A 72,089-nucleotide genomic window follows, 5' to 3' on the forward strand; every position below is an offset into this window, starting at 1 on the left:
CAAGCAGTTATCTCAGAGGATTTGCTTAAATTCCAAAGTAAAGTTGTCTTTATGTTGGTGGATTAAATCATCAATCAATTTCTCTTGGAGTGTCCTTTATTCTCCCCTCTTGGACAATAATTACCACAGATGCCAGTCTCTTGGGTTCAGGTGCTGCATGTGGGTCCCAAAGAGTGCAGGGGTTTGGTCTCCCCAGGAGGCAAAGCTACCAATTAATATTCTAGAACTCCCCACAATTTTCAGGGTCCTCTAGAGTTGGCCTGCTCTCAAAAGAGAGACTTATCTTTGCTTTCAGTGAGATAACATCACGGCTGGGGAGTATTTCAACCATCAAATAGGAACTTGAGGTTCCTTAGCAATGTTTGTTTTTACTATTATCTTGGACAAAACATAATCACTGTACAATTTCTGCAATTCACATACCATGGGGTCTATTTATTATGTGTCTGTCCGACATGATCTGATCAGCGGATCATGTCCAACAGACATCGCTGAATGCAGAGAGCAATACACTCTCCGCATTCAGCATTGTATCAGCAATGCCGCCCCCTGCCGATCCGCGGTCAATCGGCCGATAGCAGCGGGATGGCAATCAACCAGATCGTATTCAATAGTGTTGAATTGCGGTGATGGCTGGCTCACCAGAAATATGGGCACTCAAGCTCCATATGGAGCTTGATAGATAGGCCCCATGAGTGAATAACTGGAAGCAAATTAACTCATCAGAAAATCTATTCATTCTAGGAAGTGGTCCCTTTATCAGGAGGTCTTTGACCAGATTGTGAAGAGGTGGGGTCTTCCAGAGATAGAATTTATGGCCTCTTGATTATATCACAAACTTCCCAGATATTGTGCCAGATCCAGGTTACCAAAAGCAGAATTTGTAGATGCTATAGCAGCTCATTGGTCTTTCCATCTAGCATACCTTTTCCCTCCAACTGATTGTTCCATCTTGGCACCACAGAACTTGGTATGCAGATTTAGTTCAGATGTCCAGTATTTCTACTTGGACTCTTCCTCTGCATCACAACTCTTTCATTAGAATCTCAGGTCTCTAGCAGGGGGAGTCAATCAACCCGATCAGATTCGATCAGATTGATTTCTGTTCGCTGCCTCAGAGCAGGCAGACAGGTTATGGAGCAGAGGTCTTTAGAAGGCTCGCTGGAAACACAGGGCATCAAGCTCCGTACGGAGCATGATAAATTGACCCCAGTAGTAAAACCAATCTCTCCTCCTTGGAATTTTAATTTGGTTTTAAGTGTTTTGAAAGCTCATCATTTTAAACCTATGCATAATTTAGACATTTATCTTCTGTCTTGGAAGGTATTGTTTCTTTTAACAACTTCTTCTGCCAGAGGAGTTTGGGAATTGTCTTCTTTTTTTGTAAGGTGCCTTATTTCAGTTTCAATCTGGATAAGGAATTTTACCTACTCAATAGAGCTTTTTTTAAATTATTTTTTTATTGAATGTGCAAAAAGCAGTAAACAAAACATTTTTTTTTAATTACATATGTAAAAATGAGCAAAATACATAGGACTTTACAAATGTTACTTCTATAGTAGTCCATCATAGTAGACTGTCAATCTTTCCCAAGATGCTTCTGGGTATTAACAGTCTGTATAGAACAAAGTAAATTTTTAATAAATGTGATATATAGCATAAAGACAACTTAGTTAAAAAATAACTACAATTGTCAAGCAAACTCTGCTCCTCCGGCCATTGCCATGGCTACATGGGGTTGTCGTTGACACGTGGTATTGACGTCATCTGCGCCCGCCATGAGTACAGCTAATGCCGCTTTGTGCCCTCCTTGGTGCGCACCTGCGCCTATGTAAGTACCTCCTTTTCATTTCTTCACTGCCCAAGTATAGGTTTACCTTTGTGTACTCCTGGGTGCTATTATTGCTATTTGCTGTGCTCTATATTGGATTGCCTGCGTGTTACTGAGACCTGCATTTCTTTGTGACTATTCCCTTGCTTAACCCTTTTGATACTGCGAAAGATTGGACTGCTTGCTTGTTACTGAACCCTACATTGCCTTGTTACCATTCGTTTGCTTTACCCTTGGATTCTCAGAAAGGTTGGACTGCCTCCTCCTACTGAACCCTGCACTGCCTGGTGAGCATTACTTTTGTTTTACTCCTTTTGTTTCTCAGGAAAATATAACTGCTTGCTTACTTCTCAAGCCCTACTTGACTCCTGCTTCTTCTTAACCCTCTGCTGCGTATAGTGTCTGCTGTTCCTGTCCTATCTCATTCCTTCAATCCGTTAAACTTTGTTCTGGGATTTTTCCTTATCTTACCACTTGATGCTGTGATAAAAAGACTACTGGCCAGGATTGGTCTGAGAAGGAAAATCCCACGAACATTACATTGGTGAGCACTCCTTTTGCTTTATATCTTGTGTTCCTCAGGGGCATAGAACTGCTTGCTTAATTCTCAGCCCTATTCGACTCTGTATCCTGCTCCTTATTAACCTTCTACTGCTTATAGTGTTTGCTGTTCCTGTCCTATCTCATTCCTTCAATTGGTTAGCCTTAGTTATTGGATTTTTCCTTATATTTCCACTTGATGCTGGGATAAGAAGACTACTGGACAGGATTGGTCTGTGTTTCTCAGAGAGTTAGAACGGCTTGCTTAATTCTCAGCCCTACTTGACTCCCTGTCTGGCTCCTTATTGACCCCTTGCTGCTTATAGTGTTTGCTGCTCCTGTCCTATCTAATTTCTTCAATCTGTTAACCTTAGTTCTGGAATTTTTCCTTATGTTTCCACTTGATGCTGGGATAAGAAGACTACTGGCTAGGATTGGTCTAAAAAGGAAATATCCCATGAACATTACATTATATATGGGCCATGGAACCGAATGAGATAACAAGAGCCATCTCCCTTCAGAGTCAAATGCTGGAAGCCCATGCCACACATCTTCAAAGTCTGGACTCCAAATTATAGACTATTACTGCTATGCTATCCTCACTTGTTGCAAGCAAACCTGTTTACTCTGATTCTTTTACTACTGAACCACCTACTGCCACAGTTGCTACGCCTTTGTCATGAACCTAATTCCTGTTCCACCTTAAGGCATGTAGCCATAATCATTCATACCACCTTAAAAACTCATATTACCTCCTATAAAGCTCACAACCCCCAGACACTCATTGCTGGATTATTGAAGTGCAAACCACACCTCTCCAGCTTGTTACTTGTATCCATTGAAGCTAAAGAAACGCTATACTAGCAGCACACCTCTTTGCTACTTGCAACTCGCTCTGAGTCTAACAGCTGTTCCGGCTCATCTGACGTCACACCCGGCATGCTGCTCTTCTACACGCTGCAGTGATTCTGGACGCATTTCAGCAAACTACCGCTCTGAAGTTTTCTTCTTTGCATAGCCGCACAGGGTTATTTAAGTCCGGGTAATTACCTTCTGCCTAAGGTCACAAGATCCTTCAGCTTGTCAGCTGGATTCAGGGTCCGTATGTGCCAAATAATATTCTGTGCTAAGCTGTTGTCTCTCAGTTTGTGAGCGTATCATTACTGTCAGTCTGCTTGTTACACTGTCTGCCTGCATATTGCTAACCACACCTGCTTTCCAAGTATATCTCAGACTCTTTGCTAATTGCATGTTATATGTGCTGCCAAAAGTTACACATTCATGTTACAGAAATTACCAATGACTTATTATATTTACTGCTGTGTGCTCAATTAAATTTAATCTCAGTTTGTGGTATTCTCTACAGTATTCATTACCTCAGAACTACATTGCTATAGTTTTGCCTCTGAACATACCATTAATATTCCTGGTGTTAGTGGGAAGATTATTTAGGCAACATTATTACAAGTTAAGAAGTTTATGCTTCCTTGCTAGCAAGCAGACTTCTTCATTTGTCACACTAACTAATTTAAAATTCGTAATATAGTTGTAGTATCAGGTTGATTGCTTATCCTAGTTACATTGTACATTGAACCTTTACATAATAATCCAGCCATACAAAACTATGGAGCCATCATATGTGACACACTCAGCTACACATCTTAAACCAGCGCTTAGATAATTTATCCCAGGCTTTCAGAGACCTACAGGTGGAAAACCAGAGTCTTAAAGCCTGTCTAAGAGAGGTCCCATCTAATAAGAATGCTGGAAAAGACCACCGGGCTGAACCTCAGGTCTCTTACCCAGAGAAATTCTCTGGTGATCGCTCCACTTTCAGGCAGTTCAGAAACGCATGTCTTTTACTATTTGATTTAAGACCAAAAACCTATGCTACAGACAGATGAAAAGTGCTTACTATCCTCTCCTACCTCCGTGGCGAACCCCGGGCCTGGGCTGACTCTTTCTATGAGTCCCAGGACCCAATACTTAATTCCTCTAGATGCCTTCCTTAAGGCTTTATCTAATCTCTATGATGATCCCTACCGCCAGATCACTGCTGAGGGTAAACTTAGAAACCCCAGACAGTCAAAATCTCCTGTAGAGGAGTACATAACCCGTTTCAAGATTTGGGCCAGAGATTTGTTCTGGAACGAGATCTCGCTTAAAAATCAATACCGCCTGGGCCTCTCAGAGGAGATTAAAGATGAACTTTCCAGGACTGGAATACCCGATTGTTTGGAGGATTTCTATTCCTTGGACACTACTATAGATCGAAGACTCAGGGAGAGAAGGCAAGAAAGAGGCAGCTCTGGTCACCCAGCACGCAGGTTGCTACCAACACCTCCCGCGGCTACCTCTTCTCCTGATCAGCCTATGGACATAAGCTTTGTGAGGGGTCCTCTCAATAGACAGGAGAAGTCTAGATGCCGAAATCTCAACTTTTGCATGTTTTGCGCTGGTACTGACTATGTGGTGAAGGAATGTCCACAGCTCTTAAAACAGAAGTTAGGTAAGTACTGAACACAAATGTCTCTACGCTAAGTCAACCTCATGTCCTTTCCTCACCTTACCTTTACACTTACAGTGGGATCAACACCGGATCAGCAGTGATGCCATTATTAAAAAGCACTCCACTGCCTCTGAAAGTCATTGATGGTTCACATTTAGCATCTGGTCCAGTCTCACAACAGACAGTCCCATTGTTAGTCACATCTTCTCATGGTCACACAGAAACAATCACAGTTGACATCATATCTTCACCCATCTACCCTGTTGTACTGGGAATCACTTGGCTTCATCTCCATCAACCTGTATTACACTGGGACTCCCTAACTCTATCATTTCCATCTTCCTACTGCACCTCTACTTGTTTTCCTAATAAACACATATTAATCACTGCTTCTCCTACTATACATCCTGAGTATTCAGATTTGTCATTGGTATTTAACAAAAAGGAGGCTGAGACATTGCCTCCCCATAGGAGTTATGATTGTCCCATAGACCTGCTCGCTGGAGCAACAATACCTTATGGTCACATATACCCCCTATCTAGACCCGAATTACTACATCTAAAACTTATATTTCTGAGAACCTTAAAAAGGGATTTATCCACCCCTCGACCTCACCAGCTGGTGCGACTATGTTTTTTGTAAAAAACAAGGATAGGTCTTTACGCCCGATAATAGATTATCGTGAGCTTAACAAGCGAACCATAAAGAACAGATACCCACTTCCTCTCATCCCAGAATTGATTGAGAGGTTACGTGGCGCCTCTGTATTCACTAAATTAGATCTCACGGGTGCCTATAACCTTGTTAGAATAAGGGCCGGTGACGAGTGGCTAACAACATTTAGGACTAGGTATGGTCTTTACGAGTATACGGTCATGCCATTCAGTTTATGCAATGCCCCGGCAACATTCCAAAACTTTATAAACAACATTTTCCGGGACATTCTTGACACCTTCCTTGTAGGTTAAATTACTAGTAACCTTAGGTGAATAATTTTCTAAGCTTTCCTTGTAGTGTATCTTGACGATATTCTGATCTACTCAACCTCTCTCAAGGAACATGTAAAACATGTCAGACTTGTCTTATCCAGATTACAAACACATAGCCTCTATGTCAAGTTAGAAAAATGCTTGTTTCATGTCAGGGAGGTCTCCTTTTTGGGTTATTGCATTAGCGATGGTCAGATAAGGATGGAGGATAACAAAATATCAGCTATCTCCTCATGGCCAAGGCCCTCTTCGGTGAAAGATATACAACGCTTTCTGGGCTTCGCCAATTTTTATAGACGCTTTATCCAGAACTTTGTTGCCATAACCAAGCCTCTCACAAACCTCACCAGGAATAAGACCCCATTTCTCTAGACAACCTCAGCCCAGTCTGCTTTCGACCACCTCAAAACTTTGTTCGTCACTTCTCCAATCCTCCATTTACCAAACACTAAATGTCAGTTTGTTCTCGAGGTTGATGCTTCAGAATATGCCATTGGTTCCGTTCTCTCCCAAAGGTCCACTCCTAAAGACTCATTACACCCAGTGTCATACTTCTCCAGGCTCCTTACACCGGCTGAGTTGAACTACCCAGTCGGCGAGAAGGAGCTACTAGCCATTAAATCATCTTTCGATCAGTGGAGACATTTATTAGAGGGTACCGAACAGCCCATCGTGATTTACATTGACCACAAGAACCTGCAGTACCTCCAGACGAACAGAAACTTGTCTGCCAGACAGCTCCACTGGAGCTTATACTTCTCCCGGTTCACCTTTCACATCACATACTGACCTGGCACATGGAATGGGAAGGCTGATGCACTCTCACAAAGAGATATATGACCCAAGGCTATCCCTACCTCATCAACAATTATTCCAAAAACTTATTTTATTGGCCTCTTATCTGACGATATTGCAGATATCAGAACCCACCAACAACAGGACACCACCAAGAGCTCATATACACTTAGCCCTGATAATTCCGGAATCCTCTGTAAAGATTCTAGGATGTATGTACCAACTTCCTTGCACAATCAGGTGTTATCCATAGCCCATAACTCGCTTCTAGCAGGTCATATGGGAGTCCACAAGACGCTTGACCTCTTACAGAGGTATTTTTGGTGGCCTACTATGAGACAATCGGTTAAGGAATACATCAAGTCCTGTACTATTTGCGAGACTTGTAAACCTTCCCACCAACCACCTACAGGCCTATTACAGAAACTTCCTTACCTGCTCTTCCTTGGACATGTGTCTCCATGGACTTTATCGTTGAATTGCCAAAATCTGATGGGTACACTGTCGTCTTTGTTGTTGTGGACCTTATGTCTAAAATGTCCCATTTCATTCCTACCACTACTCTCCCCACTGCACAAAAGACAGCTCAACTATTCCTTAGAGAAGTAATCCGGTTACATGGACTCCACACCACTGTACTCAGCGACAGGGGTTCGCAATTCACCCCTAAGTTCTGGAAACACCTCTGCTCCTCACTTGGAATCCATCAACAATTGACCACCTCCTACCACCCCTAGACCAATGGGCAGTGTGAGAGAACCAATCAGTGGTTGGAGCAGTTCCTACAGTGTTTCTATTCCAACAAACAGGAATCTTGGGCAACATATCTGCCCCATGCTGTATTCGCATATAATTATACCACTAGTTCCTCTACGAGATACTCCCCCTTCTACGTTAATTCAGGATTCCATCCTCATTTCCATCCTCTACCTTTAACTCCATTAAACAGACCTACGTGGTAATTCAGGAAAACATTAAGCATGCACAAGCCTCTCAGAAGTGATCTTATGATCCTCGACATTGTCCACATCCTAACTATTCTGTCAGTCAGAATGTATGGTTATCTACAAAGAATTTAAGGATCCCAACTCCTTGCAGGAAATTTAACAGGCTTTTTGTTGGTCCCTTCCTTACTACTGCTCTTCCAAACCCAGTTACAGTCACCCTGCAGCTTCTGTCCTCATACCGCATCCACCCAACCTTCCATGTGTCTCTCATCAAACCTTGCAATGCCATTTCGTCCTTACCGTCACTCTTACCGGGGTCTCCTACCTCGGACCCGGAGTTTGAAGTCCAGTCCATACTGGACTCCAGACATTGGCGAGGCAAACTGCAGTATCTTGTACACTGGTCTGGGTATGATTCCTCAGAAGATTCTTGGGAGCCCGCTGCTAATTTGACTGCAGACAGGTTGGTCTCTTTGTTTCATTGCAGACACCCGGATCGTCCTGCTCCCTGAAACCTCTTTGATGTTTTCTTGTGAGGGGGAATATGTCATGAACCTAATTCCTTTTCCACCTTAAGGCATGTAGCCATAATCATTCATACCACCTTAACAACTCATATTACCTCCTATAAAGCTCACAACCCCCAGACACTCATTGCTGGATTATTGAAGTGTAAACCACACCTCTCCAGCTTGTTACTTGTATCCATTGAAGCTAAACAAACACTATACTAGCCTCACACCTCTTTGCTACTTGCAACTCGTTCTGAGTCTCTCAGTTTGTGAGCGTATCATTCCTGTCAGTCTGCTTGTTACACTGTCTGCCTGCATATTGCTAACCACATCTGCTTTGCAAGTATATATCAGACTCTTTTCTAATTGCATGTTATATGTGCTGCCAAAAGTTACACATTCATGTTACAGAAATTACCAATGACTTATTATATTTACTGCTGTGTGCTGAATTAAGTTTAATCTCAGTTTGTGCTATTCATTACCTCAGAACTACATTGCTATAGTTTTGTCTCTGAACATACCATTAATATTCCTGGTGTTAGTGGGAAGATTCTTTAGGCAACATTATTACAAGTTAAGAAGTTTATGCTTCCTTGCTAGCAAGCAGACTTCTTCATTTGTTACACTAACTAATTTAAATTTGTAATATAGCTGTAGTATCAGGTTTATTGCTTATCCTAGTTACATTGTACATTGAACCTTTACAGCCTTCCTCCTCTGCATTTATAACTGTACCCCTGATAAGTATGATGGTACCACTGATTGCAGGGGCTTTCTCAACCAATGCAGGCTGCATTTCCTGAATGACCCTCATACCTTTTTATCTTCCCAGGCAAAGGTCACTTTTATCATTTCCTTGCTTAAAGACAAAGCTTTAGCCTGGGTGTCACCTTTAATGGAGCAGAACTCTCAGCTATTAAGTGATGTAGACTCATTTATTTCCACACTGACTTCTGTATTTGGAACTCCGGATCACACTTCTGCTGCTGAATTCTCTCTCCTGTTCATTAGGTGGTAAAAACTTTTGAGTTCCTATGATTGCTGGACGTCTCATAGCTACTTCCTGTTAATGTCTATTGGTTCATAGCTACTTCTTGCTAAAGTTCATATTTAGTTGCTGTTCTTTCATATAACATATTATCAAGTACAACTTCCCTTTAAGAATTTAGAAAAGTTGTATGTGGGGTAGCAGAGTCATTAAAAGTAGCTAATGTAAACCATTTTGTGTATTTCATTTAAGGTTTTAGTGAAGAAAGCAAAAATCACTGTTAATCTACTATATATTTTTCCTTCTCCATTCCATTATGCACATAACAAAAAAGAACATGTTTTAGATTTAAAAGGACAGTTTGGAGCTCCTTTCTCTGTTAAATGGAGCATGGAATATTAGTAGTGGGATGTGAGATTTTAGATTGTTTTAGTGAATTTATTCAAATGCAACAAATATATTTTTACTTCAAAACAAGTTGCACTTCAAAGTTATATTAGACTAGCAAATTACTATTTTTTTTTTTAAAATATTTTGATCCTAGTAATTTGAGAGTTCATTTGAAATTTGAATGTTCAATAAAAGTGACAAAATAATTTACATTCAACTCTACTCACATACTTTTTAAATGTGTGGCTATCAAACCAGTGTACAGAGTAAAATAGAGTAATCAGTATTTATAAATGAAAGTACCTACATGTAACACTCAGCTTTTCTTAAAATTATCACACTGCAAAGGGATATTAGATATATGAAAAATACATTTATTAGATGCAGTACAAACAATTGCAATAAAGTATTTCCAAAATTCTCAGAATACACATAAAGTAATATTAACAAATAAAAAAATAAGAGATCCATGACTCTTAAAATTGAATTCTTTTACAAATTAAAATCACTTGACCCAATGGGGGATATCCATCAAGCCATCAAACGCAAATACGCTAGAATTTTGCAGCGTAATTGTGGCGAACTTGATTCAACCTAGTTATCAAAGCCTACAGACCGGCAAAAGTTGAAATCTGTGACGTAACATAGGATCGCCATAAACTAAATTAAGCTATTAACCCCTAAACCTAACAACCCGCTAACTTTACATTAAAATTACAACAGCCCTATCTTATAATACATTAAAACTTACCTGTATAATTAAATTAAACTATATTAAACTATTAATTAACCTACCCTTACTATTATACTAAAATTACATTAAACTACCAATTAAATTAACTATATTACATATTAAAAACCCTAACCCTACTCAAATTATTTAAATCTACTATTAAAAATTACTAAATTACAAAAACAAACACTAAGTTACAAAAAACAACAAACACTAAGTTACAAAACAAACAAGTCACAGTATCAAAATTAAAAACAAATGACACCTAATCTAATAGCCCTATCAAAATAAAAAAGCCCCACAAAATAAAAAAAAAACCTAGACTACAATAAACTACCAATGGCCCTTAAAATGGCCTTTTGCGGGGCATTGTCCCAAAGAAATCGGCTATTTTACCTGTAAAAAAAAATACAAACACCCCCCAACAGTAAAACCCACCACCCAACCAACCAACCCCCCCAAATAAAAACCCTATCTAAAAAACCTAAGCTCCCCATTGCCCTGAAAAGGGCATTTGTATGGACATTGCCCTTAAAAGGGCATTTAGCACTTTTGCATGCCCAGACCCTACTCTAAAAATAAAACCCACCCAAAAAACCCTTAAATAAACCTAACACTAACCCCCGACGATCCATTTATAGTTTTTGAAGTTCCGCTTGAAGGATCCATCCAGCCGGCAATAAGTCTTCATCCGGGAAGCAAGTTTAGGCACCCCTGACAATTTACATGACTTTCATTTATAAAGAATTGGGTGTTTGGATCAGCAATTTTATTTTGATCTATCAAATAACTGAAGGACACAGTAATATCTCAGTAGTGAAATGAGGTTTATTGGATTAACAGAAAATGTGCAATATGCATCAATACAAAATTAGACATGTGCATAAATGTGGCACCCCAACATAAATATTGCATCAATATTTAGTAGAGCCTCCTTTAGCAGAAATAATATCCTCTAGAAGCTTTCTATAGCCTGTAATGAGTGTGTGGATTCTGGATGAATATTTTGGACCATTCCTCCTTGCAAAATATCTCCAGTTCAGTTAGGGTTGAGGGTTGCCGAGCATGGACACCCCACTTCAAATCACCCCACAGATTTTTAATGATATTTAGGTCTGGAGACTGGGATGGCTAAACTTTTGCATACAACTGTAGATAGATAGATAGATAGATAGATAGATAGATAGATAGATAGATAGATAGATAGATACAGATATATATATATATATATATATATATAAAATGTAGCGGGAAAAGCACTCACTGGACTTCAGACTTCAAATGTGACAACTAAATTTATTGAATGTGACGTTTCGGGACTTAACACGTCCCTTCCTCCATGTATTTGTGTGTTTATATGTGTATATATGTCTGTAAATACATATATACACATATAAACATATAGACACTCAGATATATATATATATATTTATATATATATATATATATATATATATATATATATATATTTATTTATATATATATATATATATATATATATATATATATATATATATATACATATATATATATCCTTCTAACTCCTGAGTCATCATATTTTTGAGCACTTGTAACTTTATAATGCAATAAAAAAATATATATTCAAGAGTGTTATTATGAGTGTAACTGTACTTTTAAGTGTATTTTTTATGTGTTTTGTGTCATTTTTTATTCAAGCAAAACAGTTAACCAAAGCTCTGAGTTTATGCCACATATTAAATTAAATTGCGCTTGTAATACGCGTAATACTTCCGAAGCATGCAAACAGCTGCAATAAACCAGATATCATTTGCACGCAACAGTTTGCGCACCACTCGTAATCTGGCCCCTATTTTTTATTGCTTAATCATATTATGTTCAACTAATCAAGTTCCGTGTATTTTTCAAGGCTATAAATGCAGTTAGACTTATGCTATCTTGAAAATATGGACCCAGAATGCTGAATAATTGTATATGGCAAATTGATCTGTTTAATTAAAATGGCACAGTTCTTTAATTTGAAGAAAGCATATTTATATTCACTATCTGACAATTTAGGAGTTAATAGTATCACGTTAAGCTTGATACACGACTTTGTTACTAATACGCACATTACTAATGCAAGTCGCAGATTAAACACACACAGCATGTTTTGTGCATTATTATGCCATACTTTAATAGAATTAAACATAAAAGAACACTACACAACCTGCTAGTTTTTCATTCTTTAACAGAGATTATTGAAGTTGATCTACCTCCCTCTGTTTCCTTCTGTCATGCCACATTGAAATACTGTCATTTTGAGCCTTCTTAAACTTCAACTACAAGCATCAACTGCCTGCCAGAAACCTAATTATGCACATGTACAGCATGTACATGAAAGACCAAAAAAATGTGATTACCTGCACCTGTTCCAGACCACAGCACACTGCTTTTATATCAAGCTACTTTAGCTATGGTCTATTGAGTAATGTGTTATACATATTTTATATCACAATGTTTTGAAGGAACCAATAGCATGCTGCCATGATAGTTCATATTTTTTTATTTATTTTTGTTGTTGTTGTAATGTGTTTTTATTCTTTATTTTAAGGGACATTTTATGTTCATTAAAAAGAAGTTCAAAATAGATGTGTTGGATATTTTTTTAAATCCCGCAAAAGCACGGTTTCAAGTTGTAACTGCAATTTTTTTAAGCAATGAGAAATGCAACAAATCAATGTAACATATAATAATTGAAAAGGACAAAATGTAAACCAACAGAAAAAGAAAAACTGTAGGCCAGATTACAAGCATGGCTGTGATAAGTAATATTGCTGCACCACGCTACCATTAGCACGTGATGGAAAAGTGTGTTAACTAGAGAAGGGTTAGCATGGCTAACTTTGCTTGAGCACAGACTATGCTTTCAATGAATATTGCAACTATGCTAACTTGCACTAGTATTACAAGTTGAAAGTTATAGATTGCATTATAACAAAAAACAAAACTGTGATAGAGTAGCGCAACTTAAGACTTGGTGCTCCATTTATGAAGCAGCTGATGCGTAATATATTGCAGCAAGAGATAGATGCCACAAATGGGATGTGATAAGCCCATTTGTCAAAGCCAGGGAATTCAGCAATATTTTTAAATGATACAAAAATAGTAAATATTTATTTGATTTTCAAAAAAGGTAACACACAGGTAAATACAGCTACTGCATCAAATATACAGTGACAAAAACACCCAATTATAAAAATAATGATATATATACACGTTTACCTTTAAAACTAGCCTTATATATACTATGCAGAGTTCATATAGTGTACTTATTCACAATAGCCTTTCATTTAGAATTTCATTTAAAATATCGCAATGAGACTTTAGATGGCAGCTACTAATATTTAGCAATACAATTACAATCCTAATTTAAACAATAGTACAATATACACTTCTATTAAAACATCAGACATTGTAAATATTATTTGTGCCAATAACTATATATTTGCACAGCTAAACAATTTAAAATTTAGGATTAGTTTAACAATACACAGGCTATGAAATACTAGTGCCTAAATTTAGAGTTTGGCGTTAGCCGTAAAAACCAGCGTTAGGGGCTCCTAACGCTGGTTTTGGCCGCCCGCTGGTATTTAGAGTCAGTCAGGAAAAGGGTCTAACGTTCACTTTCCAGCCGCGACTTTTCCATACCGCAGATCCCACTATGCCATTTGCGTATCCTATCTTTTCAATGGGATCTTTGTAACACTGGTATTTAGAGTCTTGGCTGAAGTGAGCGTTAGAAATCTAACGACAAGACTCCAGCCGCAGCAAAAAGCCAGGAGTTAAGAGCTTTCTGGGCTAACGCCGGTTCATCCAGCTCTTAATTACTGTGCTCTAAAGTACACTAACACCCATAAACTACCTATGTACCCCTAAACCGAGGTCCCCCCACATCGCCGCCACTCTAATAAATTTTGTAACCCCTAAGCTGCCGACCGCACACCACCGCAACCTACGTTATCCCTAGGTACCCCTAATCTGCTGCCCCTAACACCGCTGACCCCTATATTATATTTATTAACCCCTAATCTGCTGCCCCCAACGTCGCCGCCACCTACCTAAACTTATTAACCCCTAATCTGCCGACCGGACCTCACCGCTACTATAATAAAGTTATTAACCCCTAATCCGCCTCACTCCCGCCTCAATAACCCTATAATAAATAGTATTAACCCCTAATCCCTAACATCGCCGACACCTAACTTCAAGTATTAAACCCCTAATCTGCCGACCTGACCTCACCGCTACTCTATTAAATGTATTAACACCTAAAGCTAAGTCTAACCCTAACACTAACACCCCCCTAAGTTAAATATAATTTTTATCTAACGAAATAAATTAACTCATTAAATAAATTATTCCTATTTAAAGCTAAATACTTACCTGTAAAATAAACCCTAATATAGCTATAATATAAATAATAATTATATTGCAGCTATTTTAGGATTAATATTTATTTTACAGGCAACTTTGTATTTATTTTAACCAGGTACAATAGCTATTAAATAGTTAATAAATATTTAACAGCTACCTAGTTAAAATAATTACAAAATTACCTGTAAAATAAATCCTAACCTAAGTTACAATTAAACCTAACACTACACTATCATTAAATTAATTAAATAAAATACCTACAAATATCTACAATTAAACCTAACACTACACTATCAATAAATTAATTAGATAAAATACCTACAAATAAATACAATTAAATAAACTAACTAAAGTACAAAAAATAAAAAAAGAACTATGTTACAAAAAATAAAAAAATAATTTACAAACATTAGAAAAAGATTACAACAATTTTAAGCTAATTACACTTACTCTAAGCCCCCTAAAAAAATTACAAAGCCCCCCCCAAAAAAAATGCCCTACCCTATTCTAAAATACAAATAGAAAAGCTCTTTTACCTTACCAGCCCTTAAAAGGGCCTTTTGCGGGGCATGCCCCAAAGAATTCAGCTCTTTTGCCTGTAAAAAAAAACATACAATACCCCCCCAACATTACAACCCACCACCCACATACCCCTAATCTAACCCAAACCCCCCTTAAATAAACCTAACACTAAGCCCCTGAAGATCTCCCTACCTTATCTTCACCACGCCGGGTATCACCGATCTGTCCAGAGGAGCCTCCGAAGTCTTCATCCAAGCCCAAGCGGGGGCTGAAGAAGTCCATCATCGGTCTGAAGAGGTCCATCATCCGGCTGAAGTCTTGAACCAAGCGGGCGCTGAAGAGGTCCATCATCGGGCTGAAGTCTTGATCCAAGCGGGGGCTGAAGAGGTCCATCATCGGGCTGAAGTCTTCTATCAAGCGGCATCTTCAATCTTCATCCATCCGGAGCGGAGCCATCTTCTTCCAGCCGACGCGGATCCATCCTCTTCTACCGACGCCTACTCGTGGTTCCTTTAAATGACGTCATCCAAGATGGCGTCCCTCGATTTCCGATTGGCTGATAGGATTCTATCAGCCAATCGGAATTAAGGTAGGAAAATTCTGATTGGCTGATGGAATCAGCCAATCAGATTCAAGTTCAATCCGATTGGCTGATCCAATCAGCCAATCAGATTGAGCTCGCATTCTATTGGCTGATCAGAACAGCTTACATTTGGTTACGCCCACGTGCTGGTCCCTTCTCATTGGTTTACCCTGTGAATGTATGTTGCCAAGGAGATGCATCCTTGCAACAACCAATCATTTCTTGATTGCAATTCTCGCATCATAACACTGGGCGCAGTATGACAAAACAACATAGCTTCATTCTTAACATTTCTAGCATTTAAAATATTTCTTTAAAATGTGTAATAACTGCCATAATTTCCTTACATTTATAAGTTCACAATATCAATCGCAGATGGGGCAGTATCACATCACCTCTCTGATCATTTTGATATGAAACATCATGTGTCTTTAGCATTATACTATATTAAAACAAATTAATACTGCTAATTATTCTGAAATTAATGGCATTTATACATCTGTTATACATGCATTTACAAAAATACAGCCTGTTCTACATTTCCAACAAGTTCTGCATGCATGAATTCTTCTATGGTCTATATGAAATAAAATAAGTGTTATTAATTATTTCTTTTTAGGTCCATAAGTATTCTTAAAAAAAATACAGATGCTAAGACATTTTATGCTTTCAAAAAAAAAATATATATATATATATATATATATATATATATATATATATATATCTTTTTGTGGAGACAAGCTGGGAGTCTTCACACACCTTTTTTCAGCTGCCTTTCTGCATATCTTAATAGATCTGTGGACTATTGCTATCACGCATGTTCATTTATATGTAATCAATGTTATATTATTTATGATTTATGGTATTTAAACTTCCATATTTGTGATTACTTTTAGTGTATTTATTTATACGCCACTCAGTAGAACTAATACAGCGCGGATATCATATCTTTTATATATATATATATATATATATATATATATATATATATATATATATATATATATATATATACACATTAATTTCTATGCAGTATCTTGTATTTATCATCTTTTGGCTCATGAACCCAGGATGTTATCTTCATAAACAGCAGGGATTATTTTACGAGTAGTTGTAAAAAGTCACAATACAACATATTTTATGTTTAGCTAGCAATACAGACGTGTATTTGATGTTTAGGGGCAATTAACAAGCCTGTGCTAATTACCATTTCCCTATGATTTTGACCAGCTTCCCACTGCAGATTACAGACTCAGCGTCCCTCTCACCACAGGTAGTAGTATCCTGATCTCTTGAAATTGCTGTTAAAGTTAAACAAACCAAATGTTTATTGTTCTCACTTGTAGGCCCTTTTAACTTTTGCATCCTGAATGGGGAGAATTGAGTTAAGTATTTTTTTCTGAATGAATGAATCATTTGTTACTGACTAGCCAAATATAGGATTAAAATATATATATATATATATGTATATATATATATATATATATATATATATATATATATATAAATATCCAAAAATGAGAGCACTAACCAGGACTTAACACATTAAAGCAATCACAGCTTTATTTTAACAAAGTGACCTTTCGAGGATTCCAACCTCGTCCTCAGACTTTACATTTGTGTACATACCTCAGTTCTTTTAAACCCTCCACTGACTATCACCGCGATACCGGAAGTCACCCGGCGTCCTGTGCGCAAAACTGCGCATGTCCAGTGCGTCGGCATGGCAACCGGCCGCGGTGTACACTAAAACAAAAATGTGAATACAAATGGTTACAATATAGAGTTATTCAATTGTTACTTTATGGTTAATGCACTTAACATCCTAACTATGCGTGCTAATACCTATTTCAAAAGTTACCTAGTAATTTATAACTATAGAACTCTGAACTGTTATAGACTTAATTCCTAATTTTATATCAAACCTACCACATTGTATGGCTATATCAGCAATCAATTATAATAAAAATAAAAATATACTATACACAGATTGGTACAAACTAGAACAAGATAATACTCCCTAATTTATTACTTATCGTTTCCAAATACTATTTTAAGTGCCACTATAGTATTATGGGTCTATTTCACAAGTAACAGTGCCAGTCCAGGTTGGTATTCAAACCATCTGGTACCAAAGTGCCCAGATTAAAGATCCACCTGGACTCGCACTGTAACAGGAGTCTATCTCTGTCACCTCCCCTAGTCGGGGGTGGAATGTGATCTATGATCACATATCTCAAATCCGCAACCGCATGGCCAGTCAACGCAAAATGTCGTGCCACGGGTTGGTCAGACCCCTTATTTTTTATGGCCAGTTGAATGGCTGCACGATGATTGGCCATACGGGTGCGTAAGTCATCAATAGTCTTTCCGACATAGAATAACCCACACGGACAGTGTAATAGATACATTATATGTGTCGTCGTGCAGGTTACTCTATGTCGGATAGTATATCTACGATTGGTGGTAGGATGAACAAAGAATTTTGCATTAGACAAACCACTACATGTAGTGCATCCTGCACACTTATAGCATCCAGGTTTTTTAGTCTGCAGCCAGTTAGATTTTTCGTAACACTGTACAGGGTCAACCTTCACCAGAATGTCCCGTAGAGAACGTGATCTTCTAAAGCCTACTTGTGGGTATCTAGAACCCTTAAATGGTAGATTTTTGTCACTTTCCACGATATTCCAGTTCTTCTTTACCAATCTTTGTAGATTTTGCTTGTCTGAAGTATAAGTGGTCGTAAGGATCATCCTTCTTTCCTTGTCCCCTTTTGTCACAGTTTGTAAAGCTGTATCTTGATCCATGGAGGCAAATTTCTGGAAGTGTTGGTTAATCTGTTTCTCTTGGTAACCCCTCTGTAAGGACCTTGTTTTCATCTCCATCAATTGTTGTTGGGCATTGCTTTGTTTGCTATTATTTCGCATGACCCTCTTAAATTGAGAGATGGGTAGAGCCTTCTTTAATGACGGAGGATGGCAACTAGTAGCCTCCAGCAATGAATTCCTGTCCGTCTCCTTTTTGTACAGAGTTGTACCCAACATACCATCTTCCATAAATATTCGTAGGTCAAGGAAATCTACTGATGTAGAACTTTTGGTCATCTTGAATTGTAGATTGGGATTAATGGTATTCAATGCCTTATACCAATCCTCTAATTCTTCCTCCGTACCTGACCATAGAATGATCAGATCATCTATGTAGCGTTTGAAATATTTAATATGTTGGTGTACAAATAGATCAGTATCTCTTTCTTCAAATTCCGCCATAAATAAATTGGCGTACGATGGGGCCATATTCGACCCCATCGCCGTCCCTTGTAGTTGTAGAAAGAATGATTTCTCGAATTTGAAGTAATTTCTACTGAGGCAAAGTTCCAATAATTCCAGAATTAGCTCTACCCGTGGTCCCACGTATGGGTATTGGTTCAATTGTTTGCGAACTGCCAACATCCCCTGATCGTGTGGGATGGAAGTATATAAACTAACAACATCCAATGTTGCTAGTATAATGGGTTGATTGATTGTGGGGAACGATTTTATCTCTTTAATCAGACTAATAGAGTCCAACAGAAACGAAGGCATATTGCGGACACATGGTTGGAGGATACTATCTAGAAATACTGCTATCGGTTGAAAAAAGGGAGCCTATGGAGGACACAATTGGTCTGCCTGGTGGATGGGTCGGGTGTTTATGGATCTTTGGCAGTGTATAAAACGCAGGAACCCTTGGAAACTCCACTTTCATAAAGTATTTCAAACGCTTCATAGATGATCTGATCATTCTATGGTCAGGTACGGAGGAAGAATTAGAGGATTGGTATAAGGCATTGAATACCATTAATCCCAATCTACAATTCAAGATGACCAAAAGTTCTACATCAGTAGATTTCCTTGACCTACGAATATTTATGGAAGATGGTATGTTGGGTACAACTCTGTACAAAAAGGAGACGGACAGGAATTCATTGCTGGAGGCTACTAGTTGCCATCCTCCGTCATTAAAGAAGGCTCTACCCATCTCTCAATTTAAGAGGGTCATGCAAAATAATAGCAAACAAAGCAATGCCCAACAACAATTGATGGAGATGAAAACAAGGTTCTTACAGAGGGGTTACCAAGAGAAACAGATCAACCAACACTTCCAGAAATTTGCCTCCATGGATCAAGATACAGCTTTACGAACTGTGACAAAAGGGGACAAGGAAAGAAGAATGATCCTTACGACCACTTATACTTCAGACAAGCAAAATCTACAAAGATTGGTAAAGAAGAACTGGAATATCGTGGAAAGTGACAAAAATCTACTATTTAAGGGTTCTAGATACCCACAAGTAGGCTTTAGAAGATCATGTTCTCTACGGGACATTCTGGTGAAGGTTGACCCTGTACAGTGTTACGAAAAATCTAACTGGCTGCAGACTAAAAAACCTGGATGCTATAAGTGTGCAGGATGCACTACATGTAGTGGTTTGTCTAATGCAAAATTCTTTGTTCATCCTACCACCAATCGTAGATATACTATCCGACATAGAGTAACCTGCACGACGACACATATAGTGTATCTATTACAGTGTCCGTGTGGGTTATTCTATGTCGGAAAGACTATTGATGACTTACGCACCCGTATGGCCAATCATCGTGCAGCCATTCAACTGGCCATAAAAAATAAGGGGTCTGACCAAGCCGTGGCACGACATTTTGCGTTGACTGGCCATGCGGTTGCGGATTTGAGATATGTGATCATAGATCACATTCCACCCCCGACTAGGGGAGGTGACAGAGATAGACTCCTGTTACAGTGCGAGTCCAGGTGGATCTTTAATCTGGGCACTTTGGTACCAGATGGTTTGAATACCAACCTGGACTGGCACTGTTACTTGTGAAATAGACCCATAATACTATAGTGGCACTTAAAATAGTATTTGGAAACGATAAGTAATAAATTAGGGAGTATTATCTTGTTCTAGTTTGTACCAATCTGTGTATAGTATATTTTTATTTTTATTTTTATTATAATTGATTGCTGATATAGCCATACAATGTGGTAGGTTTGATATAAAATTAGAAATTAAGTCTATACCAGTTCACAGTTCTATAGTTATAAATTGCTAGGTAACTTTTGAAATTATTAGGTATTAGCATGCATAGTTAGGATGTTAAGTGCATTAACCATAAAGTAACAATTGAATAACTCTATATTGTAACCATTTGTATTCACATTTTTGTTTTAGTGTACACCGCGGCCGGTTGCCATGCCGACGCACTGGACATGCGCAGTTTTGCGCACAGGACGCCGGGTGACTTCCGGTATCGCGGTGATAGTCGTGGAGGGTTTAAAAGAACTGAGGTATGTACACAAATGTAAAGTCTGAGGACGAGGTTGGAATCCTCGAAACGTCACTTTGTTAAAATAAAGCTGTGATTGCTTTAATGTGTTAAGTCCTGGTGTGTGCTCTCATTTTTGGATATTTGTAAAGGCACGCTGTGGCATTGGATGCACCCTGGGCGGTTGTGAAGTGGAGTGAGTGCAGAGTTCATTTGGAAATTTATATATATATATATATATATATATATATATATATATATATATATATATATATCTTTACTTATACCTTGACATAGTAAATAATTATTTTATATTCAAAAAAGGTAACACACAGGTTAAGAGGTAGCGTGAGGAGCAACATGCGAATGTCATCACAGAATGAAAATGCCCCTATACAACTACTGGGGCCTATCTATTAAGCTCCAAATGGAGCTTGATGTTCGTGTCTCTGGTGAGCCTGCAGGCTCACCAGAAACAGCAGTTATGAAGCTGCGGTCTAAAGACAGGAATCACTGGAATTCAACCCGATCAAGTACGATCGGTCCATATGACCAGTGTATTTAACGTGAACATTCCAGCCAGAGGTGGTGATAGACATTAGTTACTATTGAAGCAAGAACTATTATTATTATTTTTATTTCAGGGTTATTTAAATATTCTCTGACTTTATTAATTATTATCATCATCATTACTACGGTTGACATGCACTTTGAATTACCATTATTTATTTTGGTGCTAACTCCATTTCAATAACCATTTACTCATGCCTCTGATATTCTTCTGAAGTAGATCTGGAAATTCAATTGACAATATTTAGCCCAAATTTAGGTACTTTTCTTAAATAGAGCTAAGGATTATCTCTTTTGTTTGTGATAAAATATGCATTGTTAATAACACCATATTTTCATACTCTTGTCTAGCATTGAACTTAGTTGTACTGTTTAACTCATTTTTTATTTTTTTGGCTGTTGCCTCTTATTGTGTGGCTGTTCCTCTCTTGTTTTTTTATTTTGATTTCAATTATTCACAAATTCATTGAGCATTTCTGTAAACTTTTCCCACAGTAGGAAGATATTGTTTACATATTTTTCCCATAAGTTGATCCATTTTTCAAATAGGGGGTTCTGATATACTGTATCCATCTCCCATGCTCCCAAGTGGAGGCATGCATAGGTTGGGGCACATGTAACCCCCATTGCTTTCCCCCAAATGTATATGTATATTCTCCCATCAAAAAAGTTTATTATAAAGTCTGTGTGGGTATTGTACATCTGTCCCCTACTTTTGAGGAAATCTTTACAGGCTTTTTTTCCTATATCATGGGGGATTGAAGAGTATATTCCTTCAATGTCAAGTGTTACTAACATAGCATTATCTGATACCATTACTCCTATTTAAAAAGTGAGTGAAAATAGTGCGCTAGTGTCAGGGGAGGAGATCAAACACCTTACTAGGTATGCTTGGATCCTTCAATCTAAGCAACAATGATGTACTAAAAAAGAGGGGATAGTAAGGGCGCTAGGAGCTGAAGATCTTAGGGGGTAGTGTTTTTCGTTAAACTGCTATTATTGCATTAATATTAGTGGTGCATAGGGTGTAAGAAATTAATTTCTAACGGCTAGATTTAGAGTTTTGTCGGTAACGACCCGCGTAGCTAACGCTGGCTTTTTTCTGGCCGCACCTTTTAAATAGCTCTGGTATTGAGAGTTCACAGAATGGCTGCGTTAGACTCCAAAAAGGGAGCATACAGGCATATTTAACGCCACTGCAACTCTCGATACCAGAGTTGCTTACGGACGCGGCCAGCTTCAAAAACGTGCTCGTGCACGATTCCCCCATTGAAAACAATGGGGCTGTTTGAGCTGAAAAAAAAACTAACACCTGCAAAAAAGCTGCGTTCAGCTCCTAACGCAGCCCCATTGTTTGCTATGGGGAAACACTTCCTACGTCTGCACCTAACACCCTAACATGTACCCCGAGTCTAAACACCCCTAACCTTACACTTATTAACCCCTAATCTGCCGCCCCCGCTATCGCTGACCCCTGCATATTATTATTATTAACCCCTAATATGCCGCTCCGTAAACCGCCGCTACTTACATTATCCCTATGTACCCCTAATCTGCTGCCCTAACATCGCCGACCCCTATATTATATTTATTAACCCCTAATTGCCCCCCACAACGTTGCCTCCACCTGCCTACACTTATTAACCCCTAATCTGCTGAGCGGACCGCACCGGTTTTATAATAAAGTTATTAACCCCTAATCCGTCTCACTAACCCTATAATAAATAGTATTAACCCCTAATCTGCCCTCCCTAACATCGCCGACACCTAACTTCAAACATTAACCCCTAATCTGCCGACTGGAGCTCACAACTATTCTAATAAATGTATTAACCCCTAAAGCTAAGTCTAACCCTAACACTAACACCCCCCTAAGTTAAATATAATTTAAATCTAACGAAATTAATTAACTCTTATTAAATAAATTATTCCTATTTAAAGCTAAATACTTATTATATTTTAGGATTTATATTTATTTTACAGGTAACTTTGTATTTATTTTAACCAGGTACAATAGCTATGAAATAGTTAAGAACTATTTAATAGCTATAATAGTTAAAATAATTACAAAATTACCTGTAAAATAAATCCTAACCTAAGTTACAATTAAACCTAACACTACACTATCAATAAATGAATTAAATACAATATCTACAAATAAATACAATTAAATAAACTAACTAAAGTACAAAAAATAAAAAAGAACTAAGTTACAAAAAATAAAAAAATATTTACAAACATTAGAAAAATATTACAACAATTTTAAACTAATTACACCTACTATAAGCCCCCTAATAAAATAACAAAGCCCCCCAAAATAAAAAAAATGCCCTACCCTATTCTAAATTACCAAAGTTCAAAGCTCTTTTACCTTACCAGCCCTGAACAGGGCCCTTTGCGGGGCATGCCCCAAGAAATTCAGCTCTTTTTCCTGTAAAAAAACACATACAATACCACCCCAACATTACAACCCACCACCCACATACCCCTAATCTAACCAAAACCCCCCTTAAATAAACCTAACACTAAGCCCCTGAAGATCTTCCTACCTTGTCTTCACCTCACCGGGTATCACACCGATCCGTCCTGGCTCCGATATCTTAATCCAACCCAAGCGGGGGCTAGACATCCATCATCCGACGGCTGAAGAAGTCCAGAAGAGGGTCCAAAGTCTTCATCCTATCCGGAAAGAAGAGTAGATTCGGACCGGCAACCATCTTCTTCCAAGCGGCATCTTCTATCTTCATCTGATGAGGACCGGCTCCATCGTGAAGACCTCCAGCACGGACCCATCTTCTTCTGACGACGTCCAACTGAAGAATGACGGTTCCTTTAAGGGACTTCATCCAAGATGGCGTCCCTCGAATTCCGATTGGCTGATAGGATTCTATCAGCCAATTGGAATTAAGGTAGGAAAATTCTGATTGGCTGATGGAATCAGCCAATCAGAATCAAGTTCAATCCGATTGGCTGATCCGATCAGCCAATCAGATTGAGCTCACATTCTATTGGCTGTTCCGATCAGCCAATAGAATGCAAGCTCAATCTGATTGGCTGATTGGATCAGCCAATCAGATTGAACTTGATTCTGATTGGCTGATTCCATCAGCCAATCAGAATATTCCTACCTTAATTCCGATTGGCTGATAGAATCCTATCAGCCAATCGGAATTCGAGGGACGCCATCTTGGATGACGTCATTTAAAGGAACCATCATTCGTCGTCTAGTCGTCGGTTGAAGAGGATGTTCCGCGTCGGCTTGGAAGAAGAATGTTCTGCTCCGCTCCAGAAGAAGGAAGATTGAAGATGCGGCTTGATAGAAGACTTTATCCCGATGATGGACTTCCGACTTCAGCCCGATGATGGATTTCTTCAGTCGCCGCTTGGATCCAGACTTCAGCCCGAGGATGGACGTCACTCTTCAGCCCCCCGCTTGGGCTTGGATCAACACTTCCAAGGCTTGGATCAAGACTTCCGAGGACGGATCGGTGAACCTGGCAGGGTGAAGATAAGGTAGGAAGATCTTCAGGGGCTTAGTGTTAGGTTTATTTAAGGGGGGTTTGGGTTAGATTAGGGGTATGTGGGTGGTGGGTTGTAATGTGGGGGGGGGGTATTGTATGTGTTTTTTTACAGGCAAAAAAGCTGAATTCTTTGGGGCATGCATTTAGAATAGGGTAGGGCATTTTTTTATTTTGGGGGCTTTGTTATTTTATTAGGGGGCTTAGAGTAGGTGTAATTAGTTTACAACTGTTGTAATATTTTTCTAATGTTTGTAAATATTTTTTTTATTTTTTGTAACTTAGTTCTTTTTTATTTGTTGTACTTTAGTTAGTTTATTTAATTGTATTTATTTGTAGGCATTGTATTTAATTAATTTATTGATAGTGTAGTGTTAGGTTTAATTGTAGATAATTGTAGGTATTGTATTTAATTAATTTATTGATAGTGTAGTGTTAGGTTTAATAGTAGATAATTGTAGGTAGTTTATTTAATTAATTTATTGATAGTGTAGTATTAGGTTTAATTGTAACTTAGGTTAGGATTTATTTTACAGGTAATTTTGTAATTATTTTAACTATTTTAGCTTTTAAATAGTTCTTAACAATTTCATAGCTATTGTACCTGGTTAAAATAAATACAAAGTTACCTGTAAAATAAATATAAATCCTAAAATATCTATAATATAAATATAATTTATATTGTAGCTATATTAGGGTTTATTTTACAGGTAAGTATTTAGCTTTAAATAGGAATAATTTATTTAATAAGAGTTAATTTATTTTGTTAGATTGTTAGTGATTGACACCTGTGGGCGGCTCCTGTGGATAACCGGGTGTGACGTCAGACGCCGGCTTCACAAGGCAAAGACCAGCCGCAGAAGAAACACAGCACACCTCACGGCTTTTGGATACCAGAAAAGAGAGGTACGTTACCACAAGAAGATAAACAAATACTATATAAAAAACCCTTAATCTAATACTCTCTGGACTCAGAGGCACTAAAGTGTTCTTTATAAATTAGTTTCTCACAGCATCGCTGTAAAAGAACTCCAGCTACTATATCTTACCAAATGGAGAGGAACTTTCCTATATAAGACCACAACCGAGTTCATTCAACATTGTTTTTATATACAAGGCTGCTACAATTTTTAATTTCTTAACATTGTATAAACTGCCAAAATCTGATACATTTCTTATATCATACGAATTTTCTTATGATTGCATATTATTTCTGATTTGTGATAATGCTGGTTGGATCCCCAATACAATAGAGAGACGTCTCTAATAATTGTTCCTTATAAGTGTCATTGTATAAATGGAAAATTTTAATCTCTAATTTTTACCTTTATTAAAAATATTTAAAAATGTATCCAACACGTTTAGAGTGTGTATATACCATTTCTCCTATTGTCCTAAGAAAATCTGCTATAACTAGGACATAGGAAGGCATCGTATTAAGAAATGGTCTAAGATGATGATCTATGTAATTCCCTAAATTCTCAGTTAAACTCCCTATCCCCAATATTATGGTGCATCCTTGTGGGTTAAGGAGGTTTTTATTAATCTTAGGGATGCAGTAGAAAACCGTCATGACAGGGAACTCTGGGTACAAATAATTAAGCTCACCATGTGTTATGATGCTTTATTAAACAGCCTCATGGAGAGGTCTAAACAATTTATTTTGTAAATCTGTGATTGGATTACTCATTAAACGTTGATATTGTTTCTTAAGTTCAATGGTATATGTTTGCTCATCCCACAGACAAGATTTCCTCCCTTGTCAGCCGGCTTAATCACTACATTCCTAGCATTCATAAGTTCATGCATGGCTTTTCTCTCAGTTCTGGATAGATTATCATCAACTAGATCAGTGAAGGGCAATTCCTGAATATCATTATCTACCAATTTTACAAAGAGATTGATTGCTGGAATAGTTGCTAGCTGAGGCATGAATTAAGATTTTGATTTAAAGCGGGATGTAACTTTAACTTGTGGGTTGATGGTTTCACCATACTGTTGCTGAGTGGAGACATCTTAGATTCAAAGTATAGCTGTTCAAGGTCTGCAAGGGCCATATTGTCCTCCTTATCTCTATTCTCATCTTGTATTACCATATATCCCCTACATTTAAACATTTGCAAGAGGATAATTTGTATGGCAAAGTAATGCAAATTTTTGATAAAACAAAATGTATCCAGGCCATTATAAGGACAGAACGACAGTCCTCTATTCAAGACCCACATATGTGCATTATTCAATATAAAGGTGGACAAATTGACAACCTGCAGACCCTGATCTTGGGCAGTTAGTAGCCCCTCCATCTCTCCATTGCTGTGGCTGATTGAACCAGTATCTCTGGGTGTAGTTCCCCTGATGTGTTTCTCGATATGGGTAACGTCTCCCTCCGGAGTTGGTAACCCCTCCTTCTTGGTCTCTTCCTACCTCCTCTCCTTCTCTTGAAGGGTTTAAATTGCATTTTAGCTAATTTTTTTGACATTTGAGTTTCTTGTTCAATATCTGAACCATCTGTCCCTGAGTCATAGGCACACCTCAGTGTCTGATATGAATATACTTTATTTTTACGGTAATTGTCTTGATCCCTGAACAGTTTTCTACCCATTAACAATCTGATCTTTAATGTTATTGTTTATTTTAGAAAAATTGGAATCTTTTTCAAAGGAGTTAACCAGTTGTAATGATATTTCAACCTCTAGCTTTGTTTTCTCTAAATGTTCTTTATTTCTTTTAATCATTTTATTCATCAGAATAATGGTTGATGTATCTGTATGAACAACTGTATACTGCCATTGCTTAATAATATCAGCATGTTATCTCACATTCCTCTGCAGCCTATCACTGTCTCTAGTTCTCCCTAGCACGGATGACATAGATCCCATTTCTCTAACTGCCCAGGTTTGGCCTCCATTAGCCATACTGCTTGGATGTTCTGTGTGCAGCAGGGTGTATTCAGTCCGTGTTAAGGTGTAGTTACTTATCATCGGCTTGATTTGCTATATATATTTTCTTACCGCTTCATTTTTTAATATATCATTATTTTTTAATTGGGTGTTTTTGTCACTGTATATTTGATGCAGTAGCTGTATAGGGGCATTTTCATTCTGTGATGACATTTGCGCTATCTATTTACCTGTGTGTTACCTTTTTGAATATCAAATAAATATTTACTATTTTTGTATCATTTAAAAAGAGTGCTGAATTCCCTGGCTTTGATTAATGGGCTTATCACATCCCAGTCGTGGCATCTATCTCTTGCTGTAATTTATATATATATATATATATATATATATATATATATATATATATATATATATATAAATATATATATATATATATGTACATATGCATTTATATGTATATTTATGTATCTATAGACATATATACACATATAAACACATAAATATATATGTACACATATATGGACACGTATAGAAGTACATGAAAACATGTAAAAGCATATTTATGCAATAGTCATATTCAGTAAAGTGTTATAGTGTGAATTTACTATAAATATTTCACTTTCAAATGTTTTTCTCGTAGCAGAATAGGTTCTTAGTATTTATAAATAGATATTTCTATATATACTGTATATATATATATATATATATATATATATATATATATATATATATATATATAGCTTCTCTTGCATTAAGGATTTCTTTGTTTGTTCTGGGAGCCCCCTCCAAACCTTTTATACCAAGACAGAAAAAGTACTCCAAGAGGCCAACCACTAATCCACAGGAAGCTCAAGAGATACATCTACCATCAGAGGCACATCCCTGCATACTTCAGGAGGCTAACAAAAACCGAAACAGCCATCTCACTGGATACAAGGAGAAGATCTAACTATCTACACATACCCCCAGTGCAGCATACTTACCTCATCAGATTGGGGTAATATCTGGTAAGGGTATTATATACCATCCATTACTACATATCATTTGTATGTTGGAGATATACCAAGGACTAAATACATTTTAAGGACTTATATTGAACTACCTCGTTTTTTAATTTTCCATCCACATTGTTGTACATATTCTATGCTTTAGTGGATATATAGGCGCTGTTATAATTCTTGTACCCACATTTACTCCTACTGCCTGGGGTGCACACCTCATCCAGTATCTGTCTTATATAGCTGCCTTTATATCCTACCCATTCCTGACTAGCGCCTACTATAGAGTAACGCTTGTATCTACTCAGTATACTGAGTGGACACATTCTACTTGCACCCTCATATATATATATATATATATATATATATAAATATATATATATATATATATATATATATATATATCAGGGAAACATTTGGAGACTTTGAAACTACCCATTGAAAAAGGTGCCAGTCTGGAACCGAAACGTCTGGTGGTATTTATGCAGCTATGAGCTGATGTGATGAGATTTTGAATAAAGTGTATCATTCTCAAGACCGGTGAGTGCAGCGTTTTTCTTCTGAAAGAGGATAAAATGACTTTTGTATATATATATATATATATATATATATATATTTATTTAAAATAAAGTTTGTAAATGGAAAAATTGCAAAATTACTTGAAATTTATTGGAGTGTTTTTTTGAAAAAATTCCTTTTATTGGGATTTTTTAATTTCACCAATATCTTGGCATGTGGTGCAGACCCATAAAGTAGAAATCACTTATTATTTATGAGAAGACAAAGTGACATAAAATAATATCACTTTAACAAAGACTGGGATTTCAGCACTCTATTAATTATAAATAACGCAACACTCTCATGATATAGTATCAAACTTGTGGGTTTATTGCGTGTCAAATATACCCAGAAGATCACGAACTTGACTTATAGAATATATTATTTAAACACACAAAATACAGTACAGTGAATATAAAAATTAATTCCATATCTTCTAGAATTCCTCCTAGAACATAACAGGACCAGTCCCAATTTCAACCACACCTCTACAAATGTAAACTCTTATGGTTAGAAAAAGGATAAATATGTTGAGACTTAAATGAGTCATCAAACCTTATAAAGTTTAGGTCAATAATTCAGACCTATATATATCCTTTCTAACTAAACGTGGCATTCAGTAAAAAGTTTGAACGTACATATTTATAACATGCATACATGATAATATTGCACTAACATATGTCTATATATTCAGTAATAATTTTACATAGGCCTATTTTGTACAACTAAACTGAAGAGCCATTGTTGTGTTTCACATTACAATTGGAGCTAGCATTAGAGTATCAAAAATAAAGCTGCTGCACTGGAAGAGCTGTTATTATATTCAACAGCTTTTTCCTTTCAAATTTGCTCAATTTGTTTAAAGCTGAAATTCCTTGCTCAAAGCTGTTGTTACTGCAAAGTAAAAGCGTTCATGCAATTTAGAGCAAAACGTAGAGTTGTATCAGTAAGTTAGAAAGTTCACCAAACCAAGTTGGGAAAGCTGTTATTACTGTAGATTACAAGCATGCATGCAATTTAAAGCCAAGCGTGGAGATGTGTCAATATGTTAGAAAGTTCACCAAACCAGGTTGGGATATAGACACTGCACAGCTAGGAGGCTTAGGCGGTCAGTGAAGCAGAGAAAATTGTAACCGAAAGTTAACTTGAAAGCAAAGAAAGCAAGTTTTGTAACGGAATAGGTACAGGAGGATACTTATGTTTTGTATACTGTACCCCTCTGTCGACTGCACCTTTCCTTGTTAGATTAGCAATCTCATCTAGCAGTCTGTGCCAGGATTTTCGTACTTTCGATGGATAAGAAAAAAACTTTTATTTCTTTCTCTCCTCCTATTTTCTTGAAAAGCACCTCACAGGCTTCCTTGCTTGCCGTCTTTTAACGGATAGTTTTCCCAGAACATAAAACCTGCTTTGATCCACAGTTGGGCGTTCAGCTTTCAAACTTGCCGCTTATCGAGAACAGCTTACTCAAACGCTAGCTCCTTCAGCGTGGTAGATCACATGGGTCCGGTCAGCCAATAGCCGACGCGCATTTCACTCCTCATCATAGAAAGATAGACGGGGCTTCCTCAGGGCATGTTTCACGGACTTGCAATGCACTTACTTTATACAGGAACGCAGAAAGGACCGCCCATAGGTAAAGGTGAAAGTTTAAGAATGTAAACATTATACACAAATTCACAAATTAACTCGCAATTGTGTTAGTATAATTGTTGCAAATAAAAGATGGACTTTCTTGGGACAACTCTAAAAATCATCATAATCGGAGGAAATAGAAGTTATATGTATTGGACACTACAAGCTAAACGCAATTAAATTATTGCAAATAGCTTGCCATGTCCAATTTCTCATTCATTCCGCCTGGACCAGTGGTAGATAGGTTAAATATCCACCTGCATTCTTTCTGTAAAAGGGTTTTGTCATTATTACCCCCTCTTCCACTGGTAATGCCTTTGTCTATACCCATGACTCTCATACTGTCTGGAATACTGTTATGAAAAATTTCAAAGTGCTTAGCGACACTACTGCTTTGAACCTTATTTTTTATGTCGTCACAATGTTCTAATATTCTATCTTTCAGAACTCTTTTGGTTTTGCCAACATAAAAATAAGGGCAAGAACAAGACAGTAAATAAACAACACCTTCAGTGTTGCAATTAAAGAAATATCTCACTTTAAAGATTTTATCTGGATTTACTGAGAACACTTTTGTCTGATGCATGAATCTACATGCAACACATCTCTTACAGGGAAAATTACCAACTATTCTTTGACTAGTTAGCCAGTTCTTCTGTGGTGAAACAAATTTACTTTTAACAAGCTTGTCTTTCAGATTAGGTGCCCTTCTAGCCGTAAGGGTAGGGAAATCCCCTACTTCTTTTGCAACATTATCATCATTTAAGAGGATACTCCAAATCTTCTGAAGTATATTCCTGACACTTCCCCAATGACAATTAAACTTTCTAATCAATCTTATTTTCCCATCTTTCTTTTTTTCTTTGGGAAACAAAAGTTGACTCCTGTCTAATTTCTTAACAGATTTCCTTGCGTGTGAAAGTGCTCTCTTAGAGTAACCTCTTATTTTAAATCTTTCTTCCATCAGTGCAGCATGTGCATCATACTTCATTAATGATGAACAATTTCTGCGCAGACGCAAGAATTGTCCTTTAGGAATTCCCTTCTTAAGGTGGACTGGATGGTGGCTGTGAGCTTCAAGAAGACTATTCGTGGCAGTCTCTTTTCTGAAGTTCTCAGTCATTAAAACGTTTTTGACCACGGTAATTTGCACATCTAGAAAGGATAGCTCAGTCTTACTGAAAACAAGTGTTAAAGTAATATTTCTTTCATTTTTATTTAACAAAGACACAAATTCTTTAAGGTCATTCTCTGATCCTTCCCAAATTAGAAGGATGTCATCCACATAACGAAGCCACAAGTGGATGTGCTCATTAAATGCTTCTGTTTGGAATACCTCCTCCATCTCCCAGGAACCTAGATGGAGGCAAGCATAGGTGGGGGCACACGTTGCCCCCATCGCTGTTCCTCTGATTTGTTTATATACTTTGTTATCGAAAGAGAAAACATTGTTTTCAAGTACAAACTGTAAAAGTTTGACAGTAAATTTAGTATGCTCAGAGTAAGTTGTTCCTCTAGTTTCCAAAAAGTGCTGGGCTGCCCTAATTCCTATTGAATGGGGAATTGATGAGTAGAGACCCTCTATGTCAAGGGAGACCAGGTATGCTCCATTTGGAATGGTCAAGCCATCAATCTTTCTTAGCAAATCTGCTGTATCAATTACATATGATGGCATAGTGTTAAGGAAAGGTTTGAGAAAACTATCAACGTAGTTACCCAAATTTTCAGTTATGCTACCTATCCCAGAAATGATGGGATGGCCTGGGGGGTTTAGCATGTTTTTGTGGATTTTCGGTATGCAGTAAAACACCGGCATAATTGGAAATTCCATATACAGATATTTAAACTCTGCTAGACTAATGATGCTATTTGATTTTGCATCATTGAGTATTTTGAACAGGGCATTTTTAATGGAGGGAATGGGATTCTCTGGTAAGCGCAAGTATTGGTTCCTATCCAATAATTGTCTTTTGACTTCCAGAGTGTAACTTGTTGCGTCCCAGAGGACCACATTCCTGCCCTTATCAGCTGCTTTGATTACCACATTATCTGCACTGCTCAGTTCATTCAGAGCTCTTCTCTCTGCTTTAGTTAGATTATCACCTATGATTCCTGTAAACGTAAATTGTTTAATATCTTTCTCAACTTGTTTTACAAACAAGTTCACAGCTGGAATGGACGCTAATTGGGGCATGTAGTTAGATTTCTGTTTGAAACCTGATCTTACTATACTTTGCATGGTAGGGGTCGGTACTGAGTCACTTAAAGCTTCATTAATGATGAACAATTTCTGCGCAGACGCAAGAATTGTCCTTTAGGAATTCCCTTCTTAAGGTGGACTGGATGGTGGCTGTGAGCTTCAAGCAGACTATTCATGGCAGACTCTTTTCTGAAGTTCTCAGTCATTAAAACGTTTTTGACCACGGTAATTTGCACATCTAGAAAGGATAGCTCAGTCTTACTGAAAACAAGTGTTAAAGTAATATTTCTTTCATTTTTATTTAACAAAGACACAAATTCTTTAAGGTCATTCTCTGATCCTTCCCAAATTAGATGGATGTCATCCACATAACGAAGCCACAAGTGGATGTGCTCATTAAATGCTTCTGTTTGGAATACCTCTTCCATCTCCCAGGAACCTAGGTGGAGGCAAGCATAGGTGGGGGCACACGTTGCCCCCATCGCTGTTCCTCTGATTTGTTTATATACTTTGTTATCGAAAGAGAAACATTGTTTTCAAGTACAAACTGTAAAAGTTTGACAGTAAATTTAGTATGCTCAGATTAAGTTGTTCCTCTAGTTTCCAAAAAGTGCTGGGCTGCCCTAATTCCTATTGAATGGGGAATTGATGAGTAGAGACCCTCTACGTCAAGGGAGACCAGGTATGCTCCATTTGGAATGGTCAAACCATCAATCTTTCTTAGCAAATCTGCCGTATCAATTACATATGATGGCATAGTGTTAAGGAAAGGTTTGAGAAAACTATCCACGTAGTTACCCAAATTTTCAGTTATGCTACCTATCCCAGAAATGATGGGATGGCCTGGGGGGTTTAGCATGTTTTTGTGGATTTTCGGTATGCAGTAAAACACTGGCATAATTGGAAATTCCATATACAGATATTTAAACTCTGCTAGACTAATGATGCTATTTGATTTTGCATCATTGAGTATTTTGAACAGGGCATTTTTAATGGAGCGAATGGGATTCTCTGGTAAGCGCAAGTATTGGTTCCTACCCAATAATTGTCTTTTGACTTCCAGAGTGTAACTTGTCGCGTCCCAGAGGACCACATTCCCGCCCTTATCAGCTGCTTTGATTACCACATTATCTGCACTGCTCAGTTCATTCAGAGCTCTTCTCTCTGCTTTAGTTAGATTATCACCTATGATTCCTGTAAACGTCAATTGTTTAATATCTTTCTCAACTTGTTTTACAAACAAGTTCACAGCTGGAATGGACGCTAATTGGGGCATGTAGTTAGATTTCTGTTTGAAACCTGATCTTACTATACTTTGCATGGTAGGGGTCGGTACTGAGTCACTTAAAGCTTCGTTTTGGAGGTTTAAGAGATCTTCCAGATCTGCTAGTGCCAATCTGTCATTCCTATCTAACGCCAGGTCATCAACAATGTTCCTTCCTTTTCCTTTAAAGATTTGTGATAGAACAATTCGTCTAGCAAAGGAATGAAGGTCTTTAATAAACTCAAATTTGTCAAACCCATTCGTGGGACAAAAAGAAAGGCCTCTTTTTAGAACATTCATGTGAACTTGGTTCAGTTTTAAAGATGACAGATTGATAACTTGCAGATCATTGTCAGGGGATTTTAATAGCCCCTCCTGCTTCTTGGTCTCCATGGGCAACCCCTGCGTCTTCTCTCCTGACTGTAATCCCTTTCTCTGTTTGTTCTGAAAGGATATTGTCTCCCTTCGAAATTGGTACTCCCCCCTCCTGTGTCTCTTCCTGCCCCCTCTCCTCCTTCCATACCAGTTTGTGTTCTTACCTGTTAGTTTTTTTACTAACTAGGATCAATTTCAATATCTGAGCTGTCTGTTCCTGAATCATACGCTCCTCTTATAGATTGATAATTATATACCCGTTTCTTGACATAGTCATCATTATCCCTAGCCAATTTTCTACTTTTCCTTAATTTAATGTCAGCTTGTAGTCTAGCTAACTGTTCTTAAATTTCTGTATTAAGTTTTTCAAAATTCGGATTCTGCTCAAAATTATTAACTACCTTTAGTGCTTCTTCTACAGGTAGTTTCGTTTTTACAAACCTTTCTATATTTCTTTTAATCATTTTATTCATTAAAATTAAAGAACATTCTGATAGGCTTTGATTCCAATCTTCCATGAAGGTATCACCCCCCTCATCCTCGCTTAAGCTTGTACCGGGGTCTAATCTAAGTCTTAATCCCCTAGGGATAATGTTATTTTTAACATAGTTCTCCAGACTCGCTGTTTCTGCTCTATGTTTAATTTGTTTCACCAATAATTTCTTATATTCTTTAAAGGCTGTAAAAATGTTCAATGTGTTTACCTCACTATTTTGGTTTTCAAGAGTCCCTGGTACAGACAAAGTAGCAATCAGATCAGCCTCCCAAGTTTCATCTGATAATTCAAAAGCCATCTTACAAATAGTCACTATTTCTTAGTCTCCTGATGTAAATCAGACACGCAATGCCCACTAGTTGCTTAGTAGAGCAACTTTAAGCATTGCATTTTATTGCTATACTTCATTTACATAGAATATCAGAAGGGACCTTAGTCCAATTTATGATAACAATTTTAAAGTTAAAATAAAGTTTGTAAATGGAAAAATTGCAAAATTTGTGGGTTTATTGCGTGTCAAATATACCCAGAAGATCACGAACTTGACTTATAGGGGCCCATTTATCAAAGGGCTTGCGGACCTGATCCGACACTGGGGATCAGGTCCGCAAGACCTCGCTAAATGCGGAGAGCAATACGCTCTCCGCATTTAACATTGCACCAGCAGCTCTTTAGACCGCTGCTTCATAACTTGTGTTTCTGGCGAGTCTGAAGAATCGCCAGAAACATGGCCCTTCAAGCTCCATACGGAGCTTGATAAATGGGCCTGATAGAATATATTATTCAGCACACAAAATACAGTACAGTGAATATAAAAATTAATTCCATATCTTCTAGAATTCCTTCTAGAACATAACAGGACCGGTCCCAATTTTAACCACACCTCTACAAATGTAAACTCGTATAGTTAGAAAAAGGATAAATATGTTGAGACTTAAATGAGTCATCAAACCTTATAAAGTTTAGGTCAATAATTCAGACCTATATATATCCTTTCTAACTAAACGTGGCATTCAGTAAAAAGTTTGAACGTACATATTTATAACATGCATACATGATAATATTGCACTAACATATGTCTATATATTCAGTAATAATTTTATAATAGACCTATTTTGTACAACTAAACTGAAGAGCCATTGTTGTGTTTCACATTACAATTGGAGCTAGCATTAGAGTATCAAAAATAAAGCTGCTGCACTGGAAGAGCTGTTATTATATTCAACAGCTTTTTCCTTTCAAATTTGCTCAATTTGTTTAAAGCTGAAATTCCTTGCTCAAAGCTGTTGTTACTGCAAAGTAAAAGCGTGCATGCAATTTAGAGCCAAACGTAGAGTTGTATCAGTAAGTTAGAAAGTTCACCAAACCAAGTTGGGAAAGCTGTTATTACTGAAGAGTACAAGCATGCATGCAATTTTTAAAGCCAAGCGTGGAGATGTGTCAATATGTTAGAAAGTTCACCAAACCAGGTTGGGATATCGACACTGCACAGCTAGGAGGCTTAGGTGGTCAGTGAAGCAGAGAAAATTGTAACCGAAAGTTAACTTGAAAGCAAAGAAAGCAAGTTTTGTAATGGAATAAGTACAGGAGGATACTTATGTTTTGTATACTGTACCCCTCTGTCGACTGCACCTTTCCTAGTTAGATTAGCAATCTCATCAAGCAGTCTGTGCCAGGATTTTCTTACTTTCGATGGATAAGAAAAAAACTTTTATTTCTTTCTCTCCTATTTTCTTGAAAAGCATCTCACAGGCTTCCTTGCTTGCTGTCTTTTAACGGATAGTTTTCCCAGAACATAAAACCTGCTTTGATCCACAGCTGGGCGTTCAGCTTTCAAACTTGCCGCTTATCGAGAACAGCTTACTCAAATGCTAGCTCCTTCAGCGTGGTAGATCACATGGGTCCGGTCAGCCAATATCCGATGCGCGTTTCACCCCCTCGTCATAGAAAGATAGACGGGGCTTCCTCAGGGCATGTTTCACGGACTTGCAATGCACTTACTTTATACAGTAACGCAGAAAGGACCGCCCATAGGTAAAGGTGAAAGTTTAAGAATGTAAACATTATACACAAATTCACAAATTAACTCGCAATTGTGTTAGTATAATTGTTGCAAATAAAAGATGGACTTTCTTGGGACAACTCTAAAAATCATCATAATCGGAGGAAATAGAAGTTATATGTATTGGACACTACAAGCTAAACGCAATTAAATTACTGCAAATAGCTTGCCATGTCCAATTTCTCATTCATTCCGCCTGGACCAGTGGTAGATAGGTTAAATATCCACCTGCATTCTTTCTGTAACAGGGTTTTGTCATTATTACCCCCTCTTCCACTGGTAATGCCTTTGTCTATACCCATGACTCTCATACTGTCTGGAATACTGTTATGAAAAATTTCAAAGTGCTTAGCGACACTACTGCTTTGAACCTTATTTTTTATGTCGTCACGATGTTCTAATATTCTATCTTTCAGAACTCTTTTGGTTTTGCCAACGTAAAAATAAGGGCAAGAACAAGACAGTAAATAAACAACACCTTCAGTGTTGCAATTAAAGAAATATCTCACTTTAAAGATTTTATCTGGATTTACTGAGAACACTTTTGTCTGATGCATGAATCTACATGCAACACATCTCTTACAGGGAAAATTACCAACTATTCTTTGACTAGTTAGCCAGTTCTTCTGTGGTGAAACAAATTTACTTTTAACAAGCTTGTCTTTCAGATTAGGTGCCCTTCTAGCCGTAAGGGTAGGGAAATCCCTACTTCTTTTGCAAAATTATCATCGTTTAAGAGGATACTCCAATTCTTCTGAAGTATATTCCTGACACTCCCCCAATGACAATTAAACTTTGTTATCAATCTTATTTTCCCATCTTTCATTTTTTCTTTGGGAAACAAAAGTTGACTCCTGTCTAATTTCTTAACAGATTTACTTGCATGTGAAAGTGCTCTCTTAGAGTAACCTCATATTTTAAATCTTTCTTCCATCAGTGCAGCATGTTCATCATACTTCACTAATGATGAACAATTTCTGCGCAGACACAAGAATTGTCCTTTAGGAATTCCCTTCTTAAGGTGGACTGGATGGTGGCTGTGAGCTTCAAGAAGACTATTCGTGGCAGTCTCTTTTCTGAAGTTCTCAGTCATTAAAACGTTTTTGACCACGGTAATTTGCACATCTAGAAAGGATAGCTCAGTCTTACTGAAAACAAGTATTAAAGTAATATTTCTTTCATTTTTATTTAACAAAGACACAAATTCTTTAAGGTCATTCTCTGATCCTTCCCAAATTAGATGGATGTCATCCACATAATGAAGCCACAAGTGGATGTGCTCATTAAATGCTTCTGTTTGGAATACCTCCTCCATCTCCCAGGAACCTAGGTGGAGGCAAGCATAGGTGGGGGCACACGTTGCCCCCATCGCTGTTCCTCTGATTTGTTTATATACTTTGTTATCGAAAGAGAAACATTGTTTTCAAGTACAAACTGTAAAAGTTTGACAGTAAATTTAGTATGCTCAGAGTAAGTTGTTCCTCTAGTTTCCAAAAAGTGCTGATACTCTAATGCTCTAATGCTAGCTCCAATTGTAATGTGAAACACAACAATGGCTCTTCAGTTTAGTTGTACAAAATAGGTCTATGTAAAATTATTACTGAATATATAGACATATATTAGTGCAATATTATCATGTATGCATGTTATAAATATGTACGTTCAAACATTTTACTGAATGCCACGTTTAGTTAGAAAGGATATATATAGGTCTGAATTATTGACCTAAACTTTATAAGGTTTGATGACTCATTTAAGTCTCAACATATTTATCCTTTTTCTAACTATACGAGTTTACATTTGTAGAGGTGTGGTTGAAATTGGGACCGGTCCTGTTATGTTCTAGGAGGAATTCTAGAAGATATGGAATTAATTTTTATATTCACTGTACTGTATTTTGTGTGTTGAATAATATATTCTATAAGTCAAGTTCGTGATCTTCTGGGTATATTTGACACGCAATAAACCCACAAGTTTGATTCTATATCATGAGAGTGTTGCTTCATTTATAATTAAAAGAGTGCTGAAATCCCAGTCTTTGTTAAAGTGATATTATTTTATGTCACTTTGTCTTCTCATAAATAATAAGTGTAATAAGTGATATATATATATATATATATATATATATGTATATATATACCTATACAATCATGTGTGTGTATATATATATATATATATATATATATATATATATATATGTATATATATATATATATTGTACCACTAGACCATCAGCTATATGTAGAAATATGTATTTAATGAATAATTAGAACATATTATTCTATGTGCAGAACATTGGAATTTGAAATATTCATATTTTCATGTCGGGTTTAGCACTTGAGAATATATGATTGGGTTTGTGTGCAAGTTGGGTGGTTTTTCACTTTTTTTCCTCTATTGACTTCTGTGGGGTATTAGATTATCGCCATGTAATATTGTAAGTTGTTCTTTTTTTCGCACATTGGGTTAGTGGGAGAGCAAAAACTTTTTACTTTTAACTCGTAATACAAGCGTACCCAAAGTGCGCAAAAATTTACTGGCTCATAATGTATATTGTGGGAAATAGAAATGATGTCAAACACACATATCAGTAACAATTGCTGGTGCACTGGGAATTCAAAAAAGAAAGATAATAAATTACAAAAAGAGAAAAACAGGATATTCCTACCCAGTATTACCCTTTAAACAATTATAAAGATGGATTAAAAAAAAATCAACATTTATTTATCACCACACTACCTAATGTCATATGATAGGTTTAAAGAAATTATCTAAACTAAGGAAACAATAATAGTTCATCAAAGTTGGATTTAGACTGGATACCTAGTGCTATACAAAGATCCTAAATTAGATCTCCAAATGCACGGAGCTACTCACTCAGCTTCCTCTCATCAGAGGGTAAAATAGCAACATTGCAATCCCCTTGTATTTCCTTTGTGCTATTGTGGACACAGATACAATTTATTGATCAGTTCTCTTAAATATCATAAATTGACAGCAGGTAACACTATTTTGAATTGTCAGTCATGTCATTCACCCATCTCATTAAGTCTATACCTAAAGTCAATTAATTAGGGTAAAGAGAAATTATTCTGACCCTGATGCCAATGAGAGTGTCACATTATAGGAGTATGGATCACAGCTGTAGACCAATGTGGTATATGTTTCACTGTAGCGTCTATTTTCTGTGATATTCCAGATAACAGATGAGGCTAGAAGTGAGAGTATAATAATAATTTTCAGTATGGACAACAAATCGGCGAACTGTACTGCCAGTTGTATAATGATGAATCTCCTAATCGGATTCCTGTTCTCCTCTAAACTAGGAGTGAGCTCGAACAGAATAACCCAATATAAGACACTGTCACTTTAAATTTACTTTAGAGTTCTCTGGCAAGCATCTACTGAAATAGTCCCAGTGTGTATCTGCCCTCAGGAGGATATGAGAGTGTAACACTGAGTTCCCAGATGTGGCTACAAACTTAGTGACTGACAGTCAAAATATTCACAGACCCCCGGTACAATTTTGTACCACTTGTACCTACTGAAATGTCATCCTGGATGCAGCGTATCTGAGTCCTGCCACTTGCGATGCTGAGTAGATGTGTTCCAGTCTCCGTTTGAGATGTGCTGCTCCTAGCTGAACTGCTCTACAGCTGATCGGCTTGCGGTCATGAGAGCGCTATGTCACAGGTGGGGAAGCCGGATTCCGGTTAGGCTCTGAGTAACGGCAGTGACCGGCTTCAGACTGATGAGCGTTAGAGTTGCAAGTGCCTTGAGAATTGGTGCTCAGTCCGTAGGATAAACTGCCAAGTATTGTTGGTAACAGGATCTGGATAATTTTGTAAATAAGCAGTTGCGGTATTACATAAACGTCTGTCCACAGGTATATACAGAGGTTTTAGGATATATGGTGTTGTAATTCCTGGTAGCTATGCTTTATCCAAGATATTTCACCTCAGTAAATAGAAATGATTAAGTTAAGTGTGAGACATGCTCTGGCTCAGCTCACGTTAGGCTACTAACACAAATTACTAAGCACCTGTTTGCTGCTGGGTGGAGGCTTTTGAAGGGAAAGGGGGATGCCCTAAGGTGTTTCCTGACAGAGAGGTATGCACAAGCTACTTTGGTTGGACTTATTGAATGGGGCTATGACAAGAAACATTTGGAACAGACCAATAAATATGTGAATTTAAGTCCCTGTGAGCAGTTGCTGCAGTCTAAAAGTAGCAGACATAGTAAATCCGTGATGAAAGCAGGTACATCTTCTTATGTCCCAACTTTTGTTACAACATACAGTACTGAATTTAATCAAATATGTAATATTGTTAAGAAACATCTACCGATTCAGCATATTACATTATATTGAACAGAAAGACTGTAGGTTTGTTTCTAAGAACACTTAGAGATTCATTGTCACCTTCGTTGTTGCCTAAATAGACCAACACTGGTTGGCTTATAAGAATTTAGAACTAAGGTTTCAAGGTTTTGAACCCAGGAGAGGAGGTGATAGTGAATTCTTTCTCAAAAAAAGAGAGATGTTCTGGATACAGTAACTGAACTCTGTAGCCCCCAAAGGTTTAAACAGAGACTTTGATTGTCCCCTGTTTATATAATATACCTGATAACATATGTAGTATTCATCTTTTTATTACACATTCAGGATTTGATCATTTTAATATTATATAGAATTTTGGTTTTAATGACCATTATTATGCAAACTCAGACTAACATAAGATATAAGATAAATTAAAATGATATTGTCATACTACTTTATAAAGACATGTTGGCAGTAGAATATAGTCTGTGATTGATTGGTGAGACTAGCTCAGGCAAAAAAGAGACAAACTTGTGTGTGATTAAGATAACATGACTAAGGGCCTATTGCAGGCCTGAAATGATGTTCATTTGTTTGCTCCCATGGACCCAGTTGCAAAATAAAGATATTTTAAGAAAACTTTAGGAGGCTGGAAATGTTGTGAATTTTGAAGCATTATTTGGACCTGGCAAATCCCCTTTTATGCCCCATATACAAGGTGAGCTGTCTTCCAATCTGGAATATTGACTTATAAGAAGAAAAGGTTGTTATAAATGTGGTGCATCTTCCTCCAAAACCTGAAATCATGTGATACAAGGGAATAGTTTTTGATCATATCCCCTGGATAAGGAATATGATATCAGATATTTTATCAATTGCAATACCAACTTAACCCTTCCAACTAACAATGAGCAAGTGCCTAGATGGCATGAAACACATATGATGCAGGTGGGCCATGGTCCTCCTATTTCCCTGTAACTGTGTTACTGGATAACCACTGTATCCTTATGCTTTTTATCTATGAATACAGATGAACTACTTTTTCTTTCATTGTTGGTTGGAGTTTTCTTAGTGCCGGTACTGTGTGATGTCATAGTTGGATTAAGCATATCCAGGGATTGTTCCCTGAGCACCTGACCAACACTCCCACTGCATGTGTGACTACATGGAAGAATGCCATGGACAGGAGAACATTTGTTGGCTGGAGCATCCTACCCTTTGTGTTTGTTTTACCAGTACAGAGTAGTGTTCATTGGCCAGCAGCTCCTGTTAAGCCATTCTTGTGGAGTTTGGATTATTCTTCACTATCTGACACACTTATATGAGAGAAAGTTGAGCAATCCATCAGCTCTTCATCTGTAATAATAGCAAAAAAAAATTGGAGCATGATCTGGGAAGCTCTTAAGGGTTTTGCTAGAGGAGAGTTTATACAATTTAAGATATATAAAAAAAAACAATATAGATATGATCATATCAAGCTATAAGATGACCTATTAAAGCTGGACCATCTTCACAAACTAAACCCCTCAGATGAAAAAATAACTCTAAAGTTAAATTTAGTGAAACTTAAATTAAGGGTACATTAACAACAAAAAACCCAAATACTTTTTTTTAAAATAGAAATATTATGTTGAGAGTAACAGCAATGAAATGGTTAGCAAGAGCTCTAAAATCTAGAAGAAACAACATCTATGTTCACGAGCTAAATAAACCCAATTCATAGAAGTTTAAAGACTCAATAGCAGAAGGTTTTAAAGAGTACTGGAATACTCCCAACTTTATAACCTGCATCCTTCAAGATGATATAATGCTCATAAAACTTTATGCAAATCTTATTTTAGAGAAACATCCTTACCCAAGGTACCTCACAAAGCAATGCAAAAACTTGAGTCTCCTATGACATTGTTAGAGGTGCAAGTCGCCATCAAATCCCTGAAAGTAGGCAAAATTGCTGCTACAGATTGCCTTAGTAGCAAATATTACAAATTTTTCTCGCACATGCTGCCTCACACCTATTAACCTAATTTTGAGACATAGAAGTAGTGCTCAATCCTCCAATTCAATATTAGATGCCCACATATCTATTTTATCTAAACCAGGGCAGAAGCTTGATACAGCCCCCAATGTTAGCCCATTTCTTTATTAAACATTGATATCTAGTTATTAACAAAAATATTATCAAATAGACAGAACTTCCTGCTACCTAACTTGATACACCCATATCAGGTGGGGTTTGTGCCAGGAAGAGAGGCAAAGGAAAATACTGTAAAAATATTAAATCTTCTTGATTATGCAAAAATATGCAAATTACCTACCCTTTTGTTATCCACTGATGCCAAAAGGGGATTTGATTACCTTGATTGGACATTTTAAAAGACAAATCTTGAACATATAGGTATATAAAAAAAAATTGGTAATCAAATAATTTTACTCTTTACTCCTCTCCCATTGCAAATGTTAAATATCATCCTTTAAATATACTTTAGGTAACAAAACCAGGAAAGGATGTCCCCTGTTACCCCTATTATTTTGTCTTTTTAGGCACTCTAAAATAGAATTAGGGAAAATCAGTCTATGAAAAGGATAACAATTGGAAAAGATTTGTATAAATATGCCTTATTTGCAGGTGATCTCTTGGTAACACTTACTGAAATTCATTTGTCTCTCTCCTTGGTAAAGGCTGAATTTCTTAAATTCAGAAAAATGTAAAAATGAACAAATGAGAAGCACTTCCTGTTAACTTGCCTTTTGCAGACCTCCTCCATTTAAAAACACAAAGTCCATTTAATTTCAGGATAAAATATTAAAATACTTAGGAATTTGGTTATTCCCAGATCCAGCTGTATATTTTGAGGAAAAATAAGACAAAATTTCCCATTACCTTCAATCTTTACATTTGGCATCAAAGTTTATGTAGGTGTGAATCATGGCAACACCATTCAAGAATACAGTGGAGGAAACTCTGCATCTATATAAACGAAGGTTTGAGACACCTAGAGCCTCATTTTCCCATGGATGCTCCCACCCCCATCTAAGGGTCTCTCATCAGACTTTATTTCTTCATCACATGGAGGAAGTGCACCCTGAAGGGAGGGGGGGTCCCTGGGAAAACAAGATCTTAGGTGTCCCAAAATTTTGTTTACATAGATGTTGAGTGTTCCTTCACTGTATTCTTGAACGGTGTTGCCACAATCCTCAGCTACATAAACTTTGGTACACTTAGAGCATTCCCTGATTAATCCCTTTTAACTATGTTGTTAGTGTTGGTTACCCAAATTGGGAGAAGTGACAATTTTTTTAATCAATATGAATAAATCAGAATAACTCCCAGTTAACCTGCCTTCAGCAGACCTCAACCATATAAAAAACACTTTAAGTAAGATCCCACTGTACTTTTTGAGCCAAACTATAACAAACTTTCCCATGACCTTCAATGTTTACATTTAGCATTGAAGGCCTCCAAAAGTGTCTCATTAGACTATATATCTTCATTAATAAACTGGTGGTCTAGGTGTCCAAAACCATTGTTTATATAGCTACAGAGTGTTCCATCACCTCACCATATTCTTGAGTGTTGTCACCATGAGCCTATGCTACATAAACTCTGGGTAAACTTGGAGCATTCCCTGACAAACTCCTCCCAGGAAACAATAGACAAGGTTTGAGCCTTATGATTGTTGAAGAATCATATTATGTATAGTTTAAAATATTACACAATTTTCCCCATATCTACTTATTCCTCACCTGTTTTAATTTTCACCAGGGAACAACTATATACCTTCAGTTCAAACAGATACCCAATATATCTATGCTGCTGACTCCCCACAGATTAAAACCTAAACATCATATTGAAGATCTGGGAGAGGGATATTTCTTCTGTTAAGTGTGATCAGTCCACGGGTCATCATTACTTGTGGGATATTATCTGCTCCCCTACAGGAAGTGCAAGAGGATTCACCCAGCAGAGTTGCTATATAGCTCCTCCCCTCTACGTCACCTCCAGTCATTCTCTTGCACCCAGCAACTAGATAGGTCGTGTGAGAGGACTATGGTGATTATACTTAGTTTTATATCTTCAATCAAAAGTTTGTTATTTTAAAATAACACCGGAGTGTGTTATTACCTCTCTGGCAGAGTTTGAGGAAGAATCTACCAGAGTTTTGCTATGATTTTAGCCGGAGTAGTTAAGATCATATTGCTGTTCTCGGCCATCTGAGGAGTGAGGTAAACTTCAGATCAGGGGACAGCAGGCAGATGAATCTGCATAGAGGTATGTAGCAGTTTTTATTTTCTGACAATGGAATTGATGAGAAAATCCTGCCATACCGATATAATGTCATGTATGTATACTTTACACTTCAGTATTCTGGGAGAATGGTACTTCACTAGAATTACACTGTAAGAAAGACATAAAGCTGTTTAATAACTAGAGATTATGTTTAATGTTTTTGCTGGAATGTAAAATCGTTTTCATTTACTGAGGTACTGAGTGAATAAATGTTTGGGCACTATTTTTCCACTTGGCAGTTGCTTAAATCTGTTTTTTTTCTGTCAGTTTCTGTTCTCCCTCACTGCTGTGTGTGTGGGGGAGGGGCGCTTTTACTATGCATCAAATATTTCAGTCAGCATTGACTGAGATAAAAACGTTTATTCTGTAATTTGTTTCCTGCTTTCAGAAATTGTTATCTTTGCTAATGGGATTAAACCTTTGCTAAAGTTGTGTTGTTTAATTGCTGAGGGGAACAATCCTTTGCTAAAACTGTATATTCTGACAAAGATTGATGCTATAACTTAATTATTTTATCTGTTATAATATTTTCTGTGCTTCTTAAAGGCACAGTTCGTTTTCATATTATTTGTAAATTACTTTGAAAAGTATTTTCAAGTTGCTGTTTATTTGCTAGTGTGTTAAACATGTCTGATTCAGAGGAATATCTCTGTGCTATATGTGTTAATGCCAAAGTGGAGCCCAATAGAAATTTATGTACTAAATGTATTGATGCTATTTTAAAAAACAGTCAATCTGTACAAATTGAACATATTTCACCAAACAACGAGGGGAGAGTTATGCCGACTAACTCGCCTCACGTGTCAGTACCTGCATCTCCCGCTCAGGAGGTGCGTGATATTGTAGCGCCGAGTACATCTGGGCGGCCATTACAAATCACATTACAAGATATGGCTACTGTTATGACTGAAGTTTTGGCTAAACTACCAGAACTAAGAGGTAAACGTGATCACTCTGGGGTGAGAACAGAGTGCGCTGATAATGCAAGGGCCATGTCTGATACTGCGTCACAGTTTGCAGAACGTGAAGACGGAGAGCTTCATTCTGTGGGTGACGGTTCTGATCCAAATAAACTGGACTCAGACATTTCAAATTTTAAATTTAAGCTTGAGAACCTCCGTGTGTTACTAGGGGAGGTATTAGCGGCTCTGAATGATTGTAACACAGTTGCAATCCCAGAGAAAATGTGTAGGTTGGATAAATATTTTGCGGTACCGACAAGTACTGACGTTTTTCCTATACCTAAGAGACTTACTGACATTGTTACTAAGGAGTGGGATAGACCCGGTGTGCCTTTCTCACCCCCTCCTATATTCAGAAAGATGTTTCCAATAGACGCCGCCACACGGGACTTATGGCAAATGGTCCCTAAGGTGGAGGGAGCAGTTTCTACTTTAGCTAAGCGTACCACTATCCCAGTGGAGGATAGCTGTGCCTTTTCAGATCCAATGGATAAAAAATTAGAGGGTTACCTTAAGAAAATGTTTGTTCAACAAGGGTTTATATTGCAACCTCTTGCATGTATTGCGCCTGTCACGGCTGCAGCAGCATTTTGGTTTGAGTCTCTGGAAGAGACACTTCAATCATCCACACTAGATGACATCACACACAAACTTAAATTCCTTAAGTTAGCTAATTCATTTATTTCAGATGCCGTAGTACATTTAACTAAACTTGCGGCTAAAAATTCAGGATTCGCCATTCAGGCACGCAGAGCTCTGTGGCTGAAATCCTGGTCAGCTGATGTTACGTCTAAATCTAAATTGCTTAATATTCCTTTCAAAGGGCAGACCTTATTCGGGCCCGGCTTGAAAGAGATTATTGCTGACATTACAGGAGGTAAAGGTCATGCCCTGCCTCAGGACAAGGCCAAAGCCAAGGCTAGACAGTCCAATTTTCATTCCTTTCGTAATTTCAAAGCAGGAGCAGCATCAACTTCCTCTGCACCAAAACAGGAAGGAGCTGTTGCTCGCTACAGACAAGGCTGGAAACCTAACCAGTCCTGGAACAGGGGCAAACAGGCCAGAAAACCTGCTGCTGCCCCTAAGACAGCATGAATTGAGGGCCCCCGATCCGGGACCGGATCTAGTGGGGGGCAGACTTTCCCTCTTCGCCCAGGCTTGGGCAAGAGATGTTCAGGATCCCTGGGCGTTAGAGATCATATCTCAGGGATACCTTCTGGACTTCAAATCCTCTCCCCCAAGAGGGAGATTTCATCTGTCAAGGTTGTCAACAAACCTAACAAAGAAGGAAGCGTTTCTACGCTGCGTACAAGATCTTTTATTAATGGGAGTGATCCATCCAGTTCCGCGGTTGGAACTAGGACAAGGGTTTTACTCAAATCTGTTTGTAGTTCCCAAAAAAGAGGGAACCTTCAGGCCAATCTTGGATTTAAAGATCCTAAACAAATTCCTAAGAGTTCCATCGTTCAAGATGGAAACTATTCGAACATTTTTGCCCATGATCCAAGAGGGTCAGTACATGACCACAGTGGATTTAAAGGATGCTTACCTTCACATACCGATTCACAAAAGCCATTACCGGTATCTAAGGTTTGCCTTTTTAGACAGGCATTACCAGTTTGTAGCTCTTCCATTCGGACTGGCTACGGCTCCAAGAATCTTCACAAAGGTTCTGGGCACTCTTCTGGCGGTACTAAGACCACAAGGAATTTCAGTAGCTCCGTACTTAGACGACATACTGATACAAGCTTCAAGCCTTCAAACTGCCAAATCTCATACAGAGATAGTACTGGCATTTCTAAGGTCGCATGGATGGAAAGTGAACGAAAAGAAAAGTTCTCTCTTTCCACTCACAAGAGTTCCCTTCCTGGGGACTCTGATAGATTCTGTAGAAATGAAGATTTACCTGACAGAGGACAGGTTAACAAAACTTCAAAGTGCATGCCGTGTCCTTCATTCTATTCAACACCCGTCAGTAGCTTAATGCATGGAGGTAATCGGACTAATGGTAGCAGCAATGGACATAGTTCCTTTTGCACGCCTACATCTCAGACCACTGCAACTGTGCATGCTAAGTCAGTGGAATGGGGATTACTCAGATTTGTCCCCCACTCTAAATCTGAATCAAGAGACCAGAAATTCTCTTCTATGGTGGCTTTATCGGCCACATCTGGCCAGGGGAATGCCATTCAGCAGGCCAGACTGGTCAATTGTAACAACAGACGCCAGCCTACTAGGTTGGGGCGCTGTCTGGAATTCTCTGAAGGCTCAGGGACTATGGAATCAGGAGGAGAGTCTTCTTCCAATAAACATTCTGGAATTGAGAGCAGTCCTCAATGCTCTTCTGGCTTGACCCCAGTTAACAACTCGGGGGTTCATCAGGTTCCAGTCGGACAACATCACGACTGTAGCTTATATCAACCATCAGGGAGGGACAAGAAGCTCCCTAGCAATGATGGAAGTATCGAAGATAATTCGCTGGGCAGAGTCTCACTCTTGCCACCTGTCTGCAATCCACATCCCGGGAGTGGAGAACTGGGAGGCGGATTTCTTAAGTCGTCAGACTTTTCATCCGGGGGAGTGGGAACTTCATCCAGAGGTCTTTGCCCAAATACTTTGACGTTGGGGCAAACCAGAGATAGATCTCATGGCGTCTTGACAGAACGCCAAGCTTCCGCGCTACGGGTCCAGATCCAGGGATCCGGGAGCGGTCCTAATAGATGCCTTGACAGCACCATGGACCTTCAGGATGGCTTATGTGTTTCCACCTTTCCCGATGCTTCCTCGATTGATTGCCAGAATCAAACAGGAGAAAGCATCAGTGATTCTAATAGCGCCTGCATGGCCACGCAGGACTTGGTATACAGATCTGGTGGACATGTCATTCTGTCCACCTTGGTCGTTACCTCTGAAACAGGACCTTCTGATTCAGGGTCCTTTCAAACATCAAAATCTAACTTCTCTGAAGCTGACTGCTTGGAAATTGAACGCTTGATCTTATCAAAGCGTGGTTTTTCTGAGTCAGTTATTGATACCTTAATACAGGCTAGGAAGCCTGTTACCAGAAAGATTTACCATAAAATATGGCGTAAATACCTATATTGGTGCGAATCCAAAGGTTACTCTTGGAGTAAGGTTAGGATTCCTAGGATATTGTCTTTTCTACAAGAAGGTTTAGAAAAGGGGTTATCCGCTAGTTCCTTAAAGGGACAGATCTCAGCTCTGTCCATTCTGTTACACAAGCGTCTGTCAGAAGTTCCAGACGTTCAGGCTTTTTGTCAGGCTTTGGCCAGGATTAAACCTGTGTTTAAAGCTGTGGCTCCACCATGGAGTTTAAACCTTGTTCTTAACGTTTTACAGGGTGTTCCGTTTGAACCCCTTCATTCCATTGTTATAAAGTTGTTATCTTGGAAAGTTCTATTTTTAATGGCTATTTCCTCGGCTCGAAGAGTCTCTGAGTTATCAGCCTTACATTGTGATTCTCCTTATTTGATTTTTCACTCGGATAAGGTAGTTCTGCGTACTAAACCTGGGTTCTTACCTAAGGTAGTCACTAACAGGAATATCAATCAGGAGATTGTTGTTCCATCCTTGTGCCCAAATCCTTCTTCGAGGAAGGAACGTCTTTTGCACAATCTGGATGTAGTTCGTGCCCTTAAATTTTATTTACAGGCAACTAAAGATTTTCGACAAACGTCTTCCCTGTTTGTCGTTTACTCTGGTCAGAGGAGAGGTCAAAAAGCTTCTGCTACCTCTCTCTCTTTTTGGCTTCGTAGCATAATTCGTTTAGCTTATGAGACTGCTGGACAGCAGCCTCCTGAAAGAATTACAGCTCATTCCACTAGAGCTATGGCTTCCACTTGGGCCTTTAAGAATGAGGCCTCTGTTGAACAGATTTGCAAGGCTGCAACTTGGTCTTCACTTCATACTTTTTCCAAATTTTACAAATTTGACACTTTTGCTTCCTCGGAGGCTATTTTTGGGAGAAAGGTTCTTCAGGCAGTGGTTCCTTCTGTATAAAGAGCCTGCCTATCCCTCCCGTCATCCGTGTACTTTTGCTTTGGTATTGGTATCCCACAAGTAATGATGACCCGTGGACTGATCACACTTAACAGAAGAAAACATAATTTATGCTTACCTGATAAATTCCTTTCTTCTGTAGTGTGATCAGTCCACGGCCCGCCCTGTTTTTTAAGGCAGGTAAATATTTTTTAAATTATACTCCAGTCACCACTACACCCTTGGCTTCTCCTTTCTCGTTGGTCCTTGGTCGAATGACTGGAGGTGACGTAGAGGGGAGGAGCTATATAGCAACTCTGCTGGGTGAATCCTCTTGCACTTCCTGTAGGGGAGCAGATAATATCCCACAAGTAATGATGACCCGTGGACTGATCACACTACAGAAGAAAGGAATTTATCAGGTAAGCATAAATTATGTTTTTCACCCCTGGTTAAGATATCGGGGTATATTTATTAATGTGCGAGCGGACATGATACAGTGTGGCGTATCATGTCCACCGCACATTGATAAATGCCAACAGCATATGCTGTCGGCATTTATCATTGCACCAGCAGTTCTTGTGAACTGCATGTACAATGCCACCCCCTGCAGATTCTCGGGCAATTGTCCGCTAGTAGGGGGTGTCAATCAACCCAATCATATTCGATCATGTTGATTTCTGTCCGCAGCCTCAGAGCAGGTGGAAAAGTTATGGAGCAGTGGTCTTTAGACTGCTGCTTCATAACTGCTTAAAACAAGGGGCATCAAGCTCTGTATGGAGCTTGATAAATCAGCCCCATCATCAATTAGCTCACTTCTTAAACACACATAAAAAAGCAAGTTTTTACCAGGCAACTAACTGATTTTGAACATCTATGCATCTCACCCCTCCCATTAAAAAAAGTCTTTTCACAATCATATACTTTTTAAATTCAAACAGACACAATGGTATTATCTTCATATAAATATAAATGGCAAAAATAATTACCCATTAATGTCAATATAACTCCCAATTGGTTCAGCTATTTAAAGACACCACTAAATCAGCACAGTCAACCCAGCATTTGGAGATAAATCTGAAATCGCTTACAAGATGGTACTTGACACTACAAAGATTAAAATATATATTTCCAAGTGCTTCCAATAAATGCTGGCATGGGCGTTCAAATAAATATATATCATATATGGTTGGACTCTCCATATGTACAGGCATTTTGGATAGAAGTAAAAACAGAAATGGATAAAAAAAAATCAGCCTTTAATTTGGTTCTGTTAATATTTATCTTTAACCAATTATTTTGTTTTTCTAAATGTTTTAGTGTGCTCATAGTTTCCTCATGCAATAAGTGTGGGTAGGTGGCGGAGACATTGGGCGGTAGATTAGGGGTTGATAAGTGTAGGTAGGTGGCGGCGACATTGGGGGCGGCAGATTAGGGGTTAATAAGTGTAGGTGGGTGGCAGCGACATTGGGGGCGGCAGATAAGGGGTTAATAAATGTAATGTAGGTGTTGGCGGTGTCGGGGGCAGCAGATTAGGGGTTAATAAGTGTAATGTAGGTGTCGGCGATATCGGGGCAGCAGATTAGGGGTGTTTAGACTCAGGGTTTTTATTAGGGTGTAAACATAAATTTAGTTTCCCCATAGACTTTAATGAGGCTGTGTTACGGAGCTTTACGCTGCTTTATTGCAGATGTTAGACTTTTTTTTCAGCCGGCTCTCCCCATTGATGTCTATGGGGAAATCTTGCACAAGCATGTAAAACCAGCTCACCGTAGCGCTGGTATTGGAGTGCGGTATGGAGCTCAATTTTGCTTTATGCTGCAATATTGCCTGCTAACGCCGGGTTTTTGCAAACCTGTAATACCAGCGCTGTAGGTAAGTGAGCGGTGACAATAACTTGCAAGTTAGCACTGCGACGCTCATAACGTAAAACTCGTAATCTAGCCGTATATAAGTTGCATATTTACCTCCCCAGACTTGGGTTCTAGATGGAAGAATATGGATCTTCCTGGGACATTGTCCTACTTGTTAGGAGTGATAAGTCTGATATTGTACCTTTCTATATTCAGGACCTAGGGGACATATAGATACTGAGAATGCACTGTGACATAGCTTAGTCAGATAAACTTCAAAGGTTACCTTATTGGTTTTAACTTTAACGTTAATCTTCTGGGACCCTGGCACATAAACTAGACATTTTGAGATATGCTCATAAGGACACCTTATCCAACTCAGTGTAGCTAAGTCCATTTAACTCACATAATATGCTGGTTAGCTAAGCATTATACTTACTGTCACACCTAAATGCTACAAGAATATCCTTGTACCCTATTATACACGGTTATTTTCATCATCATCATTCCTCTTTCCTTGACCATTAGTTTAGACAGGTTCAAGAGTAACCCATTCAGCAAGTTAGGATAATTGCTAGAAAAAGAGGTTTAATCACTTTGTATTTGGTCTTTTCCTTTTTCTTTGGTAAGCCTATACTTTAATTTACAAAATAAGCCTGCTATTATTATACATTGTATGCTGATGTTGTTACTTATCTTTGTATATGTTTCCAATGTAGAACTAATATTTATGGTGTATTGATATGAATATTGTAATGCTACAAACCCCAATAAAAAAACTTTGATTCATAAAAAAAAATGTGCACAGTCTTTTATATGCACACTTTGTAAAGCACCAGCTCCTACTGAACATGTGCAAGAATTCACAATATAAACGTATCTACATTTTATGATTGGCTGATGTCTGTCACATGATGTGGGGGGAAATTTAACTAAGTCCTATATTAACCACAGTACCTATATTAACCACACTAATTCTAGCACTAATATTCTGCAAAACACAAAACTAATCCAAAAAGATGCAGGTACACTCAAGGTTATGATAAAAAAATGATAAAAAAGGAAATCTTGTTATTTGGGATTTTCAGTAAAGTTTGTGTTTTGATTTATAATATCTCTGAGTGAGCAGCATTATTTTTGTTTTTTTCTATTATTGCATAGTAACTAAAAGATACACCGTTTTACGTGTGTCAGCAGCTGTGCGCAAGTAAGAGGTCATGGTATATTCAGTAACTGGTAATTTCAGAAGTACAAAGCCAGGGCAAAGGAATAACACTAGTCTAGAAGCAATCCTGCTTCGTCATTCAAAAGTAGGGAAAAAGCTAAGCTATATACTTAACAATGGGTAGCTATGTGGGTATCTTAGGTGAAGATAAACTAGTCCAAATGTGGGCAAGAACTTTACTTGCTTTTTCTTTTTAATAAAGTCAAAATTAGTCCAAGAGATGGCAAAATAACAAAGCCTATGGCATCTATTTATCAAGCCGTCAACCGCAAATACGCTGGAATTCCACAGTGTATTTCTGGCGAGCCTGATTCCCCTTAGTTATCAGACCCTACAGACCGGCAAAAGTAGAATTTTGTGATGTAACATACGATCCGCCGGACTCAGTCCAACACAGATCGATGCTTACATCACTACAGATGTTCCGAATGCAAATTCAGCCCAATCTGACTAATTTTGCTAGTTATCAAATGTCTACCAGGTACGCTTGGCACTATTCCGGCCCAGCGTACCTGGTTTTCAATCCGCCGCCCTGGAGGCGGCGGATGCCATAGGAATCAATGGGAGTCTGAAAGAAGTGAAAGCTCATGTTCGCTGCTGCCCGATATCCCATTGATTCCTAGGGTAACGTTTACGCCTAACACCCTAACATGTACCCCGAGTCTAAACACCCCTAATCTGCCCCCCTACACCTCCGCCACCTACATTATACTTATTAACCCCTAAACCGCCACTCCTGGAGCCCACCGCCACTCTAATAAACATATTAACCCCTAAACCTCCACTCACGGACCCCGCCGCAACTAAATAAAGTATTTAACCCCTAAACCGCCGCTCCCTACATTATATTTATTAACCCCTAATCTGCCCCCCCTACACCGCCACTACTATATTAAATTTATTAACCCCTAATCTGCCCCCCCTACACCACCGCCACTATATTAAATTTATTAACCCCTAATCTGCCACCCCCTACACCGCCGCCACTATATTAAATTTATTAACTACTAAACCTAAGTCTAACCCTAACACCCCCTAACTTAAATATAATTTAAATAAATCTAAATAAATATTCCTAGCATTTACTAAATTATTCCTATTTAAAACTAAATACTTACCTATAAAATAAACCCTAAGCTAGCTACAATATAACTAATAGTTACATTGTAGCTATCTTAGGGTTTATTTTTATTTTACAGGCAAGTTTGTATTTATTTTAACTAGGTAGAATAGTTACAAAATAGTTATTAACTACAAGGCTAAAATAAATACAAATATACCTGTAAAATAAATCTAACCTAAGCTACAATTACACTATATTTAAATGAATTCCCTAATTTATTTATTTTTTTAATTTTTAAATTCTTTATTAGAAAAATTGTATAAAATGTACAAAAGAAAAAAAAAGATAAGAGTGTGAGCAAAACTTCAAACACATAACAAGAAAAAAGTAATTTGGGATATTATTACATCTATAAAAATAGTTAACCATCACTGATTTATGGTACCCCACTGTTTCTCCTTTCTTTCGCTTCACTCTCTTTCCACTATAATTCAACAATCTTTAATCAAGACACTAAATATCTTCGTACTATTATCTTATCGGTTCAGACAAATATGGAACCTGTCCATTCCCCACTCATCCCCACCCCTCCAAGCATAAAAGAAAAGAGAGAAAGAGAAAAAAAAAAGGGCAAATTAACCCAATACTTCCTCGCTTCCCACGGACAGTGGGATTATTTGTGATATACTTAACACAGCATCTTCCCCCATATACTTAATAAATCCCAGCCATGTTTTCTTGTAACTCAAAACATTTCCTTTGTTATAAAATTTATTATCGTAGGCCTCCAGGAACGCCTGTCTGAGTAGCTTTTTTTTTAATTGTTCCTATGGAGGGGATCTTATCATTGACCCAATTTGCATAGAGTAAGGATCTCGTTAAAATTATGACCCACTGTATAAATTTTGTGTTTACTCCCAGTTAACCTCCTTATTTAAGAAGATAGAATTTTCTCCCAATAAATGAATCTTCTTCTTTGTAACCATAAGAAGGAAATATTCAATTTTACCCCACATCTGTCTAAAGTTGGAACATGAAAACACCATGTGGATTATAGATGGATCTACCTCCCCACATTTTACACATTTATTATCTATTAATTTATTCAATTTTTGTGCCCTTCTTGGGGTAACATAGTCAAAGTGTATTAATCTGAAGTGAGATTCTCTGAAATTGGCTGACTTTGTAATATTCTTAATAATTTCAAAGCTCTTGGGAATAATCACACTGGTACTAAGGTTATTATTGCCCCACCTATTAGTGTAATCTGCAATAACTCTCTCCATCTGTGGGGTTTGTAGTATACCATATAGAATAGATAAAAGACAGTTTTTAACTCTTGGACAATCTAGGATCGGATGTTTATGAACGATCCTTGATTCTTCGACTAACATTTGCAACAGATAATGTTTTGCCTGAAAAAAGTAAAACTTGTCTGATGATGGCACATCATATTTTAACTGAAACTCCCTGAAATTATAAGGGCGTGTCGATAAAGGATTGATCAATTGATTTATATATATAATATTTTTAAGCCTCCAACAATGAAATACCTTATAACTTAAGCCTGGAATAAATCTAGGATTTCCCAAAAAGGGCAGATATCTAGTGGTCATATATCCATGACTTACCAATCTCATTGCCATCCTCCAAGCCCTTATAATATCTTTATAAAGAGGATGTGTCCGAATTCTGAAACCGAGTTCCCTGTCTGAAGCGTGCAAATTAAATGGCAAAGATAATGGCCCACAAACTGCATCCTCTATTTCACGGTTCGAGAAATTATCCGCATGTGTTAACCAATCCAATGGATATCTTATTAAAGCTGCATTGTTATAATTTTTTAAGTTAGGGAGAGCCAGTCCCCCTTTGGAGATTGGAAGATATCATTTTTCTAATCTAATCCTCTGCTTTTTCCCTTTCCACAGAAAGTGCCGGAGTTCTTTCAAAAAATTGCGGATATCTATATCTTTTATCATTATTGGGAGCATTCTAATGAGGTAGAGAATTCTGGGTAGAATAAACATTTTAAATACTGCCACCCTTCCCATTAATGAGAGCGGCATATTAACCCATTGTTTCAGTCTTTCAATATTGTGTTGAAGGGCTGGAGTAATATTTAATTCATACCATTTAGCTGGATCTGATGATAGGTAAATTCCCAAATAACTTAATTTCTGTGTTTCTATGAATTGATATATTTGAGTATCCATTGGTTTCTTTAACCATAAGATTTTGCATTTAGAGTAATTGATTTTGTAACCTTATACCACTCCATAAGAGTCCAGTATATCTATTATACCCTTGACATATTTATCTGGGGATGAAACAAACATTAAAAGATCATCCGCAAAAAGCAAAATTTTAACCCTTTCTTTACCAATCTCAGCACCTACCAAAAAACTCCTAAGAAGAATGGCCAGTGGCTCCAGTACTAGATCAAAAAGCAATGGGGACATAGGACAGCCCTGCCTTGTGCCCCTCTTCAAGGGGAAGGGGGACGATAAATAGCTATTGACCAAAACCGAAGCTTCTGAATCAGAGTATACATTCGCTATTAATCCCAAAAACCCACCCTCAAAACCATATCTAGCCAATACTTCCATCATGAATGCCCACTCGACTCTGTCGAAGGCCTTCTCTGCATCCAAAGATAGCAAAAAGGCCTCCGTCAGAGCCGAGTCATTCTCCCCACATCTGTGGCTACTATACTTGTATATTACTTGGAGTATCTTCCTTATATTCATTTCTGGAGTTCTACCCATTACAAACCCCGCCTGATCAATATGGAGTAATCTTGGAAGAATAGTTTTAAGTTTATCCGCCATTATTTTCATCAATATCTTGTAATCAAGATTTAAAAGAGAGATTGGCCTATAAGAAGATAATTGTGTAACATCTTTCCCCTCCTTTGGGAGGAGAATAATATTAGCTGACTTAAATTGTGCAGAGATCTTTTGACTATGAATAAAGAAATGATTATATACTTCCCTCAGAGTTTCTACAATATCCTCTTTAAGGCATAGATAAAACTCTAGTGGCAAGCCATCCGGCCAAGGTGCCTTTCCCTTGCTCATAGCCTTTAGGGTATTTAAAATATCTATCTCAGTGATAGGTGCATTAAGCTCTGTTTTATCTTCCTCTGTAATTTTTGGAAGCTTAATGTTTGTTAAAAACTTCTGAATAGTTTCTTTTTTAGGAGATTGAGATAGATGTAGATCTGCAAAATATTTCTTAAATAATAATGTAATCCCTTTCACTTTATTTTGTATTTTACCCTCTGAGTTAATTAAACCTATTGTTTTCCTTTTTTTTGTTCTATTTATCAAATTCGCTAGATATTTACTGCCTTTATTCCCGAATCTTTCAAAATATGCTGAACCTTTCAAAAGGGCTTTCCCTGCTATAGAGAGCATAAAACTCAACTCTTTCTTTCCCTCCTTTATAATACGCTTCTCTATTCTCCTTTGTCGGCGAATTTCTCATTCTTGAGTATGCTGAGGATAGAGCTGCCGAAAGTTTCTCCTGGCTGATTCGGGCTTCTTTCTTTGCTTTAGTTATGTATGTTGTAATATCTGCTTTCAAAGTAGCTTTTGCTGCTTCCCAGTAAATGTCTACATTCCCTGAATAATTCAGATTGTTGTACTTAAATTCCTGCCATATTCCCTTTAAAAACTGGGCAAACTTAAATGAGTTATTCAAATAACTGGGCATATAAAATGAGTTATAATTTGTCTTATTATGTTCCTTTATTTTCAAAACTATAGGAGCATGATCTGATAATGTAAACTCCAAGATTTTTGTGTTCTCGATTCTATTGATCAATGTTCCGGATATCAAAAATAAATCTAACCGAGCTAATGTCAAATGTGTTTTTGATAGGCACGTAAATTCTAAATTATTGGGATTGAAAAATCTCCCTACATCCCTCAAATTGTATGATTCTAACAGAGTTGATTTTTTTTTTTTTTTCATATTTTGCATTCTGATTGGGAATTGTTTTCCTCTGATTGCCCCCCAGTTTCCCTCTATCAAGGAGATAGTCTGGTGTAATATTATAGTCTCCCATCATTATTGTCTCATACATTGAAAATGTATCTATAATTTTAAAGATGTTCCCCCAGAATTTCCAATCTAATTTATTGGGACCATATATGTTTCTGATAAAATAATCCCTACCATCTATATTTATATGTATAAACACATATCTCCCTTCCTTATCGATTATTTTTTTCTTAATTATATAATTCAGTTTCTGGTGTAGTACAATTGCTACCCCCATGCAGATTTCTTATATGATGAGCCAATAACTTCAGCTATCCATCCCGCTCTGATTTTTTGATGTTCACACTCAGACAGGTGTGTTTCCTGGAGGGCTATAATATCCACTTTCTTCTTACTCAAGAAATTCACAATGGCTTTGCGTTTTATTGGGGAATTTATCCCCCCTACATTCTAAGATAGTAATTTAACCATTACTTTCCTTCAGAGAGAGAAATTACAATTAAATAAAATTAAATAAAATTATCTAAAGTACAAAAACAAACAAACACTAAATTACAGAAAATAATAAAAAAATTACAAGATTTTTAAACTAATTACACCTAATCTAATCCTCCCTAACAAAATAAAAAAGCCCCCCAAAATAAAAAACCCTACCCTACACTAAATTACAAATAGCCCTTAAAAGGGTCTTTTGCAGGGCATTGCCCCAAAGTAATCAGCTCTTTTACCTGTAAAAAAAATTACGCTTTGAAGTGAGAGACACCACAGCATCGCGGAAACAAGGTCAGCCTAAAACTGCAAAAGTCCCTCTGATTACCGGATCCTGGGCTCAGCACTCTGGTAGAGTGGGGGAGAAAGAGCCTTGTGCACTGCTCACTTGCCGCTGAGCGAGATTGTCCACCATCTTAGGATCTGGGCCTCACAATCTGGGTCCTGTGCGAATAGGCTGATCATAGACGCTGAAGACCTACGAATCCCACACTGCACACTTTAACTACTGTGGACCTCGCTGCTGAAATACTCTGGAGGGGTAAGATCAAAGTCTCCCATTTGTACATAGCACACTTTGCATAAGTGCTCCTGAGGCCCCCCCAGTTTTCTAGTTTTCTAGTTACTCTCACTACGCTGCCCTTAACAACGTTACCTATTACATAGCACCGCTTGTACCTGATCCCCTGTATTTCTCTGGGGAGGAGAGGTGCCATTAAGTACATTTACATAAGAATTTTGTTGCCAGAACTGCGCCTCAAGCACCATATAGAACCTCCCAGGTTCTAGTCCTCCACTGAAAACTACTAAGCCCTGTAACACTTACCCTGATTGAGAGGAAGATCATCTTGGGCTCCCTGCTAGGGGAAAGGTACTATCCCTTATCTCAGTCTTCCAGTCACCTATATAATTAATACTGAGACCGATAAAGAAATTAAGCTCTCTTAACTGTGGCCCTGCACACTACATCTTTGGAGAGTTAGGCGAAGTCACATGGGTCAACGTGGAGATAACTGAATTGAAGGACACTAGATATATATTTGTTTGCTTTGCATTTTGGCTGCTGCGCCAGCATATGTACCTCTGATTTTCACATTCAGAGTGGAGTGTATTTAAGATGTTTTCCTTTTTTTATGTCCATATTGTCAGCCTATAGGTTGGAAATAGTAGACACACGTCCTTACAGTTACTAGGTGACTGTTGCGGGAAGTGTTCCACTTCAGCCTAGGGAGGCCACAAGCGGCCAGAGGCAACATCTAGAAATAACAGCAATAACCCTTAAGGCCTTAATCCCGCCGGCCCTTATTGCCTGCGGGTCATAAGCTCTACAGCAGTGAGCCTTATTACCCTTGCTTCAGTATACCCTGAGACAGCTTTTGGATCAGTATTTACCATATACACTGCCAAACTGGCTGGATATATAATGTAAACCATAACCTCAACGAATCCTGTCAACCTATCCTTTAGAGGAACTTTCTAACAACATCCCCAAGCAGTGCTCCAGTGGGGAGAGCAGTAAAGGCACCAAAGTGTACTGATTGTTTGGCATATCATCCTCTCATAGTGACGGTTGCTAATGCAATTTGAGATGGTAGCACCCTGACAGGCCGGTAGCTGAGGAACTATCAGGTAGCCCTTAGAACCCAATAACAATGTGTTAGTTTGACTGTGTCTTTTAGTTAGGCTAACGTGGATTCTTAGATTGCATAACTTGAGGACAAAGCTGCTGTGTCAGCTCAGGTGTCCCTGAACTTTGCATTCAGGGTGTAGTGTTGTTGATTTAACCTGCATTTCTTTTTACAGGTACTATTTTTGGTGCACATGCCACACTAGCCTAACACATCACTACATAACACTAGTGGTTCTGATTAGTCCTGATACACACCCCTCACCATTAATATTTCTGAGCAAATTGTCTTAAGCCTACGCTCGGATAACAGTGTGCATGTTCCACATTAGCCCTGCACATAATTAGACCACGCTGCTGGGTCAAATTAGACTTAATATACATTCCTCACTGTACACCCATGAGAACAAAGCAAGTTAAGCTTACACTCAGGCAATTATACGCTACAAAACTACACTGTTAGAGACTTGCATTGAATAACATTGTATTGGTATTTACCGTATTTTCAGTTTGATTGCATGACCTTGCTGCGATAGTAGGCCCCTAGGTGTAATCTCTATGTGCTCACCCCTCACCTTTCTGTGAATCAAAAAGGTTAACCGCTGGTTTCCAATCCCTCACCTCCCCGCTCCTGCCTGGCTCGTCTGGGTGGGTCACCTCCAATTCCCTCTCCCCTTCCTTCGGGTCGTATCCCCTATTCCCCTGAGGTGAGGGACCAGATTTGACGTATTGTATGTGAGTATTTACACCTAACATGTGAGTGTTATAATTTGTATGATAATCAGCCCAGCTCTGCAGTATTTAGAGTAATACTTGACATGTACATGTGATTCACTAACTTTCTTTTCAGCAGAATTGTACAGCCCTTTGCAGATATACATCAAGTACACTTTCTTTGGGTGCCATCGCCAGAACTTAGCTCTTACAACATGCCGCACTTAGGCAGGAAGCCTCTTAAATCTACATCGAAATCCAAGAAGACAGTCTATGACCACTTCTCGCAACAGCCTAAGGGCCCAGGCATGGAACCCCAAGGAGAGTTAAGTGACCCTGACTCGCAAGATGAGGAGTCCCAATCTAGTATTCAATCTGCGTCTGCCTCACAACACTACATTACTGAGAAAACACTAAAGAAATTGTTAGCCTCACACACTAAATTCATCACGGAGGAAATTCAATGGAGTTCAGCAGAGCTCAAAAAAGAGATTTCGGAAATTGGAGAGAGAGTGGACGCCCTAGAATGGAAGCAAGATGACATAGTGGTGGACCAATCTAACCTCCTAGCCTACTCAGAAAGCCTGGCTGACCAAATCTCTCAATTGGAACTCAAGGTGGCAGATGTAGAGGACAGATCCAGGCGCAATAACATCAGATTCTGTGGAATCCCGGAGTCGGTTGCACCAACCGAGCTGCAGGACTTTTTGAGAGAACTGTTTCATACTTTGATAGGCAACCCTGAAGGCTTAGCCAACACCATGGAGCATGCACACAGGGTGCTACGCTCTAGAAACGTGGCTCAAGACAAACCACGTGATGTAATAGTGTGCTTCCACAGTTTTCTATATAAGGATAGACTGATGCAAGCAGCCTTCAAGAAGCCCTCTCTTAGTGAGAAATTTAAAGACATTCAGCTCCTCCCTGATCTCTCGGCTCACACCCTCCAACAGAGACAGCATTATCAATCTGTCACTATCACTCTTCGGAAAAACAACATTAAGTACAGATGGGGGTATCCAACTCGCCTTATCATCACTAAGGACAATCAAACCTTTGTGGCTGCAACCTTGGCCCAGGGCTTGGCTCTCCTTCGAGCTATGACTACGGCATACAGCCGAAACGCGTAAGCTTGTCGTTACCTGAAGGGCAGTATTCCTGTTTAACTGTTCTTAAGGATAATAAAGCTGAAAAGTTTGACTTCAACACTGCGAATCCAGTACGTTATTGTTTGCCTGGCTCTCCTTACCAATTGGGGTCTAAGACCTGAGCCTCCTCTGTAATGGGACACTCCCTACCCTAAGCTGCGCGCTTCCACGCCTGAGTGGTCTGTCAATGACCGCAGAGTAAAAAGGGCAAAGCTGCCCCAACCTACAGTCACCTCTTGAACCCATGGGCTTGCACTCTTCAACTTTTATATGGGTCTAATTTTGACCCCAAGTCACAGTCACTCTGTGAACTTATGTTCTCAGGTTTACTGGATTTATGTTTGCAATACCTGTTGTATTTGTTTTTGTCAAGTATGTTCTGCTGATTATTATCACACTGTTTTAGACAAATTTCTTATTACTCTTTTACTGTTAGTTTGTATTTTAGTACATTTATGTTGCAGAGCGGGGCTGCCATTGATGATGTTCTTAACTCTGTGTACCTTAGTTTAATTACCTCACCTGCTCCGCCCCCACATAGAAGTCCACTCCAGGACTCTCTGAGGTGGACTATTTCCACCACCCTTTTGGGCACTTCTCTTTGTGCCCCCATACCTCCCCCCTTCTCCTCCCAATACTTCTCCCTCTACCCTCCCCCTCGTCCACAACATAGTCTAAATACTCCATAGGGCTCTGTACCCCCACTCTCACCATCTGCTATGTCCACCATTAGGCTACTGACACACAATGTTAGAGGTCTCAATTCTCCCCATAAACGCAGCCTGTTACTTAGGTCACTAAAACACCATAACCCAGACGTTGTATTCCTGCAGGAGACCCACTGGCTAGACAAAGAGCCTCTCAGGCTCACTTCCAAGTCCTATACTCATATTGAAACTGCCTCTTATGTTAAAAAAGCCAGAGGAGTAGCAATATTACTACACAAGTGTCTGGCCTTTGAACTTGTACAAGTCATCAGAGACCCTCAGGCAAGATACGTCATCCTCATTTGTAAACTAAATCACGTTACGTACACCCTAGTGTCCATATATCTCCCGAACTCCAATCAGCCAGGATAACTTAAACACATCCTTCATGTCCTCTCCCAGGTTCGGCAGGGGAGGGTCCTCATGGCTGGGGACTTTAACATGGTCTGGGATCACACAATAGACAGAAGAACCAGGTCTTCAGGTATGACACCCTCCCCAGCCAAACAACTTTCACTTAGCTTCCGACAAATAATGTCTGCCTTGGGCCTTTATGATATCTGGAGAGCTCTACACCCACGCGACCACGACTATACCCATTTCTCGCATCTCCACAAACTATACTCAAGGCTAGATTACATTTTCTCCACGGCTGACTCCCTTGATTTGATTAAGATGGCCAAAATATCCCTTTGTGTCTGGTCAGACCATGACCTAGTCCAAACTTCCACTAAAACTACTCATATTAGACCAAAATGGAGGTTACCCCACCAGATTCTGGAGGACGTACCCTTCAGAGAGGAACTTCACAGAGATATTACTCACTTCATTCAAACTAATGACAATCTTTCTGTTAGAGACAACATTGTATGGGGAGCTGCTAAAGCTACAATCAGAGGTCTCCTTATTACTAAACAATCACACCTTAGAATGCAGGCAGGCCTCACCCTCTCACAAGCTCATATCAAGTTGAGGCAACTAAAAGCACACAATAGAAGTGCCGTCACCGCAAATATCACATCCCAAATTATTGCACTTAAAGATCACATTTCCCAGATTGAACTACGTAGAACCCAGCTTAACCTTACCAAGCTCAAGCACTTATTCTACTATAAAAGTAATAAGGCCGATACTCTGCTAGCGAACAAAATTAGAAATAGGTTAGGGGAATTCACTCCATAAGGACCTCAGGTTCCTTTCTTCAGATTCCGTCCCAGATAGGCGAGGCTTTTGCTGATTACTACGCCAAGCTTTATAATATAGCCACAACTGAGTCGCCTAGGTCCACTCCTCAGGAGGTTCTGGAGACTTATCTTGAGACTTTGTCACTCCCCATACTAGCCCCGGAACAACGAGACATCTTAAGCTCCCCTTTCTCTCTCCCAGAAATTTTGAGAGTTATTAAGAATGCAAAGTCCTTCAAATCCCCTGGCCCAGGTGGCTACCGGGTTCATTTTTATAAGGTCTATGCACGAGAACTTGCCCCTTTACTATTAAAGTTTTATAATTTAGCTAGAAAAGAAGGCCTCTTTCAGAGAGAATTCCTAGAAGCCAATATTGTCACCACCCTAAAACCTGACAAGGACCCATCCCTCTGCGCAAGCTACAGACCTATCTCCTTGATAAACACGGACATTAAGTTCTATTCAAAGATACTGGCTAATCGTCTCGCCAATCTGCTGCCTTCCCTGATTGACCCGGATCAGGTGGGATTTGTCCCTCTCCGAGAGGGCCCAGACAATACGAGGTGTCTCCTCAACATTCTCACTCTTGCCTCACGACTTTGAAGGCCACTTGCGGTCATCTCTCTTGACGCCGAGAAGGCTTTCGACCGGGTCAGATGGCAATATCTTTGGGCGGTCCTCGAGAGATTTCACGTTCCCCCTGACTTTATAACGGCCATTCAGGCCCTCTACTCCACTCCTACTGCATCTGTGAGTGGTCTGGGCTTCCACTCCCCTCTCTTCTCCATTACAAATGGCACCAGACAGGGGTGTCCCCTCTCGCCGCTTTTGTTCGCCCTCTCAATCGAACCCCTTGCAGAGCAGATAAGATCTGATCCCTAAATTAAGGGTGTCACCCTGTCGGGTACCTTGCACAAGATTGCACTATTTGCCGATGACGTCACCCTCTTCTTGTCGCATCCTGAGCATAGTATTCCCAGACTCCTAGATATACTCACCACTTACTACAAACTGAACTTATCAAAAACTCAAGTGTATACACAAGGGTTTACAAGTACGCAATTAGCTCCCCTCACTAAGAGCTATAATTTTACCTGGACAGAACAATCCGTTCTGCACTTGGGTGTCCGGATCTCTAGCAGCCTCCCTCAAATAATTAAAGATAACTATCTCCCTCTCTTAACCTCACTTCGCTCCTTGCGTAAAGACAGGAATCTCCAGCATGTATCCTGGCTGGATAGGATCACGGCGCTGAAAATGTCGTTCCTCCCCAGGCTGACATACTTATTCCACTGCCTACCCATTAAAATACCGAGACATTTACTTCTCCAATTCCAGAGCAGGTTTAACGAATTTATCTGGATGGGTAAACCACCTAGAGTCGCACATAGAGTGCTTCAACTCCTTAAATCCTCGGGTGGCATAGATTCCCCGTCGGTGATCCGGTACTATGAAGGTGCAATGCTTACCCATGTTTCCCAATGGGGAGTAAAGACTTCGGATGCTAAATTGAAAACCATTGAACAGGCCTCACTACCCTTTCAAGTTACCTTACGGGACCTAATCTGGACCCCGCAGCATTGCCAAAGAGAACTGGCCTTGGTCAATCCTGTTGTTTGTGAATGTCTTGACTTCTGGGATAGAATCCGGCACCATCTGCATATAGCCCCTCATCCCTTCATACTTATCCTTTGAATATCACAGGATTAAGAGTTTCCTAAGTAGTTGGGGTTTTAAACCCAACTTAGCTAGGCCATTAACCCTATGGGAGTCCATCTGGGCCAGGGGAAATAGGCTGTGTAGGCCCCTCTCTACTCATTACGTGCTCTTAGGTGGCTCACAATGCCCAGAAACTCCTGCCCATCTGTCCCGCTGGGAAACACTGATAGGAAGGCACACTACCCCTGAGGAGTGGGAGCGAGCCTTCTCTCTGACCCAGAAAGCTATTCATTGCACAACGTTGTGCGAGACCTACTTTAAACTTATCTCTCACTGGTACTATGTACCCACTAGGTTAGCGAAAATCTTCCTGAGTGTGTCCCCTAACTGCTGGCGAAACTGTGGCCACAGGGGCAATGCTCACCATATATGGTGGGAGTGTCCTGTGATTCAACCTCTATGGCAAAAAATGCATTTCAGTCCTACAGAGTATCGGCATTAGGCTCCCCAGGCTGTTTACTTCAGCTCTTCTCCACCTAAACCTACATCCCCTACCTAAACACCATGCATATATCTGTATCTACCATGACTATCAAATACTCTATAGAATGCGCTTGGAAAAAGGAACTTCCTCCCAGCTGGTCTGTAGTTTGTAATAATATGGCATATATATATATATATATATATATATATATATATATATATATATATATATATATATATATATATATATATATATATATATATATATATATATATATACCATGGAAAAGGATATATTTTATAAATTGAATAAATCTGATCTGTTTGAGCTGGTATGGGCAGATTGGAAAGAGATTCACAACACAGACTGGAAACCCAACGCAGCCGCCCAGGACGCTTAGCTTTTGGACTGTACCCTCCCCTCGTCTATTTCCCATTTAACATGACTGTGACCACGCTTCGACTACCCCCTTCTTTTTCTCCCCTCAGACCCCCCTTTCTCAATCCCCCCTCTTACTACCCCTCTTCTACATAAGGTTTCTTGACACTTAGTGGTTATGATACCCTCTCCTTACTTTCAAGCTTATCATCCATGTTTAAAGGTTTGATAAGACAAGTTCAAACTCAGCATTTTTCCTTAAGTGAAACTGTTTCTTTAATTTTGACGTAATTGATTGTCTGTTATATTTCTCAGACTTGTTTTGATGAATTGGAGCTGTGTCTCCTTAAGATATGTACACTTATTTCACAGTTTCTCAATAAAAATATTTAAATCTTAAAAAAAAAAAAATATAACCCCCCCAACATTTAAACCCACCTGATAGAATTCTATCAGCCAATTGGAATTAAGGTAGGAAAAATCCTATTGGTTGATGCAATCAGCCAATAGGATTGAAGTTCAATCCTACTGGCTGATCCAATCAGCCAATAGGATTGAGCTTGCATTCTATTGGCTGTTCCAATCAGCCAATAGGACGCAAGCTCAATCCTATTGGCTGATTGAATCAACCAAGTTGACAGCTTGATAAATAGATGCCTATGAGTTTCAAGTGCAAGGTGGAAGTTCACATCCAGGCAATAAACCTTACAGAAGATATTTGTACAGCTCAAGCTCCTTACATAAAATGCAAATAATCTAAAACATATCCCTCATGTCACAAAAATGTGCAATAGGATTTAATTTGTCTGTTTTCAAATGTGATACATTGCTTGGCTGTATAGCATAAAAATGCTTGCATACTTATATAAGTGTGTGTGTGTTCAAAGTATTTATAAATTTATATTTATATACCTACATGATTGTCTATATATATATATATATATATATATATATATATATATATATATATATATATATATATATATATATATATATATTTATATATATATAATATAAATACTTAGAACATATTCTGCTATGTGCAGACCATTGGAATGTAAAAACATAGTTAAAACCTTTATTAAAAATTTATATTGCATAAATATGCTTTTACATGTTTTCATTTACTTAAATATAAAGGGTTCCAATGCACTTACAGCATATTTATGTCTATATATGTGTACATATGTATTTATGTACCTATATGTGTATATATACGTCTGTAAATACACATATACACACATAAATACAGTTTATTGATAAACTGCAGTAAAAAGATGTTAAATTGTTCTACAAACTCTTAGACTTGGCTATAGGAACACAAAAGAAACGTCTTGTAAGGTGTTTACTGTCCCCTTAACTCTTAAAATTGTGGGTATTTGCACACTTCAGATTTCACCAACATAATACTGCCATATATCATCCCTAATTAGCCCCAAAGAGGTGATCAGATAAGGAACTGCAAAACAATGCAATTACAGTGGTGGCCTACTGTCTGCTACGTGTAAAAAGTTAACAAGTCTGGATTGGCTCCTCCAAAGAAGGGAAATTTTAGGGGGAGTTTGGCTTTAAAAAACAAATGCAGCATTTATTCAGAAGCTATAAGCATTTGAAAATTAACATTGAACACTAGCAACCAGCTATGGGCTAGATTATGAGTGGAGCGAAAAATATTGCTTTCATGAGCACGATATTTGCGCTCCACTCAGTAATACCTGTACACGCAAATGTGTGCTGGTATTACAAGTTAGGTCCAATATGAATGTAATCTCGCGTTCGCATTGCACGGAAGCTTTGTGCTTACATAGGCTACAATGGGAGCCTCATTCTCATGCCGTGAGACAACATATGAGAAGATATATACATATATATTTACAGGGAACACACAGTTGTAAAAGCACTTAACACCCCACTCCCACCAACTTTAACCCCTCATAACTGCTTTTTGCAGTTGTTTTTTAAAAAATAAATGCTCTTTTTTATTATTTTCCTATTATTATTAATAACTACAACACACTATTCTGGGGCAATTGGGGAACATTTTGAAAATTAACCAAAGATCTTTTTTGGTTAATTTTCAGAGCGCTAAATGCTACCACGAGCTTGCCGTAGCAATAACCAGCAACTTGTAATGACTGATTATTTATATTGCACTCCCGTAAACATTTCTCGTTTACGGCGCACAATTAATTAGCGCTCTACTGCCCTATATGTACAAACAATCCTTCATTTAGATTATTTATCTGCTGCTACTAGCATATTCAGCTTTACATGGGCTAACTGTGAGATAAAATGCATGACCTTGTACAGGTCTGCTAAATAACTTTGCTTCTTAGCCTACAAATTAATTTTTTGCTTTCAACTTCTGGTATTCATATTTTTGCATTAAAATAGTTCACATTATTCAAGGTTAAATGCCTACTGTCACTATGATCTGATATTTAAGATTCTTTTTTGCTTTCTATTTTTTTAAAGCAATTATAAGCAAGGGGTAGCAGGGCACGCTAGAATACTGAAAAATCTTTTGTATTGGCATTCAGCTGTCTTTTGTATTGCTTTCCAAGCTTCAACTAAACACTAGGATATCACTCCTACACAGAGCGCTCAGTAGCAGCAAAGGGAAAGGAACTGCAAATGCACTTTAAAATAACAGGATATGGACACTTAATAGTAATTACTGGACAAGTATGGGTCTCTTGAATGGAAAATGAAACCCACTTAAATTGCATTGAGAACCCCACTGAGTAAATTTTAGGATTGGAAGGGCAGTAAGAACATTATTTAGCTATCCAGTCCACTTTTCAAAGACAACCCATAACACAGAATCTATACAAAGGACCCCACAATTTTAACTGCCAGAATTCAAATGTGGACAGTAAGAAATCCACTCTAAAGGCTTGAAAAACAATCTCTATTGTATCTGACCAAGTAATAAAAAATAGGGAAAAAGTTAAAACATATTTTAAAAAGTTTTATTACTTAACAATAGTATGACAATTCCATTTACACAAACCAGAGCAGTCAATTCACAATATAAGACAGTGTGACACACTACTTGGCATCTATTCTCCAAATAAATCACAGCAAAAAATAAAAAAAAGAGATGATCCCTTCCTGTCTGATCACCTATATTGTGAATCTACAAGTTTTCATATATCTAACAACTCATATAGTACTGTCACATTAAAATAATTGAAAATTAGTTGGAAAATACAATATATATATATATATATATATATATATATATATATATATATATATATATAAATATATAAATATATATATATATATATATATACAGTATATATATATATTTTTTTTTAACAAAAGTACAAAATATCAATTTTATATGTAATTCACATATGAGCAGCAATTAGACTTAAATTTATGATAAGTATTCTAGTAAGCATTACGATTAAGAATTAATACCGTTTTAAATATTTTTGTTGTTGACAGAGAGGTTTCTTTATTAATTAAAAACATTTACGTTTCAAATTTTGTTTGCAAAAGTGTTAAACATATGTTTTATAAAGATTGTTCACTAAAAACAGATATAAATGATACGATGTAGTAACAAATGTATTTTATAGTACTTGTTTTATATAGTAGATTTGTTTCTCTAACATATCAAGATATGTAATTTAATTCACAGATACCTATCAACTATCTATTAATTGATTCATCCATTCATGCAGTTTCCGTAAACACTTTTTTCTTTTACCTATAATGCTTTGTTTCTATCTATAATATTTATCTGTTATTAAATTTGAAATATTATAGGTTCTACGTATCATAAATGTAACCATTTGTCAAATATTTATAGTAGGTATGTGAATTCAGATCTATATGACTACGTTTGTTTATAGAGGCATATTAAAGTTTTATGAACATTTAACTTCAGTTCTGAATCTGACTGCGAGCCACATTTAATAAGTTGCAACTGGACATGATTCCCAAGCAGGAAAATTGTCTTTCTCCATTCCAGCCTGTACTGTCAGTAGATAAGATTACTTAAGAATGTTCTGGTGCAATTCAACACCCAGATCTCCGGCAACCAATTACTTAAGAACAGTGAATGTCAATTACCTTCATCTAATCGGTCCATGGTGATATTAATCTGTGACCAACTCTGTGGTAGTGGAAAGGATAGGAATCATCAGTCATATGACCACTGCTTTTAAACTTGTGTTTGCTGGCTTTCATAAGTGATCCTGCACAGCAAGGGCTCCAAATCTGCATCAGCAGTTCCCTAAATGTGTTGTTCCTCAGACACATATCTTACAATCAATACTACAATTACTTTTATTTTGGGGGTCGGCCAAAGTAGTTTTTGTGTGTAATG

The sequence above is a fragment of the Bombina bombina genome, chromosome 6, assembly GCF_027579735.1.
Source record: "Bombina bombina isolate aBomBom1 chromosome 6, aBomBom1.pri, whole genome shotgun sequence".
In the NCBI taxonomy this organism is placed as follows: Eukaryota; Metazoa; Chordata; class Amphibia; order Anura; family Bombinatoridae; genus Bombina; species Bombina bombina.